This window comes from Jaculus jaculus, chromosome 13 (genome assembly GCF_020740685.1).
Source record: "Jaculus jaculus isolate mJacJac1 chromosome 13, mJacJac1.mat.Y.cur, whole genome shotgun sequence".
NCBI classification, from domain to species: domain Eukaryota; kingdom Metazoa; phylum Chordata; class Mammalia; order Rodentia; family Dipodidae; genus Jaculus; species Jaculus jaculus.
This window is the reverse complement of record NC_059114.1, coordinates 76214262-76286350: the sequence shown is the minus strand read 5'-3', so window position 1 is coordinate 76286350 and position 72089 is coordinate 76214262. Positions and strand designations below refer to the sequence as shown.

Sequence of the window (72089 nt, the reverse complement as noted above, 5' to 3'; positions counted from 1 at the left end):
CACCATAACCACAACATATTGAAAATTAGAACATGTGTGACAACTTGAACACTGCCTAATTTTAATATGGCTGTCTGAGGCTTAGTTACTGGATCAGTCATTTGGGATTTCGAAAGACTTACATAATCCTATTAAGAACATTAGTTAAGAAACTCAAAACTAGGAAAACTCACTGTTACCTGAAAGAAATGTTTTGATAAAACAGTATTTTATCATAAATAGATCAAAATATTTTAAGTGTTTAAATATATAAACATATAAAGTGATCACTTCAAATTTTGTAGTTTTTCAGTTTTAGAAAATGTCCTACATGTATACATGTTGTTTGTAACATTCTATATAATTCCTATTTCTAAAACAAATACAATATCAACTAAAAAGTGAGTTTACTTTTCAAGCTTCATGGAAAAATAGCATGTAATTATCCATAAATGCTAAGAAATGAAGACAGAAAGCAGATGAAGAGATAATTAAGTTCCAGGATCCTAGAGAGGATGTTGTTGCATCCCTAAAGCTATCGAGACAACATTCTTATAAGTAAAATCTCAGCAAAAACAAATAGCATACTGGTAGCATTTACATGGGATGAGGAATAGCTCTAATTTAGAACCACACATAGGAATAAAAACGGAATTGAGAGTAAGTTAACTGTAAGCTATCATTCTACATCAGGTAAAAATGAAATATGGATAGTATTAGAAGTAAATAAGTGAATTTAGCAACATCCCTTGGTTCCTTACCTATATAATTAATGCCATGCATGTCCAAAAGCTTTGAACAAATTATATTAAAACTAGAATTTTAATAATTTTAAAAATATTTTTATTTTATTTGAGAAAGAAAGGAAAAAGATAGGCAGCGAAAGAGAGTGAGGGAGAGGAAGAGAGAGAATGGGCATACCAGGGCCTCCAGCCACTGCAAATGAACTCCAGGTGCATGCACCACCTTATGCATCTTGTTTACCTGGGTTTTGGAGAAGTGAACCTGGGTCCTTAGGCTTTGCAGGCAAGATCCTTAACTGCTAAGCCATCTCTCCAAGCCAGTATTTAGATTTTTGCTTATATGCATAAAAGGATTTCTCTGGGCTGATTTATTAGCAGGTCTTCCATGAACCTTCACAATTTAAGTGACATGCTATTTTGAGAGAGACAAGGAATATTTCTGCTCTCTCTGAAATCACACAGGATTTATCTTTCAAATCATATAGCATACATGTAAATTTTGCATATCCTTGGTACATGATAGATTCTATATTCTTTAAACATTTTTTATGTTTTTTTTTTTTTTTTTTTTTTTTTTTGGTTTTTCAAAGGAGGGTCTTCCTCTAGCCCAGACTGACCTGGAATGCAGTATTTAGTCTCAGGGTGGCCTCAAACTCTCTGCAATCCTACCACGGCCTCCCTCCACATGCTGGGATTTAAGGCTTGTACCACCATGCCTGGCTGTATTGTTTTTGAATGTATTTGTAATCATTCCGGGGTGAGTTATTAAAAGGGCAAGTCTTTGTCACAAGACAAGTGGCATCTTCATGGCACTGTACTTGGGCTCGGTGCTTTATTCACCCGCCTACTGCTTCTTTCTGTTGAGGCAAAGCATGTCACATGATGAGCTGTAACTATGGGTAAATGGACACCAAGTAATAAGTGGCCACTTTTGCTTTTTCTTAAGATGATCACTTTTTCAAATCCGTTACCTTTTTAGATATGTTTATAAGCTATTTGCCCATTTTTCATGCATACATTTGCCCCCCCTTGTTCTCTTGTCAACTGCCTCTCTCTCAAATACATAAATTAAATATTTTTAAAATAAATTAAAGAGTTATTGAATCTATACAACATGTAGACATATCTATGAATATTAACTAATTTGATTCTTTAAAAGACAACTATCAAAAGATAATAAGGGCTAGGAAAATGGCTTAGCGATTAAGATGTTTGCCTGTGAAGCCCAAGGACCCACGTTAGCCAGATGCACAAGGGGGCACATGGGTCTGGAGTTTGTTTGCAGTAACTAGATGCCCTGGTTTGCCCATTCTCTCTTCCTCTCAATCTGCCTCTTTCTCTCTCTTGGTCAAATAAATAAATGAGGTATTTTAAAAAGTAATGAAAAAGTACTAATATAACTACTATTACCTAAAAATTATATATAATTAGGGTCACAACTGTTTAGTAACTAGATAGGAGGAAAAAAGAATCTTTGAGAAATTTTTAGAAATAAAAACTTAAAAAAAGTAAGATTAACAAATAACCTTGAAATTGGGAGTTATGATAGAAATTCTCAGAATATGAAGGTAGTAACTGAAGATTTGTAACAAAGCACTTAAATATAAATAAATGAATGGTAACATCAAATACATCTAACTACATTTAAATGAAATACTAATTTGATGTATAATTATTGAGAATTTTCCAATTATATGAGGGCAATATGGCCACAGATAAGAACTCTTATTTTCTTTGTATGGCCTTCAATTTGATTATTTGAGGGCCATTGGACTTGTTGGTTTATTCTAAGTAGATGTCATTTTCATGATCATATCATGTACTTTATGTCAGTGCTCAAAACCACCCTTTACCATGTGCTGTGATAAATTCCCATGTACTAAATATCTGATATCATGAGAAATGACTTCTTGTTTGTAAGGTACATTAAAGAAATAATACAACTATACTTTTTCCCAAAGTGATACAATAATTGTCAGACTATCCAGATGTGATCTGATCATCCAACTATAATTTATGTTGCTGTGGTTTAGGGATATTATGTTCCCCAAAGTTTCTTGTGTTAAAAAAAATTGGTATTTAGCATGGAAGTCTTGAAGAATACAGTGTCTTTCAGAGCTGGGGTCTAGATTAAGTAGGAACTGTGGGCACCACACTTAGGAGGATTAATGTTCACCTCAAAGCAACAGATTCACTTTTGTGGCCTGTTTTTGTTTGCTAGAAAAGGGTTATTTATGATTTAAAAAAAAAAAAAGTTCAGCTGTCTTGACTCATAGTCTTGCTTCTTTTTTTTATTTTTTCCTCATGTAACTAGCTCTCACATTTATCACTGCTATTTGCCTAATCTTGGACTTTCCTTCTCAAGACAAATATACCTTTTAATTTTATAAGGTATACATAAAATGTATTCATGAAACAGGGCTTTAATCCCTTACTAAGGCCACCCCTCCAAAGATGATCTAGCCATTCTTCACCATGAGATGGAGTGGACATGCAAGGTCCCCATTTGACCTACAGTGACACAATTGGTGAGGGTATCTTTCTTATACTTCATTGCCAAAAACATCCTTCCTCCACAGTTTTCACTGAAACACCCCCAGAAAGGGGATGAGGTTGGAAAAATAGAGTTTCTCCTTGTAGCCTGTCCAGCTTAGACCAAAAGGTGGTTGACTAAAGCTTTATTAAAGTATCTGGGGTGGAACTTCAGATATCTTTTAGTGTTTGTTTCTCAACAGTAAAGTCTAAATATTCCTGTGGTAATTTGAAAATATGGCCCCATGGACTCAGGCAATTTTGTTTAAGGTTAAACTTTCTACCCAAGCCCCAGCAAACAGAGCCCTGCTTCAGGTTCATGTCCCTGGCATTAAATCATAGGGTGTAGACCTTCAGTCCAGTCCTACTAGGTGTGTGGATAGCAAATGCCAACTCTGGTTGTTCATGTCTGCCAACTGTTAGTGGTGTCTCTGTGCCATGGGTCTAAGGAAGTGAGCCAGGTCTGCTACCATGATGTAGATTCCCCCCGGATTCTGTAAGCCTAAAGTAAACCCTTTCTTCCATAAGCTACTACTGATCAGGTGTTTGTGCTAGCAACACTTAAGGAACTGAAACAGAAAAATTGGTACTGACTATGTGGCTGTTGTAACATGATTCTAATTGTTGATTTGGATCTTTTGTACTGTGTTTCCAGAAGGCATGTGGAAGGATTTGGGACTTTGGACTGGATAAGTATTACAATAATGTAAGAAGGTTTTTTATGGGTTATTATAGTGAGGGTTTGAAAGTGCTAAATGCACAGAAAATTATAGCCTATAAAGGTTTGGCTTATAAACTTTCAAAGGTGAAAGAAAGAATCTTGTTGGAACTGGGCTACTGGCAGAAAGGTTGTCATTATTCTTATGCCCTTGCCCTGAGTGTTTGATCCTGGTTGAACTAAAAAGTAATGGACTATAGTGCTTGTCAGGAGATATAAAAGATGTATGAGCATGGGAGAGACGGCTCAGCAGTTAAGAAGCTTGCCTGCAAAACCTAGTGACATGGGTTCAGTTTCCCAGTACCCATGTAAAGCCAGATGCACAAAGTAGCACATGCATCTGGATTTTATTAGCATATCTTGGAGGCCCTGATCTGTCTCTCAATTTCCTCCCTCACTCTCTTTCTGTGTATGTGTGTGTGTCTGGTTGAAAGTAATTTATTTTTATTTTTATTTTATTTATTTGAGAGCGACAGACACAGAGAGAAAGACAGATAGAGGGAGAGAGAGAATGGGCGTGCCAGGGCTTCCAGCCTCTGCTAATGATCTCCAGACGAGTGCTCCCCTTTGTGCATCTGGCTAACGTGGGACCTGGGGAACCGAGCCTCGAACCGGGGTTCTTAGGCTTCAGAGGCAAGCGCTTAACTGCTAAGCCATCTCTCCAGCCCTGAAAGTAATTTTTTAAAGAAAGATGTATGATTTATCACAAGAAAAAATAAAGCAAGTTTGATGTTACTATAACAGAGACTAGTTTTAGGTTACTAAAACTGCAATTGTTAAAGTGATTGCCACCATTAGGGGTGGGTCAACTGCTTTGCGTTTGGACACTAGAAAAGCTGCCTAAGAGTGAAATCCACTGATGCAACTCAAATACGTAAGAATAGAAATTTTCTTGCAAGGAGTAGGCTTGAATGAATTCTAAAAGAGTATATTGCTCTTTTAGGTGAAGATTTATCCCTTTCTAGATTAGCAAATCCACCTGGTACTATGGGGTATAACAAATGTTTCAAGGAGAGGGACATTGGATGTGCAATCAGGTTTTGTTTCATGGAAATGGCCCCTGGGCAAAGTGAGGCAGGGTTGACATCTCTGTGTGGGAAGTCCCAGGAAGGCCCTTGTATGAAGGCGAATCAGAGCCTCTGGGGTGTGGCATGTGAAGCAGAGTTGTCAATACCCATGTGTGGAGGGCCAGTCAGGCCATTGTAGGAATGTAAACTGGGAATTGCTGCAAGATGAGGCAATGGAAAACAGGGTTGAAATTTCTTCATGTACACTGTTAGGTAGAACAAGAGTCCCAAGATGCTGTGGAGACAAGGAGGAGAATGACAGCAGCATGATTGATTTAACTTTAGATGTTTATATTGCCTTATCCTTACTCCGCTGGCCTAATAGCGCCCTTGGCCATAGTTCCCCGCCGATCTTATCTGAGAGACAACCTGGCTCCTCTTCTCATGGCAGCTCATCTTCTGATTGATTATATCCTCTGTTTGATCTCTGTTTCTCTGATTAATTAGCTTCTCCATTTGGCCCCTGCCCCCACACCCGAACTCCCCAGCCCTTTGTCTTCTGCATCCCCCTCCAAAAATAAAAACTCCATAAAACTCAAACTATCCAGAGTCACGCCAGCTGTTCTCTCTCTGCCCTCCCATGAGAGAGCCTGGCAGCTCAGTACCCAATAAACGGCTTTTTTCGTGCCCGAGAGTGGTCCTGTGTGGTCTTTGGTAGCTCACGAACCTTACCCAGACTAAGTAAGGACATTGCACTGGGCTGTGAAAATGACTGTGGTTTTCAGTATAGACTGAAGGATGGCTTGAATATACCAAGACTGGAACAGCAGCAATGGAGAGCTGCTGGCTCAGGGTGAAATTTTCCCCAGACTGCTCAGCCCAAGGAGGGATGGAATTGGATCCCACACACTTTCATCTCTGGTTATGAATGTTGGACTTTGAGCTGCAGATGTTTGATGCATGCCTTCTGGTTATTGATTTTTGCATTAGACCAGTCTCTCCTTGTTATGCCTCTTTTTGCAATGCAAATGTTTATTCTGGGCTATTATGTGTTGGGAATATGTAAATTGCTTAGATTTTATAGGACCCACATTTAAGAAACAGTCTTAAATCTTCTGAACCATGTCAAAGTTGACAAACGCTATGGAGACCCTTGAAGATGGACTGAGTGCAATTTGCATTGTTAGATGGTTATGCATCTATGGAGGCCAGGGTCATAATGTGGTGGTTTGAATGTATGGCCCCATGACTCTTACTTAAGTCCTCAGCTTGCAGGGCCCTTCTGCATGGGGCACATCACTGGGGCCAAATCTTCAGCTCAGCCCTGCAAGGTGTGTGAAGAGTGAATTTGAGCTGTACCTGTTCATGTTTGCTGGCTGCTGGTGGTGTCTCTCTACTATGGATTTGTGGAAGGGAGCCAGCTTCTGCCATGATGGAATCCTCCCGTGGATTCCATAAGCCTGAAATAAACCTTTCCTGCCATAAGCTGCTTCTGCTTTGGTATTTTTCTCAGCAATGAGCAAGCGACTGCAACATTTTCTGTCTTGCTTGATGGTCATTGATTGGTTCTTTGTCCAGTGAGTGAGTGTTTTTCATAGCAATTTTATAACCTGTACTTAGTCACATTCCAAAACTGTTCATTTCTTAAGCTGCAATTCTGGGTGGACTGAGGCATGTGAAAATTCCAGTGATAAATTGCACTCTTTTCATTGGTCCAGAAGTCTCCACCTAGCCTGTTTTGATCTTCTGGCTTTCCACATCAGTGTTATGTTTGTTCTCTATATCATTTGGAGTTTTTGGTTGTTTCTCAGCAAGTGTTACTAGAAAAATTATACATCTGTTGCATCTTTCAAGAATGGAATTACACAACTTTTGTATCTTTTTATTTTACTTGTGTTCTCTTTCTGCATGAATGATTTTATTTTAAGCAAAAAGTCAACTAATTCAAACTTTAAGATTATTTTCCTGCTATAATAATTTCATATAGGATTAAAAGTATATTCTTAATTTGTATTCATAGTGTCATTTATTTGAATATTTAAACTGAGCTCTGCTTTTTCTTGATGGAGTACTGGCAGCAGTGGGAGGATGAATCTTTGGAATATGAGCATTTTTTTTCTAGATGTTATAATGAATGCAACATTTGTAATTTTAGATGGAAAACAGTAGCATGTCCTCTTATAAATCTAAGATTTGTTAAGCACTGAGCATATGCATGTTTCTGAAGATTTCTGGTAAAGACACTTAACAAAGGCATATAGAACATTGAATTTTAATGATGTATTAGAACTTTTAGTACTGGTATCTAAGAAAATTTTTCATAGTTTTATAGAAATAAAAGGTTTAACTTGTCCATGAGATAAGAAAAAATAATGTTTCTATACTTTCATAAATTTAGGCTAAATGAATATTCTAAAAGTGTCTTTAGAATCTATTCCAAATTCATTATCTATGTGATGAAGTTGTTGGTAAAAATAAATGATCAATATTGATAGTAACTATTCCCTGGAATTCAATTTTGTAAATAAGAAAAGTAATGAAACCATCTTTAAAAAAGAGAGGGCTATATGTGCCTATATCATTAAGTGATGAATTGACTTGTGAAATATGTACTTCTCAAGAAACACCAGAAGGCTTTGAATTATTGTTGTGGGCTATTTTGTCAGTTTTCTTAATTAGTGTGGTATTCATAGCTATCTATATTATGTCAAGTAGATTCTTTCAAAGTAAAGAATTCACTAATCAGCCTTTGTTTTCTTTAATCAGTAGACAGTTTGAGTAAATAATTCTAATTTAATATTCAATGAAAGATAAATTTACAGTTATATTGTATAGCATAATTTATTTTGAATATTGGTAAAAATTAGTAAAATCTTCTAAATTATTTGTGTGGGTTTTCTTTGGTTAATATAAAATTTCAAAGAATACACATTAGGATCTACATAATCAATTCAACTGCTATTTAACTTAATGTCAATGTGATTTTGCATGATATAGCATGTTTTTCATTTCAGCTATAAAGGACATTCTGCCTTTTTTAGTTAATGTTGTAACATAACAAAAAATTTTATGTATTTAATAGAGAAATTATTTTTGAAACCAACGATGTCCATAGTACCAACTTGCCAATGAGTATTTTTATGAAATATGTTGAGAATTGGTGGGTTTGCAGACTTACCCTACAATTCTAGCACTCATAAGTTTGAGAAAGGAGGATTGCTATGATTGTGGTCAGCCTGGGATACAGTAAGTATCTATCTAAAAAAAATAGGAAAAAAAAAAGAAATATGATGGGAATAGTAAAGCAAGGAGATAAATAGATCAGAACAAAGTCAATGATCGTTTTCAAATTAATGGCAAAGTTTACATTCAGAAAGCACATATTATTGTATACAAGAACACTTCAATAAATATAATAATGTGAATTTCAATATGATTAGGTTATATCATTTTTATCTAAGAAAACAAGATAGAGAATAATTATAAAATGAAGTGATCTTATGACATAATTTTTTCCTCTTTTTTATTTATTAGTTTTGTACTCAGTGAATACAGTCAAGTTGGTACCATTGTTAGCCTCCTCCATGTCCTCCCCCCACCCCTGACTGCTGCATGCTGAGGTATATGGGTCATGCATTGCAGAGTTAGCCCTCAGTTATGGGTATGAGGAAATGTCTCTGCATATAGTTTAATTTTTATTTAGAATTAAATAGACAACCTTGGAACCAATGGTCATATGAATATACAAAATCAGAAACCTTCAAAACTATGTAGTATAACAGAGACAAATTATCCTATAATTATAATGCTGTTTCTTTCCATATTATTTGGATATTATATCTGTTACCTATAATTAGTATTCCAAAATGAATAGCTAAGAATAATACATAACATCAAAATTAAATTATCCTGTGTAAGATATGTGTTGTTCCCTTTATTTAACTATAAACATGCTGTCTTTTTCTAAAGATAATGCCATGGAAAATGTACACTTAAATCTCAATGGAAATATTTTAGTATATCTATTTTATTTATTTGAGAGACAGAAAGAGGCAGAGAGAGTGAGAGAGAGAGAAAGGGAGGGAGAGAATGTGTGTGCCAGGGCCCCTAGCCACTGAGAATGAACTCCAGATGAATGTGCCCCCTTATGCATCTGGCTTACATGGGTCCTAAAGAATCACACTGAGATCTTTGGCATTGCAGGCAAATACCTTAAGCTCTAAGCCATCTTTCCAGCCCTGAATGGAAAAAATTTTACTGGGCTGCATAAGGTCTCCAGAAATTATGTCCATCTGGAACCTCATATTTAACTGTTGCTGGAGATAAGATCTTGGTAGATATAGTTAGTTGAGTTTAAATGAAACCTAGCTGAAATAGACTATGGCTAAAAACCTTAGAAGAAAGCCACACAGAGACACAAAAAAGGCCATGTGATAAGAGAGGTAGAAATTGGAGTGATGACATATACACAAGATCAGATACCAGAAAACTCTCAAAGCTAAAAGTCAGCCAGAAGGAGACCTTCTCCAGAGCCTTCAGCATGATCTTGACCTGCCAAGACTTCATGTCAGACTCTCTCTTTCTGGAACTGCAAGAACTATACTCCCAACTAAACACTCCACTCCACATGGGATAATTTATCATTCAGTCTACAAAAACTAATAGTCTGTAAGTAATATTGAGAAGCCACAATTATTTCAGTTTAATTCTGTTCCAATGATATTTAAGTCACATTAAGTTCACTACTTTAAAAGTCAAATAGTTTTTTTAGTTTGTTTTTTGCATTGAACTTCAGGCTTTGTTATTATACAGTAGGGAGGGTTACACCTTACCCACCCACCAACCCAACTTGTAAACTGACACTACTCTGAATTCCAGACAACCCCCTATATGTTTCTATGTGGGCTTTTGAAGACAATACAACCAGGAAAATTCCATGTTTATTCCCTTAAACACATAAATCATTATTCACAGAATCTACTTTTACACTGATGCTAAAAACAGTAGAACTCATCCGTGAACCAAGTTCTTTATTAATTCCCTTAAGTATTGTTATTAAACATAGTAACCTTCCTGGTGACTTCTTGTTCTTAATTTCTTGGTGCATTCACTGTACTTATCCTTCTTTGGGTTTTTGTTGCCTTTCCTGGCACCTCTATTGACACTCGGCTCAGGCTCACTGTCCAAAGTGTATAAAGGAAAGGTGGAGGGCTAATCAGAATCTAAGAGGATACAAATAAGCTATGTGGAAGCCTTCTTTTTTGGACAATGGAACACTCAGGAGACATATATTGTTACTAGAAAATTTTCAGTGCCAGGGATGGGATACTTTCCAGTGAGTTTTTGGCCAGGGAAGTACCTGATGTTCCCAAAACATTAGAGGCCATTGATGAGACCTTTGGATTCCCACTAGGAAGAGATGGTAAGATCCTATTGCTAAAGACTCCACCTACTTGGGCTTCAAGGTCACTGAGAAATCCTGCTGGAGCTGAGATGAAAACCTCTTCCATGTAGACCAGCTTACAGAAAGCTGGAAAAAGCCATGCCACATGCAGTTCAATGGAAGAGAGAGAAATCACCATGAAGATACTCAACAATGGATACTGCAAGCCTTATATTTGGCCAGCCAGGCCAAATGAGCCAGCAGGTGCAACAGTGGCATGTCTGTTATGGGGGAAACCAACTGCCCTCTAATTTAACTGGAGGCCCACTCTATGGAAGGGAATACATCCCTGATACTGAAAACCTACAACAAGGGTAGTCATGAGCCCTAGGGTGTAATGTCTGCTGCTGTCTGGCTAAATGTACATATTAAGCTCTATAAACTGTCCAGAAAGCACTTCTCTTAATGTTCATACCCACTTATTAATGCTACTTTCACTTTTGGTTAGAGAATCATTTCTTTTCAAATGGCAGTGACCTTAGGATGACTTGGAAGGCACCATGGTACTGAGAAGAAGTGACAGGGGAGTGGTCAGCACTGAAATATCTCTATCACACCTTCCAAGGCTCAGGGTCCATTGCAGAAGAGGTGATAGAAAGAATGTAAGAACTAAAGGAAGTGTAGGACTCCTTATAAACTGCTCCTCCAGACACAAAATTGTCTGGATATACATGACCTTATAGTGCCTGATTACCTACACAAGGTCATCATAATAGGAGAAAATGATGATACCAAAATAAAAGAGAGACTGGTTGACCGGGGGAGGGGATATGATTTAGAGTGGAGTTTCAAAGGGAAAATGGGGGGAGGGAGGGAATTACCATGGGATATTGTTTACAATCATGCAACTTGTCAATTAAAAAAAAGACTTAAAAAAAGTCAAAAAATTGATTCATGTTAGCAACCTATTATTTCACAAAACACCATGTCATAAGTTTTTATAATTGAACATTCATTGAAATTTTCTAGATATTTTTATATCTTAACTGACTAAGAATTCTAGTACTCTAAATTTGCTAATTTTTATTATACATGCATATTCAAATGCTTAACCTGAAACTAGTGAAATGGTCATTTGTTTCACCTTTATGCTGAAAATTTAGTGAGTGGTATTGGTCAGCCTTGATGTTGATATAATGCAGAAGTAATATTATGAGTGAAATAAATCAGACTCCAGAGATTGTAAAATAGATCTCTGCACATTTGTACATCTCTAAATCAGGTGGAGCTGAGGCAAGCTTCTAGATGTCTATGTTACCCATCCTTTTGCATGAAGTCCACAAGGAGTGACTGACAAGTTGTGGAAAAAGGTTTAATTCTTCATATTTTCTCATAATTTTCATTTTGCAATTCAAATAATTAAAATCATTTATTCCAAGGTAAATATGAAACAAACAGTTATGGTTTAGGAAAGTGAAAATCAATTGATATATATATACATATATATGCTATTCACACTGTATGTAAACTTACATATAATAAAATCTACAATATTTTGTTTTTGTTGTTATCAAACTGAACATTAGTGAGAGGAAATAAACATCCTCATAGTACTAGACATTTTATTGTTAAGAAATGGTTAATAATGAATATCATTTAAAAAGTTAAAAGACGATTGATTCATTTGATGTTGTAAGAGTTAACAACAGCATTTCAGCATTCTAAAAGTTTGTGGCAAATGACAATATAATATCCCTGTCTTCTTGGTGTCTGAATAATATTCTATTGTGTGAATATGCCACACCTTCTTTTTGAGTTTATCCATGGATGGGCATCTAGATTATTTCCTTCTTGTAGCTATTGTGAACATTATCATTGTTTTGTGTGTATGCAGGAATACCATTAGTATGTTGATTTCATTTCCTTTGGATATGAAAACCAGGACTGGGTAGCTGGATCATATGGTAGACTTATGTGTTAGAATTTTGATCTAATAGGTTGTTAAGTTATGTGTAGTAAATAAGTCTCCCCCAACAATGTAGCTGTGTGACCATCAGCACACTGTGTGAACTCTCTCATTCCTAGTTCCTTATTTATTTATTTTTTTTAAATTTGGAAAATAGCAATGAAGGTCTAAACCCATCCTTATGGCAACTAAACTCTATTTTTCATTAAGAAAAGGTAGTATGCCTTATTGTGATGGTTTGATATATGAAAAAGAAATAGAACACTCATTTTGATATTTTTTTGTACCCAATTATAGATATTGCTGATATCGTCATGTTCATTTTATAAGGAACTGTTTAGAAACAGATACCTCTCAGTTTTCTTCGACAGTAGCTTCTTGACCTTCATCTATGAAACTATGAGAAAGTAAGTGCAATGATGACTCACAGAAAACAATCCGGTTACTTATTTGGCATCTGAGTTCTAAAGAATTCTCAGTCTTTCTCAATTTGTTAAATCCTTTCCACTCTGTTGATCTTGAAATTACAGCTTGAAATATAACCTTTTTACATCCATAAATAAGCATTAGCCTAATCCATTGTCATCAAACTAGCTTAAAATTTTGATTTTCACATCGGGTAGAATTTGGATTTATTATATTAATCTGTTGAAGTCTATCGTCTGAGCTCACATAAAGGATGAAATGAAAGCCAAGGACTCTACAAAGCTGGCCAGTATGACAATATAAATAAATGGCTCTAGGATCCTTTAATATATCAACTTTTAAAACTGTTTCAGAAACAAGATGATGAAAACATTGTATTAATTTGTCATCATTAAATGTTGGTATATATAGATTAATTAAATGCACATTGTATAATTAACTACTAGAACAAAAGCCTCCTGTCTATATTGAAGAATGGGCATGATTATTTAAAAACAGCAATTGGGACTTCTGGCACATTTTCAATCTTACAACAATGTGTTCTACTTCAGTTTTAAGCCAAGGTATGACAATGCTGACAGCCACACATGGCTTGGGTGATTATGTAATTAATATGAAACTTTAATTAATAATGTAATGAATGTGTTTAACTTTGCTTCAGTTAGGATAATTAGGAAGAAACTATGCAGAAACTTGAAGGTATTGTGTTGCTCTGAGTCCCCTAAGAATAATATATTAATTGATAAATTTTGACAGTTGTGGTTATGTGCTTCAGGTGTCCCTCAGAAGCTTAGGTGTTCTGAATGCTAACTGTCCAGGTGATGGAGATTTGAGAATTAACACCTCCTGGGGGAAGTTTCTTGTTGGGGGCAGGCCTAAGGATATTGTAGCCAGTTTCCCCTTGCCAGTGATTGGCACACTCTGCTGTTCCTGCTGTCAAACTTGTGTTGGGCAGGGGGTGATGTTCACCCTCTGCTCATGCCATCGTTTTCCCTTGTCATCATGGAGCTTCCCACTTGAATCTGTAAGACAAAACAAACATTTTCTTTTCCCACAAGCTGTTCTTGGTTGGGTTATTTCTGCCAGCAATGCGAACCTGACTGCAACAGTAATGTTGGTGCTATGCACCTGACTGTTTGGCTTTGGCCTTTTGGAGCTGAGCTGATTTTCAAGAGAAATGTGGAAGACCTAAAGACAGCTTTTAAGTGCAGTGTGATGGACTATTCTGGTCAGAATTGAAAGACCTAAATGCAGTAAGAATTGAGATTTGGCTTATGAGGGTGAGAAAAAGCATTGCTTGGGCTGGGCTAGAATCAGTTTGTGTGAGAGGCTTACTATTATGGCTGAGTCCTAAAAAGTTGTGCATGGTTGCATTACATAGAAATGGACTGGTATGAGCAGAGAAATATGGCACAGAAATGAAATGTTTGGGCTGCAACTTCTGCCTGTTCAGCAACAATTATATGAGAGATTACAACCTTTGAAATTGGGACAGCCGATCTATATTGGGAGAATAGGAAGAATGTAGACTCTTTTGAAGGGGCCTGAGTGTTTAAGGAGTGTCCTGTTCTACAATGTCTGCTTTATTCCCCATGCATTAACAAATTTGCACCCTACCTGGTATTGTGAAGTATAAGAAATGCAGGAAAGAGAGTGTCATTGAGTTTGCAATTCTGTCTTGTGTTTAGGAAATGACCATGGACAGTGTGAAGGTGGTTTGCTGCGTGCCTGTATGGAGACACGGTGGAGATGTGATGATGAACCATGGGTTGCAGTGGAGATTGGAGACAACAAGACTGCTGCCAAGGAGAGCTGCTGGCCCCTCATGAAGTTTTCCAGGACTGTGAGTAGCCTAGCTGGAGGGGTGGAATTGGAATTCCAGACACTTGTTGCTGGTTAGATTAGCAGACTTGGAAATTTGTCACTGACTAAGCTTGTTGGACTTGGACCAACGGAATTTGATGTTTGCCCTGTTTAAATCTTGTATTGGTTTAATATTTCTTTTGATGCCCATTGCCATCTTTTGCAGTGTGAATGTGTATTCTGTGCCATTATGGGGTTTTTTGGTTAATTTTTGGTATTATGTCTCAGTTAAAAGGCTTTGGACTATGGAGATGTTTGAATATCATGAGGATTGATTAAAAAATATTGGGGGAGCTGGAGAGATGGCTTAGCGGTTAAGCTCTTGCGGGTGAAGCCTAAGGACCCTGGTTCGTGGCTCCATTCTCCAGGACCCACATTAGCCAGATGCACAAGGGGGCGCACTGGAGTTTGTTTTCAGTGGCTGGAGGCCCTGGCGTGCTCATTCTCTATTTTTCTCTATCTCAAACTGCCTCTTTCTCTTTGTCTGTTGCTCTCAAATAAATAAATGAATAATAAAAAATAAATTAAAAATACTGGGGATTTCCAGTCAAGATGGTGTCTGTCTAACCTAACCATGTTTCACCTCCTGGGGAAATAAAGGCAAGAGTAGTGTGACCTTTAGGGTCTGCAGTTACTAGCAGACCTCTAGACCTCTAGTGGGAGGAGCAGAGGAGCAAAGTAGCGGATCCACTGATTGCCATGCTCTTGGGTAGCCTACCAGTCCCCCAAGCCCCTCAATCAGCTGTCTCAGCCTCTGTACCAGCCACCATGCCATGAACCAAGTTCGCTCCTACAGGCTAAGGGGACCCAGGCCATTCTCCCTCCATAGCTCCCTTGGCTCTCCTCCTTCTTCCCCCGCCAAGACCTCCATCCCAGCTGGGACCTCCGTCTCAACCACCATTCCTAAGCACCACTGACCACAGTCCTCCTGCACCGCCTGCATACTAAGCCGACCCAGGCCAGCCAGCTGCATTCCTCCCTCCCTCTTCCTGCCACCAGGACCACCATTCCAGCCACTGTCTCGCAGCTCGAAGGACCGGGTTTCCCTACTGCACTTCCGTCAGGGTACAGGGACCCAGGCCACCTGGGTGCATTCACCCCTTCCTCCCTGCCCTCCCTGACTTTCTTCCCTCACAGCCACCGACACACAGCACCTTCCTATCCAACCCCCTTCACAGCTGTGTCACCCCGCAGCAGTCCCGTCCCCTTCCCACTCTGATGCAGCAGATCCCGCAGTCACATCCTCTTGCCCCACCTCATCATGGACACAAGTCCCATCCTCTTCCCTCCCCTGGCCCACTGGAGCACCAGTCTGCATTGCCCCATTCCTCCCCCCCCCACCCCATTGGACTAGCTGACTACCCAATCCCATACCCCAAGGAGCCCCTCCACCAGGACTTTAGGTCCCTACCAGAGCCTAGTAGATTCCTCCCACCTGAGCAGACAGCCCCCCCCCTTGCCATCAGAAACCTAATCTATTCAAACATAAAAGAGAATAATCACTAACGACACTTCAAGGGTAGACTATAGCTTCCCCCTGAATTAAGTAAGATTTGCCACACTGTGATAGGCAAACCACAGTGCAAAAGGAATAACATGAAAAATCAAATGCAAGTAAATCCAGTAAGGTTGCCCAGTCCCACAATGGAAGTCTCTAATCAAAACACAGAAGAGACATTAGGGTCAGAATCCCAAAATGAAGACATAAGCTATGTGACCCTGGCCAAGCAATTTGCAGAAAATCAACAGAGATCCAACAATTGTACGAATGTTGTCCTCACTAGAATAGACCTAATAGGATAAACAAACAAAAAAAGAGGAAGTCTTTCAAAGACAGTTAAGTGAGCTGAAGGAGAGTGGAAAAAAATAAAAACAGGACCTTAATAATCAGATGTCTGAGCTCAATGAAGACATAAAGAAATGCAAAGATGAATTCCAAGAAGGATTCAGAAAATGACATGAAGAAGGAACTCTACAGAGGATTAGATACTTTACATTAAAAAATGGGGACTTTTAAAGTTGGATTGAATGCATTTCACTTTACAACATGGATGGTTATCAGTTTATGAGGGCCAAGGGTGGAGGATGGTGGTTTGATTCAGATGTCTCCCATAAACTTAGGTGTTCTGAATGCTTGATTCCCAGCAGATAGAGATTTGGGAATTAACACTTCCTGGAGGGAGTGTATTGTTGGGGGCAGGCTTCTGGACATTATAGCCAGTTTCCCCTTGCCAGTCTTTGACACACTCGCCTGTTGATATTGTCCACCTTGTGCTGGCCAGGGGGTGATGTCCACCCTCTGCTCATGCCATAGTTTTTCTCTGCCATCATGGAGCTTCCCCTTGAGTCTGTAAGCCAAAATAAAATTCTTTTCTTTTCTTTTTTTTTTTCCCCCCCACAAGCTGTTCTTGGTCAGGCGATTTCTGCCAGCAAAGTGAACCTAACTGCAATAACAGTTAAGATAACACTGATTAGTTTCCTTTTTGAAGTTTGAAAAGTCATATAACACCATTAAAAATAGCATACAATGTTTCCTCATATTCACTGATACATCCTATTTCTTAGTATTTTTAGTAACACACACAATATTGATTGGTAATTATTTTTTTTTCTGAGTACTGTATAGCAGGCTTGTAAAATTTATTTTCCCCTAAGTCTAAAACATTCTCCTCTTATTATGAGAGAGCTCACCGGGGTGTCCAGCCACTTCAAAGGAACTCCAGATGCATGCTCCCCCTTGTGCATCTGTCTTACGTGGATCCTGGAGAATTGAACCATGGTCCCTTGGCTTTGCACGCACATGACTTGATTGCTAAGCCATCTATCCAGCCCTTGTCTATTCATTTTTGACATGGGGTCCTACTCTGTACCTCAGGCTGTTATAGGAATCACCATGTAGTCCCATCTGACCTGGCACTCATGATAATCTTTTTTCTTCAGCCTCCCAAGTTCAAGAATTAATGTTTTGAACCTCCATACTTTGCTAATGCATGCCTTCCTCACAAAAATATCAGCAAGATACTCTATTCTTCTCAATATGTAATACCTGTGGATACTGTTGCCATCATTGTTAAAGATAGTAATCCTTCTCATGCCTGAACATGATAATGTTATCCAAATACTTTTACTTGCTCATCACCATTTCTCATTGTAAAATGAAATAAATACTGTGTTGGAGATATTCTGAGATTAGACCAATGTCCTGTTCCTCAGATTCTTACTAAATCTCACTCATCAACTTTTGTCTTCCTTGAAAACTATCACCAAAATCAATTACTCTGATCACTGCCAGAGATTCTCCATTGCTTCTTTTAATTGTCATCCAGGCATATCAAGAACATTTTCTTCACATTTGTTATGGCATGGCTTGTGTTCCTCCACAAATACTTATGTTCAATTCCTAACACAATGACATCAGAATGTGGATGATTTGAAACAGGATTTTAAGGAAGAAATTAAATTAAGATGTAGCCATTAAGGTTTGTAGCCAGACATTTCAATATATTTGTAACAGGAGGTTTACACATAGATGTTACTAGAACTGAGACCATACGAAATCACAAACAGAAGACTGCCTTCAGCCAGCCATGTACAAAAGGTTTGGAATTAATCCAATAGATCACCCTCTTAACCTTGAATTTCTCCCCTCCATAATGCTAAAAATAAATAAGTAAAATTATGTTGTTTAAGCTGCTCAATTCATGGTTCTTGGTTATAAAAGTCATGGGTAATTAATTTGATATTTCATTGTAGAATCATAAGTTCTTATTTTATCCAAATTCATTTAGTCCATAATCAGTTTTTATTCTGCACCAAATTCAGCAAAGCTATCCACCTTGGAGGGAATCCTCTAGGCTTTGACAGAATTTGGCTTTCATTGGAGCACTTCTTTATTTTCAGGAGCAAGACATTCCATAGTTTCCCAGACATGTTTATAATGGAACCATGGTTGATTCTAATGGAGGATGGCAAGTAGCAAATAACATCCACCTATCTAGCATAGTTACTGGCTTTCTGAGCAGACATAGAGAGAAAATACTTTTTCACACATGTAATCATTATTATTTCTAAATCTATTTGTGGGGGTGCAGAGATGACTTAACAGTCAAGTCGCCCAGAAAGCCAAAGGACACAGGCTCTATTCACTAAGACCCATGTAAGACAGAGAAGCATAATGTGACACATGTGTCTGGAGTTTGGACTGGAGGCCCTGTCATGTCAATTCTTTATTTCTCTCTCCTCTTCCTCCTCCTTCTTCTCTATCTCTTTCTCCCTGCTTCTTTCTGTCTCAAATAAATAAAACTTTAAAATAAATTAATATTAAATCCATTCATTTTTATATTAAAATGACTTACTTCAATTGAATTTTTTTAATTATTTATTTGAAAGCATCAGAGAGAGAGAATAGGCATGCCAGGGCCCCCAGCCACTGCAAACAAATTCCAGACATACATTGCACAATGGATATGCACATAGTATAGCGTCATTTGATTGCCAAAAGTATAAATGTTGTCATTTTCAACAGCATCTATGGATTTTGAAGACATTATGTAGAGAATTAAAAGGTAGGCATAGAAGATTAAAACCGTGTCATGTTACTCATATATGGAATTTACAGAAATTATCTCACAGAAGATGGGAGTAGAAGAGTGGGTGCCAGCAATTGGAAGGAAAGGGGAAATCAGGGGATGAAGAGATTTTTTTTTTTTTTTTTTTTTTTTTGTGGATGTAGTGTTAGAGGCAGGAGGAATAAGTCTTTTGTTCTATGGCATGTTTGGGTGAATAGAATTAATGATAATGTGCGAGATTTCAAAGTGGCTTGTAAAGAAGATTCTTTTATGAGACAAATCGTGTTTATGTTTTTCAGGCTAATTGGAAGCTCATGGACTCATGCCATCCTCCCATCTCAGTTTCTCCAGGATATGGGACTATTGGCATGCTACTTCCCTGACAATAGCAAAGGGTTTTGAATGTGCTCACTAAAAACCATAAAACTTTAAAGTGATGGATATGCTAATTATCCTAAGTAGCTACATATCCACTATCTATGTCAGCCAAAAGAAAAACAATTTGCATTTTATAAATATATACAAATATTTATGTCAATCCAAAGTAAAACTAAATGTTTAAAAGTAAGTTGCTGAAAATGTAATTACTTGTTGAATATGACCAATACCCTAATGCTTCTGATTATTTTCTTCATCCCACACCTCCATTTAACTTCCTCTACTCTGAGTTTCCTTGACTCAAACATGTGTGTAGTTTCCTTCTATCTTCTACTCAACTAGAACAGAAGTGAAAATTAAGACATATTGAAATACATACCAGTGGCGTTGGAGACATGAAGACTGATAAGGAGGAAGGAAGAAAAGAAGGGAAAAAGAAAAGATGAAACTAAGAGAAAACAAAATAAATGGACAAATCAACTTCCTGTAGTGTTTTTTTTTGTTTTTTTTTTTTTTTTTATTGGTCAAGAACTCCATTGTATGAACATACTGCAAAGTGGTCATATTCCCATTGGATTGTACTCATATGTTATTTCTCCTTGCCCGGTTCCATTGAGGGCTCTGCTCAGTTGATATTCACTGTGGGGGTTGTGATTGCACCAGTCAGTTTCTGTGTGGAGAAGGGAGTGGACAGTGCTTCAGAACTTACCTTCCCACATGGTGGTGCTTACATTATCTTAAATGTTGTGGAGCTGGGGAGATACATTAGTTGGTAACTATGCCTATTATGCAAGTGAAGGCCTGGCTTCGATACCCAGGATCCATGTAAAAAAAATATCCGTGGCCACGCATTCTGTAACCCCAGCACTGAAGTGGGTGGTGATAGGAGGAGAACACGGTTGGCTGGTAAACCAATCTAATTGAAAAGGAAGTGAGGAAGAAGAACAAATAGAAAAGGATACCTTGAATCTTCCTGAGTCTTGTGACCTGTAACTCTCATGCACACACATGCATACCCCCACATTCATACCATATACATGCAAATACCAAAAGAAGGAGTGTAAAAAAAAATAAATAGTCTTTGGACAATACTATACACAAGTCCCCCCCCATGACTGTACTAAGGCAGTGTTGGCTTCCTTTAGTTGCTACCAGCAGCAGAATACTGGGCCCACCCCAGGCCACATCTTTGTAAACATTATTGAGGCTTAACTAGAAACCAATAAGCTTCATTAATTGAAAATGATACAGTTCATTGGGTTGGACAGGTATATTCTCTTTTGAAACACTACCACATTCATTGAAATCTTATTCAACAGTGAGTCAGCCCTATTCTCTGAAGGTCACTTTCCACATAATGTTTGCTCTATGGATTCACACAAGACCAATGGAGAGATTCTCCCCACCATGAGCAGTTTATCTTTCCTTTCTTTCTATTCCCAGTTTACTGCAACTATTCAACTCCCTACTAATACAAATATGCTTCCATTCCACTATATTGGTACTTTCAGAGGATCTGTTCGTCTCTAACAGCATGTCATCTTTGAAACCCTCCCTCCATTACTTTCCTTACAGGGTCATGCCTTCAACAATGTAGCAAAAGGATCTATCAATGTTCTTAGAAATATGTTATCATTCTACCAGGGAAAAGAAGGTGTAAGTCTTTAGTTCTTCACGAAAACCTAGAACATATATTCTGCATGAGATTTTACAAGTGAATGGAAACATATACAAAACCTACATATGTATATACAAGTGACCCCTCAAAATAGGCACCTGCCAGAGTGCATTCTGTGAGGTGACTAGTGAATTATTTTTATTATTTTCATCCTGTACCCTTGAAAATACATTTCTTCAAAACGTGTATGTGTTCTGCTGATCCTCATTTTCTTCAGGCCTTGACTAGATTAGCAAGGAACCTTCCTTCTGTTCCTGGACCAGAATTCCACCACTGGCTTTCAAATATTGTGAGTCATTCCCTAGTAGGTGATGTCATGGCACCTAACTTCTGTAGATTATACTGGTTCTATTTCTCTGAAGAACCCAGACCAATATGCATTACTCTCAATTTCTCTCACTATTGTAGATTACTATGTAGGACAGATACATGAACATCTTCTTTATTCAAGGCAGTGATATCTGCAGTTTCTATTATTTCAAAGCCTAGTCATACTCACACACTTTTCCCATATGAATATATACACATACATATATATATACATACACACACACACACACACACACACACACACACACACACACAAACACACACATATCTGGAGCCTGGTAAATGTGGTAGAGGTGGCATATCTTGTGGTGAGGGGTCAGCTGTCTATTCTTGTCAAGTTGATGGATCTTGAAACTCCCCAATATTCTCTGCCTTCTGTACAATAAGTTTCTCCAACCAAGGGTGAAAGCTATGAAGGAAGGGGTGTGCATATAATTTTGAGAGATATTTTGATGAGGACACCCACTCAACTTGTCCAGAGAACAATGGGGTTTCTCTCTAGGATTAAGGTTTCTTGACTCTGGGGTTCTGACTTGTTCCCCAATACCCATTATGAGCTCTTTCCCACTGGGTGGGTCTCATGTCCAATTAGGGGCTTATTTGGTTCACCACAAAGGCTGTGTGCACACTATTGCACAAGTGTGCTTCCTGTCCATGTGGTAGATCGGATAGCTTTCAAGGTCTCCTCTTTAATTTTTCTGTTGGTGTACACTGTCATATAGTAGCTCCCATATTACCTTACAGCACCATGAGGGTTTGCCAGGAGACAACTGGCTTTCTTCTCACTTACCACGTGGTGTCTTCATGTACTGAGATAGAAGCCTCTGGTGTCAGCGATAAGGTCTTACCATTTAGCCATTTATCAGGTAACTGAGTGCTTGGCAAAGGTGTACATTGATTTGAGGACATTATAAATCTCCGCAGCCCACTGCTTTCTGTGGAGGGTAACTCCGTGCTGATCCTGGGATTCACAAGCTACAGCCACTGGTTTTACAGTTAAGCTTTCTTCATCTTCCACTGGTCATATCAGTCTGGTCTGTCTGTCCACCTCTCCTAATTGGAGGTTGTATCTTGTATACAGTATTGAGGAGGAAGGCTCCTAGTACACTAAATATTTTAGTTTGTAGTTTTGTGTAGTTCCCCTCCTCACCCTCCCTTGATCCAACCCCTCCATCTTCCCACCCCCTACACCTCATGTTTGTTCCCTTTACTAGTCTGTTCCTCCCTCTCCATAGCCACATTCTCATGGTCTCATTCTAGGTATATGTTTATAGTCCTAAATGCTTGCTGTCTTTTGCCCTCCTCTTCAACTGGTCCATTCAAGGAACCACATAGGAATGAAAATATGTGGTGTTTGACTTTCTGAGACTGCTTGACCTTGCTTGGGATTACATTTTCCAAGTCCACCGTTTTTCTGAAAAGTTTTTTTTTTTTTTTTTTCAGTTTTTCCTTACTGCTAAGTAGAATTCTTCAGTATCCAGACTTCAGTCAATGGGTATCTAGGTTGATTCCAATGCCTAGCTATTGTGAATAGGACAGCAATAAACATGGTTGAGCAAGTAACTCTGAAGAAAATAGTGGATTCTTTAAGGTAAATGCACAGGAGAGGATATTTCTCTGTCATATGGTAGATGGGTTTTCATCTTTTTCAAGAGTCTACATATTGATATCTATGGTGGCTGTACAAGCTTTCAGTCCCACCATTAGTGAAGTCGGATTCCTCTTTCCCTGCATCCTTGCCAACATTGGTTATCATTTGATTTTTCTTATGGTTGCCATCCTGACTGGACTAAGGTAGAATCGCAGAGTTGTTTTAATTTGAATTTTCCTGATGACTAAGGATGCTGAGCATTTCTCTGAATGATACTCACACACTTTCACCATACAAACATTGTCTTCCAAAGGCTAGCTCCATCATTCCTCCTCCACTTATATTTTCTACAGTGCCCATCTCCATTAGTATATGAACATGCATGCTTTGAAATCCTTATTTGTTCTTTAAGTTTGTACAATTAAATGTTGTATTATATTTGTTGTTAGTGTTATTATATCTATTTTCTCCCTAATAGACTGAGATTCATATACTCACTCTGAGACTTCTCCAGAGTCCTTCAGGTGGAGTTGGTTAGAGATATATTTACTAAAATATTTTAGTGAAATTTTTAATCATTTAGCTGGGCATGGTAGTTCACGCCTTTAGTCCCAGCACTGGGAGGCAGAGGTAGAAGAATCACCATGAGTTCAAGTCCACCATGGGAGTACATAGTGAATTCCAGACCCTACCTCAATAAACCAAAAATGGAAAAAAAAAATAGAAAGAAAGGGAATTTTAATCATTTGAAATATAGTGTACAAAGCCAGGTGTGGTGGCACATGCCTTTAATCCCAGTATTTGGGAGGCAGAGGTAGTAGGATTGCCATGAGTTGGAGGCCACCCTGAGACTACATAGTGAATTCTAGGTCATCCTAGGCTAGAGTGAGACACTACTTTAAGAAAAGAAAGAAAGAAAGAAAGACAGTGAGAGAGTAAGGAAGAAAGAAATATAGTGTAAAAATTTTATTTTACCCTTATTTGACTTAACCCAAATCTTTTCTTTTAACTTTTGGAGATAGTTTATTTATTTAGACTGGGTCTTGCTATGTAGTTGAACCTTACCTTGATCTTATGTTGCCCAGGCTGGTGTCTTGTCTCAGCATATGTCTGGAGTGCTGGGGTTAAACATGCATGTTGCATGTCACCATATATTAAGCTCTCATTATCTTTTTGATACAAATATTGAAGACAACAATCCTGAAATCATCTGATTCCCATTGTGTTACTGGTAATTTTATCTTCTTCATTCTAACAGATTTTAGGAATCCCCCCTCTCTTTTCAAGATATCTCAAAATGTTTTGAAAGATGTAGAAATTTTCCTTCAAGTCTTATTAATGTTCAATGAAATATTATACTCTCACTATGTCTTACATTTAATTGAAAGATACTTTCATTTCCCATCATCTTCACAAACTGAATCCCTATTTTCACAATTCTCTGCATCCAGCTCAGAACCTCCCACCCTCCCATATGCTAGGCAATTACTTTACCACTGAGCCATATCCCCTGACTTGCATAACTGTATTAATCTTTATTCTCCACTTTCCTCATGACTTTAGAGCCTCTACATCTATTTGTCACCTTTCTCTGTTTTTTTTTTTTTTTTTTTTTTTTTTTTTTTTTTTCTCATCTCTGTTTGCTTTCCATCTTATCCAGGCATTCTCTATGCTGGGCAAAAATGTTTCATCTAAATTTCCATATCATTAATTTTTGTTCAGTTCTATGCTTTGTAGTGGTAACCCCCTATTGTTTTTGCCCCTAATGTCAGTGATTCTATGTTTTTATTTCCAAGATCTCAACTAAATTATTCTCTTAACTGCCAACTGTTCTTTGCAGATATAATAATAGCTCATGTTCAGTCTCTGCACAAGTTAACTGAATTGACTTTCAATAACTATTTTTTTTTTTTTTTACCTTGGGTCTAACAATGTTGGGTTTTGTTTTTTTTTTTTTCTTTTTTTTTTTTTTTCTTTTTTTTTTTTTTTTTTTTTGATTATCCTAGCACACACCTCAGTGTTTTTGTACTTACTGCTCTACAGGTCACTTTTGCAGTTCAGATACCTGTGGGCTGCTCGTATTTTTGATTTCCACATTGGTAAAAGGAATAAGGACTTGAGTGATTTGGGTTCAGCTCTGTAAGAGATAAACAAGACAATTTCTGAAGCTATTGTTTTGTCCTAGTCTCTTATAATACTTTCAGCACCATGGCACTTAACTGCACTATATTCTGGGGGAAAACAAACAGATTTTAAGTGCTCATTTACTCTGTGCTCAGAGTTCAAGTAGCCATACTCCCAATCCAATGTAAGTTTCAAATATTTATTTAGCCCTACTGTTGAGCAGATTTTACAGTACTTTCTGAAAACATACAGGCTCTGAGATTAGATTAGGTGGACAGGTACTACATGATAAATTGGTGAGTTTTGACAATACACATGCTGAATAAAATTTAATTTCTTTTCTGAATACTTTTACTTCCAAGACATGCAGCAACTCCAAGTAATGTGCGCTCCTCTTATCTAGCATGTCTAAAGTAAGAAAAACTCCTACTAGGTGCACCTCATACAGTAGAAGATAAAATCTCACTCCTCAAATACCAGGGGACGGCAAACACTGATAAACTACTGATCATTCGGTAGCACCAACAGCTATTCCCAACTTGAGCAAAAATCTATGTAACCAAAGTGTTTTTCTCTTGTATTTGTCTTTAAACAGAATAAATATTGTTAGTGCAAAATTGCTGAAATGAAAAAAATAAATCCCTGAAATATATTCATGAGAAAATGTAATCCATACAACATTTCTTTATGGTAATGTCTTAGGTTGCATAGAATACAGTCTTCTTCACTCACGGTCTTAAAACTATACATGATCATCATACTCCCTTTACTTACCTTTGTGCTTTCATTGGTAAGGTTGAAATGGCTTATGGATGATATGAGGAGATGGAAGTCTTGACTGGCTGGTATGGGAAGCTAGCATCATAGCATCACATAGGCAAACAGGAATTAGATAGATAGATAGATAGATAGATACATACATACATACATACATACATACATACATACATACATACATATAGAACAGGATACAAAAAAGACTGTGGAACCTCAATGCCATTCCCAGAGTGATCCACTATTTCCAGCAAGACTCTGTTCCCATAGAGTGTAACCTCACTGGGGGTCAACTGTTTGAAAGCATGAGTCTATAGGTAACATTTACATTTAAAACATAAAAATCTGTGATATTGAAAACATAAATGACATAATACACTGTGTTTCTACAGACACAGTTACAAAGAAACTTTCTTCATAAGGCAATTATGTATGGTACATGAAAAGTATAATAAATTCTCATGTTACCTGTTTAGATATTTACAACACATAATTACCTGTGATGGCATTTGCTTTTATTGAAGTTTATGGTAAATCAGTATGCTGTGTTACAATGGAGAAGCCTTACACCTCTCATGGTGAGTGTATCTTTGGACTATCAGCACGATTATCCTGTAATAGCTAGAACTGTGTAAGTAGACTCTGATGTTCACACAAGGCAAGATCTCTGAACAAGTCACTCAAGAACTAATTGCTCAACAAGTTTCCTCTCATTGTTAGTGATGCATGCCTATGCATGTATACATTTATGCAGACAGCAAGAGGAAATTAATACCGAAGTGTAGATTGGTGTTTATAATTTACTTTACAATTAAGTAGAGAAACATGAAATTGTATTTAAAATATTAAATATATTTCTAAAAGAGTGAATACAGTAATGTTTTCTGTTCTGCATGCAGCTGGGTAATCAGACATGATGGACTAAGTATATTTTGTGCCTGGCATCACTGGCATGCTTCTTTGGTCTCTGTCTACCACTCCCACAAAGGAACAAAGTTCTTTTATGTTCCTTCAGATGTTACTCATTACTTACAAAGTACACAAACTATAGGCTTAGTTGAAAATAAAGAACACTAAAGATACTGCAAAAATAATTGTAAAATCTAGACATTTTTTCCCCAAAAAATTGGTTAGTAAACTCGATGGACCTTTTCCTAGAAACAGGTGTTACGACTGTCCCTACTTGTGTTACATTAGTGTTGCTGTGATGGTGGTGTTGTGGTAATAGTTAAATCTGGGTCCTATCCTGAGGTCCAACATCTGGTAAATTATCTCCCTGACTAAGCTAGACTCTTTTGTCAGCAAGGACAACAGAAGGCTCTCCATGCCTAAGGGCATCTCATCTTGCCACTTCTCTTTGACCTGTGAACTTCTATGCAGTGGCATTTTCAGCGTCTACCAAGCTGTGTAACTGTGATTTGAACATATTCCAGAACTTTATTCAGTCATTGAGTATGACTAAGTGATTAGCAAGTGTTCTCATACTTGCAATCAAATAGCATACATAAATTCATATTTTATTAGTGGTGATATATTAAAGTAATGGTATTTTATTATCTTCATTTTGTAGATCAATAAATTAAGGCTTACTTTCCCAAATTCTCACAGCTAGAAACTGACAGATATAAGATTTGAAGAAAAGTGGGCTAGTGGCCTAGTTTATGCCTTAAAACACTACACCACATAAGTTCAGTATAGCAGCTAATTAACCAGTAAAGAGTTTCACATGCCTGAGGATTGGCTAGCTTAAAATTTTTTAGGAACATCCCATTTTCAACTTAAAATTTGAATATATATAGAAATCCATTTATCTGAATATTGTAGATTTGTGTATTGATACGATATAAAATTTAACTGAAGTTCATAAGTTCTTAAACTAATGCAAGGGCAATGCAATTTCTAGAAGGAAAAATCATTGTTTAAAAATAATCATTTGGGGGCTGCCAGATGACTTAGTGGTTTAGTTGCTTGCCTGCAAAGCCTAAACACCACCACGGTTTGATTCTCCAGGACCCACATAAAGCCAGACACACAAATATGGAATTTGTTCATATTGGCTAGAGGTTCAGGCTTGCCCATTTTGCCTCTTTCCCTCTCTCTCTCTCTCCTATCTTTCTGCTTACAAATAAATAAAATTTTATAAATGATAATTTCATCCACAAATTCAGTGCAATAATCATGAAAAAGTGACAGGTTTTATATAGAATTTGAGTATGCTATATCCTAGGAGAATAAAAACAAAAATTACAGCAAATAATCAGTAGTAAAGAGTTCTGCTCATTATCTGTCCATAGAAAACCTAGATAATTCAGAAAATGAGTTTATGCTACAATAAAACTTTTGAAAACTGCAGAAATGGGTTCTTTTATTTTAAAAACTTTCAGTTGTATAAGATCATTATGTTTTAAAGGTAGTTAAGACAGGACCCATTTGAATAAATGATATTGTTTGAATGTCAAGTACTTGGAGAAAATAAGTAGCTCATCTAACTATGTCTCAATAATTTTTATTTCTCTATTGATATGAATAGGAAATAAAGTGATGGAACAAAAATATCATGGGAAGCTTTCTTATAATCTCTTCTGGGGTACAACATAGTTGTTTTTTTACAATATCTGATTCTTTTATTTTGCTTGTTTGCTAAGACAAGTGTGTTAAGGACATCAAAGCTGGTTATTGTTCAGAGTTTTGGATCTAATATGCATTAATTAATTTATTTTATTTAATAAAAGGGAGATAAAGAAAGACTGTGAAATGAAAGTTCCTGTTTTGTTTCCAGTGCTCTACAAAAGAAGATACTTTTCACCAATTATCCATCTGCATGTCTGTCTCTGAGTGAATTCCAAAGCTGAAATTAATGAGTAGAATTATCTGTCAGAGAAAGATCATGTTGATTGTGTCTCATAACTAAAAACTACCAGACTGAAGTTTTTAAAGCTGAAAATAAAATAATTATATCGTTCTCTACTAAAGCTATTCAAGTCTTATTTTTCATTTCAATCAATTACATAATTGAAGGAAATCTTTCATTGTTCTCTCACAACAACTTTTAGCCTAAAAAATTTGAAAAAAAATGTGAAGACTGACATGAATAGTTCTGTCACTTCCTAGGTTGGTCAGGATCTCAGTATGCTTTGTACCTAATTTATGTGAAGTACATTTCTATAATTATACACTGACTGCTACCTTTTCATGAGAAAATAAAAGTATAATTGTTCCACTGATTCATTTTCATTTTTAATAAGATATAAATGCAATAGAAAGTTTGAGAAATATATTCAGTAAATATTTAATATTGTATATGTTTCACTCATGTATTTTTTTGAAATGGGTTTTTAATATTAATGTTTTTTTTTTTCACTTTAGAAAGACCAGAAAATCCTTAGTTGCTACAATTAGATTTCCAAAACTTAAGTGGTGGCATTTTATCTGCCATTGTTCACAAACCACTATAAAGTTTACTGCTCAATACTTCTTACAATCATAGGATTACCAAATGTTGCAGACAGTAAGTTATTCTCGAGTTTTATCAGTTTGATATCGGAGCAATTTCCCTGTTTAAATCCAACATAGACACTCTCAGCTATTTCATATAATATTGTTAAGTCACATAATTTTAGGAAGTATTTCAAGTCATAATTGAATTGAATTGGTTATGTAAGATTTGAAAATATCAATTTAAATGTAACCAATGTCAACTGACATAAGTTTCAAAATTTATCTCTTCTATAAGGACACTTATAGAAGAGATATCATATGTGTGCATAAACTAACCATTGCACACAGCTCAGTTACTTCCTATCAACTTGGAGGTTAGGATTTCAAAATATGAATATGTATGACTCACACCACCAATCATCTTGGAGGAGATTGCAACTTAAACACATGACTACATGTACACAAATCGTCAACTGGTAGTAAGAAACAAAAGACATGATGATGGCTGGCAAACGTGGGAAGCTTGGTATGCAGAGGAGTGAAAGAGGAACATAAAAACTTACAGTCTTTGATTCCCAGAATGAAACTGGAAGGTTGTCCCGACAGCGCATTAGTAGTTAGCCAGAGTCAACTGTCAGAGACTCATGAGAAATTACAAATTTCTTTGCAATACCTTTCATTAGAAAAGAGAGCCTCGCTTCACTCCTGGGCTTATCCACACTGGTCCATAGGAGCTGCTGTAGCCGTGTTTCAGAGGGGCTGGCTGTTTCTCCAAGCGGGGGACGCTTGTGTTGATGGCTTTGCTGTCATTGAACGCAGCACTTAATGCAGAAAATATCAAGGAGGGAAGATGAATGTGGCTCATGCTTTCAGAGGAGTGAAGTGCATTATTGAGGGAAAATGCATTAGTACCATTTGTGTCATTGTGACCAGATGCCTGACCAAAACAACACAAGTCATGAAAGGGTTATTTGAGCTTGACATGATCCTGGAGAGATGGCCCAGTGGGGAGAGTACCTGCTGTACAAATAAACAGATGCACAAGTGGACTGCTGTGGCAAACATGTGTAATCTTAGTGCACCTACTCAGAGAAGAAGGTGGAAACATCTGTTAAAGGAAGTGGTGACCAAGCAGAGACCGCAAGCGAGTGGATGGCAATAACCAGCAATTCAAAGTTGTTTCCTAACACAGACTCCATCATACACACACACACCCACTCTCGCATTACGAGAGCGCTCATTCGTATGTAAAATAGCAAAATAAAGGAAAATAAAATAAAACCCTCAAGAAAATAAGTGTAGAAGAGAAATAAATCAATGTAATTAAGGATGTGTTTGAGAAGCTGACTGTCATCATTACACTGAATGAGGGAAATCTGAAACCAGTAATGAAACAAAGGTACTCGCTGACATCCAGTTTGGTGAACCCGAGCATGCTTAAAGTTGATAAGCAGTTTCATCAGAGCTGCTGATAGAAAACTGATGGAGAGGGGTTGGAGAGATGGCTTAGCAGTTAGGTACTTGCCTGTCAAGCCCTGAGACCCAGCTTTAAATTCTAAAAACTAGACTTAAAGCATGTGCCCACCTAAGCCAGATAGATGCACCAGGTGACACGTGCATCTGGAGTTTGTTTACAGTTGGTGGAGGCTGGGGAGCACCCATTTTCTCTATATATCTGCCTTTATCTCTCTTCTCTTGCTCATCAGTACAGAAAAAAAAGGAAAAGAAAGAAAACTGATGGACAGAAACCAGCAGCTTTCCTACACAGAAATATTGATGCTGCTGTAGAATGACTCAGGCAAAAAACCTTATTCATAGTCAGCACAAAACAAAACAAAAAATAAAAACAAACACACAACACACAGTCACCAAAGTGAGCATTGATGCAATGGAAACAATGAAATACTGAAGGTGGGAAGTAAAGAAGACACCAGAAGATTGGAAGACCACCTCTGCTCATAGGTCAGTGAAATTAATAGGAAAATGACCATATTACCAAGAGTTCCCTACAAAATAAAAGTACCCCACAAAAAAGAATAAAGGTCTTTTTCACATGACTAAAATAAAACAGTTCGAATATTCACATGAACACAGAAATGACCTCAAGTTGCCAAAAGGTTCAAGAGCAAAAAAGCACAATACCTGACTTCAGATATCATCACTACATAGCCAAAGTGGGGAAAAATATAGCACCATTGACACAACAAGATAAATAGACCAAAGGAACATAAAAGAAGACCAAGAAATAATCCCACACAGGTATAGCCATCTGATTCTTTACAAGGGTGCTAAAGTATGTTTTTCGGGGATAAATAAAGTCTCCTTACAAACAGTGCTGGGGAAACAACCTTTCACATGAAGAATAGATCAACCAGAGTTCCTCATAGAAAAACAGCCTTTTGCCGGGCATGGTGGTGCACGCCTTTAATCCCAGCACTCAGGAGGCAGAGGTAGGAGGATCACCGTGAGTTCGAGACCACCCTGAGACTCCATAGAGAATTCCAGGTCAGTCTGGGCTAGAGTTAGACCCTACCTCGAAAAACCAAAAAGAAAAAAAAAATTAACTAAAAAAACAGAAAACCAGCCTTTAAAAATAGGTCAAAATGTACACCCCTGTACAATAGTGGCACACAGCCTTGATGGGTATGCAATGGCTCTCTTATTGACCAAGATTCCCATTCAGTATAAAGGAGCCCGTATCTGGAACTGGGAACCAGTACAGGATCCTATGGAGACCAGGATTATAGACTCCAAAGAGATGGTCCCAGGAGTCTTCATTGAAAAGTGAGATTACACCCATCAAAATCTCTCCAAATTAGCCTATCTTGATCTCATTCTCAGAGAATCTGTTTTCTTTTTCAGAAAGCAGTGACAATTGAAGACAGTGAAAAGCTATGAACACGACAAGAATAGATACCTGACTCCCTGTCAGCAGGTGAGCCAACCCTAGCTCAGCAACCAGGGCCCTTGTGAAACCACAGAGGAATTGACGGGATGAGCAAGAGTGCTGCTTCCACAGTGAGCCTGACTACCTGGGCCAGGATGATGGAGACAGACTCTGAGGAGACTCAAAATGCACCAAAGCAGAAATCCTACAGCTGGTGAGAGCTCAGTACTGAACTAGACTTAAAGCATGTTCTCCAAGGTTCAAAGAACTTTGTGGAAGAGGGGTTAGTAAGAATGAAAGAACCTCAAGGTGGGAGGAAGTATCCAGAGACATCCCCCTACCTCAATGACTGACTGCTGCTCTCCCAACTCATAACCCACAACTCCATGGTTGACACCAGCAATCCCATGAAGGAGATCCCTCAGTGGAGTGGGAGAAGGGAGGAGGGAAATGATGTTACCATTGCATGATGTATGTATAAAAACTTTCTACTTAATAATAAAAAAAGAACAAAATTCCGAAACATCTTTCCAGGCGTGGTGGCACACACCTTTAATCCCAGCACTCAGGAGGCAGAGGTAGGTGGATCACTAATCACCAGGAGTTCAAGACCACCCTGAGACTATGTAGTGAATTCCAAGTTAGTCTGGGCTAGAGCAGGATCCTACCTCAAAGAAAAATATAATAATAATCTGAAACAGAGTGTTGCAAACAGCTCCACATTGCTGTGATGAACTTCAAAAGCAGTCACAGTTTAGAAGAGGAAGGGATTTATTTGAAGTTTACAGATCCAAGGGGGATGGCAGAAGAAGCTGGTTCCCATGCATAAATCCAAGCAGAGATACAACCAAATAGCCTGCACCACTAGCAAGCTCAAAACCAGCAGCAAACATTAGGGAGCTATAGCAAGTGGCAGGGACCCAGGCAGAACTCAGTCTGCTTTGCATACCTTTGGCCTGGAACATAGATCCATCCTAGAAATACCTTAGGGCTGGGGTCTCTGATCTGCCCCAGTGACACTTCTTCCAGCCAGGTGTCTGGAAATCCAAGTTGTTGTTATTATTATTATTATTTTACTTTAGAATGAGAGAGAAGAGAGAGAATGAATGAATGAATTGGCACATCAGGGCCTCAGCTACTGCAATCCAACTCCAGACACTTGCTCCACCTAGTGGACATGTGTGACTTTATGCTTGCATCACCTATGTGCATCTGGCTTATGTGGGATCTGGAGGGTGGAGCCTGAGTCCTCAGGCTTCACAGGCAAGCGCCTTAACTGCTGAGCCATCTCTCCAGCTGTGGAAATCCAGGTGTTAACAAAACATCTAATTCTAAGGGGAACATACATTCAAACTACCACAAAGAGTGATGGAGCAAATCCTAAGAGAAACACCTGAAGTAATATAACTAAGCAGTGATATTGAGGGAAAAATGAGATCAGATTAAAATGCTTTTGCACAGCAACTGACAGTAAGGGAACACAAGTACTATTGAGGTAAAAACTGTTGCTACATATTCTGACTGAATTAATACCCAGAATTTAAGAAGAAAATAGCAAATGAAATACTCAAAGAAAAAACAATGCAATCAATAAGTGAGCAAAATAGTTGAAAAGACACTTTTCAAATGAAAACATTTAAATGGAGAATTCATGCAAGAAAAAATAATGAGCATCCTGGGACAATAGGGCATGTAAGCAAATGTAAGGTCAATTCCTCATCTCCTTCTGGTAAGAATGGCTGTCACTAAGAAAATAAAAACAACGTGCGTTGGCTAAAATTCTGAGAAAACAAACACCTCGACATTGTTGACATTAATGTAATTACTCTGGTTACTATATAGATCCCTATGGGTGATAGCTCAGAAAAAATTAACGGAACTACTATGTAGTATAGCTGTACACACTTTAAAAAATCAAAATTTATAATAGAGATATAGATACAAAAGTTTGTGGCAGCAATGTTTATAATATCCACGCTTTAGAACCAGTCCAATTCCTACAAATGTGAGTAGATAAAGAAAACATGGTATGCATGAAATAGAGTTTTATTCAGCCATAACAAGCATATTCATGCCATTTGTAGGGAAATAGATGAAATTAGAGATCATCCTGCTAAGTAAAAGAAACCACTCATGAAAGCCAGAACTGCATGCTTTCTCTCATATGTAGAAGTTAGAAAGTAAACACACATTTTTGCGCTGCCGTGTGCATGCGCGCACACACACACACACACACACACACACACACACACACACACACTTTGAAATAGAATAGAGACTCCTGGGTCATATGGAAGGAGAAAGGAGACTATGAAGAGAAGGGATAAGACAAGGCAAGAGACTGGGTGAATATAATAAAAATGCTATAAAGTTCCATTACTCTGTTTTATATATATATATGTGTGTGTGTGTGTGTGTGTGTGTGTGTGTGTGTGTGTGTGTGTGTCTGTATATAGATAGATAGATGATAGATAGATAGATAGATAGATAGATAGATAGATAGACATATAGATATATACATATATCTATATCTATATCTATCTATCTATCTATCTATCTATCTATCTATCTATCTATCTATATATATATTTATCTGACCACTTCTCAAGAGTTTCCACCTCTTTCTATCTTCTGACCCCAAATCATTATTGTTTTAGATTTTATAGAATCTATTGTTTACATCTCCTACAGTATTTGTTTCTCTTTTTTCCTAAAAGATTAGTTGACAGTAAAATACAAAGTATATTTATTATGTAAAAATAATAATGAAATGGCACTACAGAAACGGGAAAAGAAAGAACACTTTTCCAAGATAGCTCATCTGACTATCAATAAAATGAGTTGAATATGGATCACTACACACATTAGCTTCTTACTATGGTATAGTGCTGATCTTTGTAGAATGACAAATTTGATTCATATGTTCCTGAATTTTACATCATAGTAATATAAAATATACAAATTATGATAGAATATATTTATAGCAAACATTATATGTACAACTTTATATAACACATGTAATGGAATTGGCTGTTTTTAAATATTGTTTATTTATTTACTTATTTAAAAGAGAGAGAGAAAGGATGGACACTCTAGGGCTGCTGCAAGTGAATTCCAGATGCAAGCACCACCTTATGCATCTGGCTTTACTGAGGAATCAAACGGGTCCTTATACTTCACGGGCAAGCACCTTAACCACTATGCCATCACTCCAGCACAAATTGACTATATTTTGAAATGTTTAATGAATCTAATGCTAGATGCATTTTAAATATAAAAATTTCCCAAGTAAACATTTTGGTTGTTTTGGACATATCTTCTCATCAAAATTAGACAATGTGAATTTCCTGGGATATTCTGGGCTGGAACGATGTCAGTGAATAGCAGAGTACAAGACATCCGGCATGGGTGGCACATGCCTGTAACCTCAGCAGTTAGTAGGCAGAGCCAAGAACATCTCAGCTGAGAGTCCAGCCTATGCTGCATTAAAAAAAAAAAAAAAAAAACAGCTCAATCAACAAGGAAAAATGAACTAACTTTAAATTTCTTCACTTTATCAGTGCTCAAAATAATTATAATACATGAAAAATTACTGGTAAGAATAATTCAAATTCCATTTTTTATATTTTATTTATTTTCTCTATTTATTTGTGTGTGTGAGAGAGAGAGAGAGAGAGAGAGAGAGAGAGAGAGAGTGGGAGAGAGAGAGAGAGAGGGAGAGAAAATGGGCATACCAGGGCCTCTAGCCACTGCAAAAGAACTCCAGATGTGTGAGCCCACTTGGGCATATGGCTTACGTGTGTCCTGGGGAATTGAACCTGGGTCCTTTGGCTTTGCAGGTAAGTGTCTTAACCACTAAGACATTTCTCCAGCCCCCCAAATTCCAATTATTTATCTGCCACATACTATATTCAAAAGTTTGATACATTTTATTTTACTCATTTTCCCAGTATTTCCGACTTTTCTTTTTCTATGCTTAACTATGTAAGAATTTTTCAGATTTGCCTTGATGAATTTGCTATGAGGTTAATAATGTTTCATATGTTACTGTTTATTTTCTTCATATAGTATACAATTAAAAACAGATTTCATTGGGCATGGTGGCATACACCCTTAATCCCAGCACTTGGGAGGCAGAGGTAGGAGGATTGCCATGAGTTCGAGGCCACCTTGAGACTCCATAATGAATTACAGGTCAGCCTGAGCTAGAGTGAGACCCTACCTAGAAAAGAAAAAAAAAAAAAAAAAACCACAAAAACAGATTTTCCATGACATTTATAAGTAAAACTACGTTCTAAATGAGGGATATAAATCAAATAAAATAAGTGGCTTCATACATTGTGTAGTATAATTATTTCAAATTAGAGGAATTATAAGTTGGGTTCATTGGTTTTCATTTGAGCAGAATATTCTTTTCTTCTTCAACCAGGCAAGTAATACCCTCTAATTGAATAATGTACCTGCATAACTGTTTCAATTTATGGAAAATTTGCCTTAAAATTAAATGAGCATTCACATTTCAAATATGTTTCTAATGATGTCCAGCATATCTGTGGAAATAAATGAAGAGTTACTTTTCTGCTAAAGATTAGATTGCCTGAAAACAAAGCCACTGCAAGTTGGCCACATGTATTACTTTATTTTCCTATTTGAATTTTTTGTTCTTTCCCATGAGGAGCCAGGGCTTATAATCAATGTTACATTAGTCCATTGAACCACATCAAGTAGAAGCGTTGTTTCATTGCCAATAATGATCACTAATATCCTTGCTTCCATAGATCTTATTTTCAATAAAATAACATGTCTGCAAAAAATATAATAATTGGTCACTAATGATTTTTAAGTTAATAAAGATATGTGCTGCCAAGAAAAGCATTCATTAAGTTGCCATAGTGAATTTGTAATTATATTTCTCCCAATAATACTGTAAATTGGGGTTGAGGAGATGGCTCAGTCAGAATATTGTTTGCTGTGAAAGCATGAAGATCTGAATTCAGATTCCTTTTTTTAATTTTTTTAAAATTTTGTTTATTTTTATTTACTTATTTGAAAGTGACAGGCAGAGAGAGAAAGAAGCAGATATATATATATAAAGAGAGAGAGAAAATGGGCGTGCCAGGGCCTCCAGCCACTGCAAACAAACTTCAGATGGATGCGCCCCTTGTATATCTGGCTACCGTGGGTCCTGGGGAGTAGAGCCTCAAACTGGGGTCCTTAGGCTTCACAGGCAAGTGCTTAACTGCTAAACCATCTCTCCAGCCCTGAGTTCAGATTCTTGAGTTCCACATTCCAATGGATGCTTAATAATTCCAAAACTGGGGAGGTGGGAACAGGAAGAAAGGTTAACTAGTCTACTTGAATCGATGAGTTGCATGTTTAACGAGACACTGGCTCAAAAAGTAAGATGGGGGCTGGAGAGGCACTTTCCAGCAAAGCCTATGGATCTGAGTTCAAATACCCAGTCCCCATTTAAAGCCAGATGCACAAAGTGGTGCATGCATCTGGAATTCATTTGCAGTGACTAGAGGCCCTCATGCTCCCATTCTCTCTCTATTTGCCTCTATCTCTCTTGAATAAATTGTGTGTGTGTGTGTGTGTGTGTGTGTGTGTGTGTGTGTGTGTGTATGTATGTATGTATGTAAAATGACAGCAATTGAGGAAGTTGAGGAAAAGACCCATTGTTGGCTTATGCACATAAGTAACATACATGCCCACACACACATATGCCTACATACATAAATGTATGCATGCACACGTGTATGTACACATGCACAAAAATGACTGTGCACATTGTAAGCAAGGTGCATACATTACAATATTCGATACATACATTATTTGATCCCTAACCACCTGGTAAACTACTGACTACAATTTTTACATTTAACAGAGGCTTTCTCGTGGGTGAAATGAGCATACGTCTTACAGAAGATTGAGTAGCACCATTGCCCTTCGCAGAATGTTTTACACTGAAGAAGCTACTGAGCTTCAGTAAGCCCCCGCCCATTTAGCATCTGAAAAGGACAAGACAATTCTTTTTTCTCAAGATCACAGAGATTATTAATCACTAATGCTGGCACACTCGCACTGACTTAGTAGACACAGGGTTCTGATGTTTCTTTGTACGTGCAGGAGAGTTTTCTGAGCACTGAAGGAACGCCATTCCTTATGCACATGAGCCCGCTCTTCACAAGCTTCGTTCACCTTCAGCCGTGCCTTCCACCCACACAGCCACTGCCCCTCTGCTTAGGGCTTTAGAAATTAGTCTGGTAGAGACTCTAGACCCTTTGAAAGCTGAAAATCTGATCATTATTTGTTGACAATATTCTTTTGTCACTTGTGGATGAAGTGTGTCCTGTAACTGGTTCACAAACTCTAAAGTATGGTCACCATAGCAGTGTATGGTCTGAATTTTGCTCCCAGGCCATTGTTCAGTGTAATTGGGACCACATGTGGTTGTGAAAGGTCTCATGCAAAATTTCCTTTTGGAATTAGAATGAGTGAAGGAAACCATGAACATGTATTAGTAACCCTCAGTAAACACAGTAAAAGTTCCCTCTATGACACCCATTTCTACATTCACACTCTATTGCAAATGCACAGTAACTCGAGGTAGATTCCTGGGAGTCTGACAAAAATGTTGGAAACATGAGGGGTATCTACTATTTTTAATTTATCTTCTGTGTACCCCCCTCCACCTACCTGAGCATCCATATGTCCTGTAGGACACATAAGGTTGGCAGCAAATTCCCTGCCAAGTCATAAAATGCTGTAATGAATAATACACTGTGTCCAACTGGCAAATGAAGCATAGAGAAAGTTAATAGATAGAACCAGCGAGTGAATAGCTTACTTTATCCACGAAGTGCCTGCTGCAGATGAGAAAGAGTTTGCCCTCAATTTAGAACTAAGCCAAGACAAGGCCTCACATAACAAGGTCAGCCAACATCAGGCTGGCGCAGCATGCCATCAACATATTGCGCACCTTTTCCATGGCACACGTGTGAGCCCTGCGCCTGTGTTACCCTGAATCAACACAGGCCTCTCCCATGGTGCATGGGTCAGCCCCCTCTGCCTGTGCTAATCTGCATCAACACATGCCTCTCCATGGTAGACGTGTGAACCCCTCTGTGCCCGTGTTATTCCGCATATCCACATCCTTACTCTGTCTGTTTCTATTTCTTTTATTACTATTTCCCTAGCAAGTTAAATACTGAACCGCTCTGAACCCTTAGTCTTTCCAGAGGAACTGACAATACTTTTTAATTCAGTGAATGGAGCTAAGTGGAATTGAAAACAGTAGCCATGGTGAGTCAGGGAACATGAAGGTTGACGTAACTCACACAGCAGAGATAATTACTTGTCCAGTTTAAAAGGAGCTCCGGTTATGATGTTTATATTGCTGAATCTAAGTTTTATCTAATAGAGTAAAAATATTAAAATGATTATGTTAGGTGAAAATTCAATTAAATTTCTCATTTTCATCAAAGAGCACCCTCCACATTTTGAAATGGATAGAAGTTTACTCTTTTAAATTTGACTTATCCTTTGTTATATAGAAAGTGTAGTTAAAAATGAAGACATTCTTAATTTAATGCAGACTTTCAAGTACAGAGTAATATATTACCAAAATCATTTCACATTTTAGATCCCTGATCAAAAATGTTATGAAAACTAGTAAGCTTTAAACAAGAATCTTACATTTTTGTTTTTTGAAAAGATACTATTTTTATTTATTTACTTGCAAAGAAAAAGAGAGAGAGAGAAAGAGAGAGAGAGAATGGAAAATGGGTATGCCAGGGCCTCTATCCATAACAAATGAACTCCAGATGTATGGCCACATTGTGCATCTTGTTTTATGTGGTACCTGGGAAAGGAAGCTGTACCATTAGCTGTGTAGGCAAGGGTCTTAACTGCTGATCCATCTCTCCAGTCTAGGAATCTTGCATTTTTCAAAAGGTAGAGTATATTTAAGTAACAACCTCAATATCAATTTAAACTAAAAGCAAAACAAAAAGGAAAATTATTTTATTTGGCAATGTTTCTCTGCATTTTATAGGGAAAAGATGCAAAACCTTTCTTGAGGCATTGCATTTTTGTAAAAGCTTTTAAGATAATCCAATTTCTTTTCCCAAAACAATATTTGCTACATTTTATGACTCTTATACTGTACCTCCTTTAATGCAAAAAGGAGATTATAATGTACTAGATTAAGAGAAATTATGAAATTAAATATGATAATAAGTCCTCAGCATAATGTCTTGTGTATACTACACCGTCAGTTAGAGCACTGTGGTGTTATTAAGGAAATGCAATGAGATTTTAGTTAGGGAATAGTTAAGGATAAAATAAAATTTTGCTACAGAAATACAGTTATGTTTTCTGAATGATTTGGAAAGTATCACATGTAAAAACTTACTTGTCAAACAATATTAATGAATAATTTGATATAAGAATGAACATAAATAAAAGAGAGAGAATATGAAACACAAAATAAAATTCAGTAAGCCAGGAATGATAATGGCCAACAAAGGTTTTGTTTACTCTGGGATTGAATTCATTCTTTTTTGGATTATGAATTTTGTGATGGTTTGATTTAGGTGTTCCCCATAAATTTAGGAATTCTGAATGCTAGGTTCCCCAGCTGATGGTAGTTGGAAATTGAAGCCTCCTGGTGTAAGTGTATTGTTGGGGGTGGGCTTATGGGTATTATAGCCAGTTTCCTCATTCCAGTGTTGGGCACAGTGTCCTGTTGCTAATGTCCACCTTATCTTGGCCAGGGGTTGATGTCCTCCCTCTGCTCATGCCATTGTTTTCCCCTGCCATCATGGAGCTCCCCTTCGAGCCTGTAAACTAACATAAACTCCTTTTTTTCCCCCACAAGCTGCTATTGGATGATTTCTAAAAGCAATGTAAACCTGACTGCAACAAATATATTATTATTTTGCTGAAGGGCACGTTAATACAAAATGCATGTTTTCAGGATTAGCTATCAAAGTTACTATTCATTGTTGAAATAAAATTTATCAATACCTAAAGTAGTACTATGCATATTTTTACTTACCAGCTTTGAAAGGCCAAAGTGCTAAGTTATGAAGTTACTTATGACTAAAGAATATTTATAATATGATTGTAACCATTACTATTCTCTTTTTTTATAATAAGTCTCTCACAGAAAAAGAGGATAAAATACTAGGCTGGAGAGATAGCTTAGCCATTAAAGTACATGCCTGTGAAGCCTAAGGACCCTGGTTTGATTCTCCAGGTCCCTAGTTAGCCAGATGCACAAGGGGGCACATACTTCTGCAGTTTGTTTGCAGTGGCTAGAGGCCCTGGTGTGCCCATTCTCTCTCTGTCTCTCTCTCTCTCTCTCCCTCTCTTTATTTCTAATAAATAACTTAAAAATTAAAAAAATATAAAATATTTATTTTTATTCAGCTTCATAAAGTTTAAGGAATCTTTCTTTGATGCTCTCAGGCAGCAAAACATGGTTTGTGACACATGGGTACTTTTGACTTCCTGGTTGTCCAAGAAGTGAAGAAGGAGATTGCCCCCAGGACTCATCTCTAGTAACCTATTACTTCCAGCTACTCCCACACCCTAAAGTTTTCCAAACCCCTCAAACTGAATGATACCAGAAGAATACCAAATATTTAATACATGACCTGGTAAGTGACATTTAATAATAAAACAATGATGATCATGAAACCACTATTTTAGTTTATTTGATTTTAAAAATATTTAACATAAAATTACTTTATTGGGTCAGAGGGAAGGCTTAGCGGTTAAGGCGCTCATCTGCAAAGCCAAAGAACCCAGGTTTGATTCCCGAGCGCCCATATTAGCCAGATACACAAGGGGGCGAACATGTCTGGAGTTTGTTTGCAGTGGCTAGAGGCCCTGACACACCCATTTTTTTTCTCTCTCCCTCTTACTCTGTCAAATAAATAAAATAAGATACTTTTAAAAATTACTTTATCATCATAAGACACAGGACTCTCATCAATTTCAAAATATCACTAAGGCATGTGTTATTTTACAGAAAACATGTGTAGAATCTTGTCGTTAGTTTCTCCTTGCTGTCAAAAACATACAAACAGAAGCAGCTTGTGGGAGGTAAAGGTTTATTTTTGGCTTACAGACTTGAGGGGAAAATCCATGATGACAGGCAAAAACACGACATATGGCTGAACATCACTTCTTGGCCAATGTTAGGTGGACAATAGCAGCAGGACAGTGTGCCAACGACTGGCAAGATTAAGCTAGCTATAATATCCATAAGCCTGCCCCCAACAACACATCACCTAAAGGTGGCTCCAATTCCCAAATTGCCACCAGCTGGGGACCTAGCATGTAGAGCACATAAGTTTATGGTGACACTTGAATCAAATCACCACAAGCATATACATATATTCTAATGCCAAACATTTAAAACAATACCTAGATTACCTATTCTATAACACATACTAAGTAGATGATGATGATGATGCTAAGTGTTAAGATTATTTCAAATTTCTATCTTGGAAAAATGTATTGCTACACTCACCTCTACAAAAATTATTTCTATGATAAAAAAATAATGCACTAAATTGAATTTATAATAAGTAATAATTTTATTTTTGAACTCAGATAAATTTCTATTGCTATATCTATCATGAAATTATATTTGAAGAATACATACCTACTCTCTATAGGCATATTTCAATTATAAGTATAGTTATTAGTATTCTAGACTCCAAAATTTACATACTATTTAACAAGTTGAGCTGTTACAAAACTTAATCATGTAAAATTAATGAACATCTTCTTTTCAAATATTCCACATTAAATATCAACTAAAATTTCATTTATTTCAACTTTGTGAATAAAATGAAATTTCCTCACTGATCTATTCTTTCCTTTTTAACCTTGGAATTTAATGAGAAGATTTTCTTAAGTATTTTATAATTGTTGTTTCTGCTATGTTGAAAGTGAATTCTATATTGAAAACAAATTTTACTTCATAGTAATGGGGACATCAAAGCATAATAGAGGGGGAATGTACAAACAAATAATAGAAATCCATCATCATGTATAATGAAAGTGTTCCAGCTCCAAAACCTTATGGTAGAATGCTGCATGAAGGTTTCAATTAACTAAATATCTCCAGAACAATGCTAAGGCAAAGAATATATTCACATATATTTTTCTTTCCATTTTAATTCATTTTTATAAATATATGCTTCATTTTGATCATGTTCTCCACATCACACTTGCTTATTGCCTCCAGTCTCACTGCAAACATGTCATGAACTTATTATGGAGGGGAGTATCATTAAAAGTTCCTCATCTACAATAAGATGTCAACTGGATCCATCACATGCAGGTCTGTATAAGTAACCACATCTCTTATGAGTTCATGGCCACAATGGCCTTGTCATGTCCAGACACCAGAGTTTCCCAGAACTCCTTCCCATCCTCCAACACTTGCATTCTTTCTGTCCCATCTTTCACGTTATTCAATGAGCTCTAGGAAGGTTGACATGAGAGTACAGCACTTATCAGTAAATTATTTTCAGCACGTGACCAATCATGACTGCATTGTCTACCTCCTACTGCCAATTAATAAATAAAAGTGAGTTGGAGAGATGGCTTAGTCCTTAAGGTGCTTGCCTTCCCAGCCTAAGGACCTAGGTTTGAACTCTTTCCAGGTCCCACCTAAGCGCCAGATGCACAAAAGTTGCCTATGTGCAATAGGTGGCAGAAGTGTCTGGAATTCCATTGTTAAGGTTAAGGCTCTGGCAAGCCAATTCTTTCTCGCTCTCAATAAATAAATAAATAAATAATACTTAAACTGATTGGTGCTGAGAGCAGAACTGATTTGTGGACATAAGGACAAATATTTAGGAGGTGATATGACAGCACCTTTGCGTAGCAGTACTGAAGTAGTAGGCTCATTCCTAATGCTTACGTTCTCCCCAGCCATGGGCTTTTGACCTGATTTTCAGTACCAGGTGTTAATGCCTTCCTGTGGACCAAGCTTCAAATCCAATCATAGATCTGTTGGTCACCCCAGCACACTTCATACCACCATTGCGCCAGAGAGCACTTCGGACAGGGAGGATGAGGACTGCAAGCCTGCAGGATTAATTGCTGAGTGCTAATCTTGACGACTTCTCTTTGCCTGCACCCTATATAATACCATCCAGCACTATATAAGCTAGCCCACAGGAAGGAAGCTCCCACTTGATTTCTCAATGTCCTGAACCCATCAGGTTTGCTGCCTTTCAGGCCTAGTGGGCATCTCAGAGTCATGGCAATAGCTTGTATTATTTTAGGAATTTCAGTGGCTTCCCTAAACAGCAACTCATGTAAAGCACTGGTGATATTGTTTCATACCTCTTGGATAGTAGAAACAGCATATCCTCTTTGTAGGATACTTCCAATTCACTCTTTGTTTAATGTTTACATAACATTTTTAAGTTTGCTTGTTTGTTAATCTTCTTATAGCTTTTAACTATACCCTAAATTTTGGTTAACCCTCTCTCTAACTTCTCTTCTCACCCACCTCCCAGCTTAAACATTTCCAACCTAATACACCGCCTCCCCTCACACACATTATTATATCAACTTTTTTCCACTATCTTTTCCTCTTAGATCCTCCCATTAATCCTTTCTTAACATTCTGGTCTCTGAAGACACTCCAAGTTGCACACCTAGGTCAGAAAATTCTAAACTCTGAAGTGCAGAAAAAATGTGTTGTTTTTTAAAGCATTTGTTATCTCACCCAATATGTTTTTTCCAGTTATATCCATTTTCCTGAAAATTTCATATATTTTTCTTCTTTGGATTTTAATAAAATATTATTGTGTGTATGTCCCAGATTTTTCTTATCTATTGTCAGATGAGAGACATCAAGGTTGTTTCCATTCCTAGCTATTGTTAATAGAGTGGCAATGAATATGGGTGTACAAATTTCACCACATAAGCCCAGAAGTGGCACACCTGAGTCATATAGTAGTTGTATTTTTAGCTTTTTAGGAACCTTCACAATGCTTTCCACAAACTTCACCATTATACACTCCAAGCAGTGAGTGAGTATTCCCTTTGCCCCACATCTTTGCAGAATTTTCTATTTGTCTTCTTAGTGATTGCCATTTTGACTGGCAACCCTTCACCACTAGTGATTTGTAAACAGCTATTTGGAGTTTCTTGAGTTCAATTCCCCCCCCCCCCCAAAAAGTCTATATTTCAATAATTGGCAAATTAATACAAGTTTCTATGGATCACAATAACAAGTAATGCATATATATACATACATATATACATAAGTATGTATATATATAATATACATATATATACATACATATATATGTATATTATATATATATATATCATATGTTAATAGTAGTAGTTATGAGTTGTTATTTAAGAATATAACAGTATCTTTTAAAGTTTCTAAACTACAATAAAATATAAACTCCAGAATGCTAGGTCTAATAATAATTTCCCCTTCTTCTCCTTATTCAACTTCTCCACTTCCTCCTCCTCTATCTCCCTCCCGTTCTGTGTTTGAATCATACATGGACGCACCTGACTTGTGTGTTCATGGGTGCACACGTGTGTAGACCTGAGGACAACCTTATGAAGCTTGTCCTCTCCTTTACCCTTGCAAGAGGCAGAGTCTCCATTGCTTTTTCCACTGTGTATGTACCAGTCGCACTGTCCCACAGGTTTCCAAATTCTCCTGACTAATGCTTCTCTTTGCCATAATCATGTTAGCATTACAGATATGTCCACCAATTTGTGTGTGGGGAATCAAACTGGAGCTGGTATGCTTGAAAGCAAGCACCTTTTACCTGCTAAACCACTTAACCAAAGCTTGAAACTGTTTCTTTTTTGAGGTACTTGTGGTGAAAACTTGGCCTCAGGCATAGTAGACAAGTGCTCTACCATTGAAACAGGGCCAAACCCACAGGCATAATTTTAACCTTTTAATAGTGTCCCTCAATATCAACATAGAACTAATCATAATTAACACTTTATGAAAATGTTAATCGACAAATGTTTCTAAGTTTGCTAAATAACCTGTTACCAGGAGATTGTTTTAATGCAAAATCTCTGTGTTAAGTATTCAGTTTATTGCCTCAGTAAAAGATACATAACATATTTGCAAGTTCCCTAGATATAGAATTAATAAATATCAAGTAAAATGAGGGAAATATAAAGTAAAATTTTGTAGGCTAGTAAAGTGTAGGTAGGAAGAAATATAGCTTCTAGTAATAACTCTATGGATGATAAGCGTGGTGTAATCTTGCATGAGAAATAATAGTTATTGCTATTGTTAAATGGTTCCAACTATTTGTGCTCCATCCTAAAAGCCTTGGTCCTGTATTATGGATTAGTGACATTTTAATTCTTATGTGCATGTGTGCTCAAATACAGTAGAAACACTGATAATTGGAAGACTTGAAATCATCAGTATTTAACATTTGCTAAGAGAAAATGACTCAATAAACTTTACTTCATTTCAATATAAGTTATTTCATTTACTTAAAGTAAAATTTCTCAAATAGTTCTTGTAATGATCATATGTAAATATTTTAGATGTTTATGTTACTGAAATTAAAACATTACATTGTGTTTGAGTAATAGCTGAGCTACATGTGTTAAATAGCCCCAACGGAAATTGTTTAATGAAAACATTTTCCTATTGAATTGATCATTATTTATAACACTAAATTTTTTATGAAAATAAAAGATGAATGAGATGGTGATAAGGGGAAGTAGGTTTTTGGATATTATGTAATTTTGCCTTGTTTTGTCCTATGTTTGACAAGCAGTGACATCTGTCTAAAACCAGTCAATATGATGGATGGGAAACATAAATCACATTTTCTTATGTCAACATTTTTTCTCCAAACAGTGTTTTAACATGCACTCAGTATTATGTTATGAACATGACCCTTGAGAATGAAGGAAAATCATATATCATATACCAGAACCTTTTTCTATTTATCTTTTCCCCAACCTCTTTTGACAACAGAAACCCATATGCAAGGGGGAGTTTAACAGATGTATATTTATATATATGATCTCTTTAGACTTTTTTTGAATGTTCTAATATTTATGACTGAATCTTATCTAATTATTCAAACAGAGTTCTCTTCCTCAGTCTACATCTGAACACATGTGTTTTGTCCCCCTGGACTGGGATAGAACAGCCTTCATTGCTCCATGATCCTAAAATATTTAATCCTAGATAAATGAGAAAAGAAGTCCCCTGTTTTTGGAAGAAATATTTCCTAAATCTTTATGTGATGTCTTTTGAAGTTTCTGTCACTGCACTCCTCCTGAAAGTAGGCAAATGACCTTCAAAGAAGAATGCAGAGCTAATACATACCCAGGATTTATCAATGCAAGTAGACCAGAATTTTTCATGTCAATTGGTTTTCATAACTTTTCATAGATAAATAATAAAGTCCAGGCTTCCAAAATAGGCAGACCAGTGAAATAATTTAATCTCTTGGTGCATAAAAGTCCTTATTCACTGCATCAATTAATAAGTAGTACTTACTTCCTAAAATGTTCATGGGAACCCTATATGAAAAGTCACTTAAAATGTAGATAACTATTGTGGTTTGGAAATTCAAGAAATGTGCATAAATTAACAAAGGAAGAAGTACCTCTATAACTTAATTTATATATGACTTAATTTATATTGAATAATCATATTATTGATTATCAATTTACTTCATAATCATTATATGAATATAAATTTGTTCATATTTGAGTCTATGAAAGACAATTCTATGTTTTTACTGAATGGGAAAACTCAATTGAATTATTCTTCTGGTGGTTTGATCAGTTATCCCTCATAAACTCACGTGCTTTCAATGTTTGGTCCAGAGCTGGTGGCCATGTAGGCGGTAGAGCCTTGAAGAGGTGGTGTGTTACTGGGGACAGGCTTTGGGATGCGACATCCCAGCTTCCCTCTTGCCAGAGCTCAGCTCACTGTCTTACTGCTTTTTACCAGCTTCTGTGACAAAAAGTGACATCTTCCTTCTGCAGTACTATCATTTCCCTGCCATCATGAAACTTCCCCTCAACACTATAAGTCAAAATGAACCCTTTCCAACCATTAGCTGCTTTTGGTCAGCTGTTTGTCCAGCAATTGGAAGAGACATGCACTTTCCTTGTACCAAACAAATCACCATCTTGTCTCCTGGTTTTTATTTCTACTGCTTCTAAGTTTCTTCTGGTAAGAATGAAGTCAAGATTGGATAGAGCCAGCTCCTTTGATTGTTCTCCTGGCATAAAATGAAGTGATATTCTGATAGTTTAAGCAACAACATGATAAGTGGAACTAGTACAAACATTAATTTAAGCACTGAAGCATTACTAATTATTATTTTTGTCTACTTTATTCTCTTTGTTTACTACTAAATCATTTGAAATTACATTTGATAAAAAGAAATCCAAAATTCCACTTCATTTAGTACTGTGTGGTTTTAATGGCATTCTGTCTAATCATTCATGCAGAGAGGAGAATTCAGTAGTCAGACAATGTGCTCACACCAAATAATTTAGACATCAACTCTATCTTACCTCATGGAAATTGCCTATTTATTAAACCTGAATGATTATTCAAATGTTAAACTGAAGCTGGCTATACATATAAGACCACTTAAATGAAGTAATAATTTTATTTAATTGTGTAATTGGTAAATATTTTGATAGTAAATTATAGTTGAGATTCAAATTATTCATTTAAACTTTCTTTTAGTTTCTCATCCCTGATACAATGATATTTTCACAGTATTTATCTCTGAAACTGCAATATAAGAAAGATTATTAAAATTAGTTAAAGACTAATTTATGCCCTGGAGATCCTGATTTGAAGTTAACTTTAATATTTCTCTTTGTTTACTCAAGAAAGGCAAGTGACTCAAATAAGCTACCAGGCTGATCTGAAATTTCCAGTACAAGATATATTTAAAGTAAGGTAGGACAAGCCTGTATGGTGGAATGGCTGCTACTCTGAGATGAATACAGCCATAGATTCAAATGAGAATGGTCCATTGATGTCCTTCTGAAATTCTCAATAATGTTGCAGCCATTTGATGAGCTATGCAGATTATTATAACTTTGGATATTAAAACAAACAAACATGGGTAGGGATGATAAAATAGGATGGTATGCATCATTGTGTGTGTGTATGTGGAAGTGTGATATAGTTAAAAGCTCTGAGAATCTTCAAATGTATAGACACATTTTGCTACATGGAAAGTAAGTTGTTAAAAGTAAATTATTTTTGCTGAGCGTGGTAGTTCTCATCTTTAATCTTGGAAGTCAGGAGGCAGAAATATGGGGGATTGCTGTGAGTTTGAAACCAGCGTGGGGCTACATAGAGAGGGAGTTCCAGATCAGCCTGGGCTACAGTGAGACCTCACCTTAAAAGAAATATTTTTAAGTAAATTGAATAGAAACACAATATCATCATTTTGAGGCCTCATTTACTTCAATCCCTTCCAATATAATACATCTGCATTAAAGGAAAATTACAGAAGAATTGCTTTATTTATGCAAAAGTAAAATCATGGAAAAGATAAAGCTAACACAGAATATTTTCTGAAAACATTCATGCAGAGAGAGTGAAAACACAGGGGGCTATTCTATTAGCTACTTGATATGATAGAAAGGTTGTTTCATGTCTCTACGTGCCCAAGTAGAGTATCTTCAGGTGACCAGTTTTCATAAGTAAACATCTCTCTCAACAACTGCCAACCAAGCAGTGTAGCAAGTTCATGCTGAGTTATGGAAGCCACCATTAGAGCCAGAACCTGAAACAAGCTGTTGTTACTCAGTATATCTCAGTGGCTCTTAACTGAAATTATTAGTAAGCTATAATGTGATCTGAAAGTAAAAAGGCTCTCTTATAGCCTCACATGTTAGGTGATTAAGCCTCATAGTTAATCCCCTGCTGGTGAAGCCTACAGAGGTGAGGAGGTGGATCAAACCATCACACGTATACACATATTTTCTAATGCCAAGCATTTAAAACAATACCTAGATTACCTATTCTATAACACATACTAAGTAGATGATGATAAGTGTTAAGATTATTTCAAGTTTCAATCTTGGAAATATTTATTCCTACACTCACCTTCTCTATGAAAATTATTTCTATGATCAAAAATAATGCACTAAAATTGAATTTCTAATAAGCAGTAATTTTATATTTGAACTCAGATAAATGTCTATTTCTATATCTATCATGAAATTATATTTGAAGAGTACATACCTACTCTGTATAGACATATTTAAATTATAAGTATAGTTGTTAGTATTCTAGACTCCCTATTTAACAAGTTGAGCTGTGTGTCATTCAGCGAGGACCTGGAGATTTCCTAGCCTAGTCCCATAACCAGCTCACTCTTCCTGCTTCCTCTCTGTTACAGACTTATGACAACGTTAGCCAGTTTCTGCTCATGCCATACTTTCCTTACCACAGTGAAACTTCTATTTGAAACTGTAACCCGAAATAATCTTTTTCCTGTTATAAGCTGCTGCTGTTAGGATTACTTGTCTAGTAATGAGAAGGTAACTGCTGAAAGTTTATGACCATGATGTATTTCTCACCCAACAACATTTTTGAATAACGCCTTCTACTGAGTTAGTAGGTGAAAACACAAGTCAGTTCTTCCTATATTTTCTTGACAACAAAGAGGGAAGTTGAGATCATAGCTTTACAGCTAATCTTCTAATACTTTTCAAGCCATTGCCAATTTTTCTGGTGGTATTCATATTTCACATGACACACTCATGACAAAACCTCCAGCATTAAACCCTAGGCAGCAATACATGATTCAATTCATTGCTTTGGGCTGCACTGTCCCAAAGAGGCGTTTCATTTTCTTAAAATTTAAAGAACAAAAGCCACAGGAGAAAGTGTTTTTACCCTTATGTATTCAGGATTAAGGTGAGAAAAATCAATCATCAGTGCTCTCCCTTAAACATTGAAGGAAGGGTGCTTGGATAAAAGCTGGTGATACTAAGGAGATAATTTATCAAAATCAGGTCTATGAAGACAGTTCATTGGTGACTTACATGGCATATCTGTATTTAGAATAAAGATAAGATAAGACCTATTAGCGAGAAAAGCATTTAAAAAGATGACAGTTCTTAAAGTTGTGCTTAAGATGAAAAAAACAGGGTGTCAAGGGAAACATGTAAAGCATACCCTTCAGCACCACAGTTGGTTATAAGGAATTACAAGCAAATCACGTTGAAACAGAGCCACCCCTCTTCTCCACATCACTAAAATCCATTTCCACTGTGAATGGTAGGATCACTGTCACTCTTATCAGTGTTCCTTCCATACAGTCGCAGAGCTCACATTAATGACTTATCAAAACACAGGTAAATTGAAAGTCTCAAGCAGTTGAGGCAAGGGTAACAATCCAGGGGTGCGGAGGAAAACTAACACCACCAGAGAGAAGACGACAGAAGGAAGGACTTTTCTTTGGGGTGGGGTTGACCTAAGTGCTGGATTCCAAACTAAACCAGAACGCTAGAGCACTGAAAAATCCTTGGACTAAGGATTATTCAGAAATGCAGAAAACATCCCTAACTCATAAGCCAGGCCATAGAAAATCCTCCATGTTTACTGTCAGCCAACCTTGAAAGCCCTTTAGAACAGAGCATCTTAGAGTCCACAGCAGAAAGAAGACCTTAATGCCAAAAGGGGCAATGCAAAGTTGAAAGGAAACAATAAAGAATAAAACCATGGAAAACTATCCTCTACCTAATTTACATTATCACTTATGAACATGTGGATTGTGGTGAATTTAGCCAACCTATAATAATAATGAATAACTAACTCGCGACAATTCTCAATTACATTAACTACCATATACATTAACTACCATATTTTCCATTTTCCAATAGGAATTTAAGGGAGAAAGCCCAGGTTTCCTCTTGCAGTTCCAGGATACAAACTATCATGGCAGACAAAGATGGAGCTTGAGGCAATGGGCCACTTTCGGCACAGGGAGGAAGAAAAGAGCTATGTGTGGAACTAGTCTAGTGTCTTTCTCATACGGTCTAGGAACCCGGCCCATAAAATGGTGCCGTCCACAGTTAAGGTGTCTCTTCCCAACTCAATCAACTTTACCAAAATAATCCCAAATCCAGAGGCTGACCTAATCTAGATAATCCTTCACAGGTGATTCTAGATCCTGTAAAATGACAATCAATAGGAATCATCCAGATGTACAGTCATCTATCTTTCTTGTAAAGTTGAAAATTGCATTGTTGGGTGATTCCCACCATTTTTGAAAAGTATCATTATTTAGAATGGCAACACAGAAGGTTAACCATAAATATTACTTTTATTTATAGCCTTAATTCAACATGAAGTAATTTTATTACATATGGAATTTGCCACATAACTATTAACTGTAGGGTTAATTGTGGGTTATTAATTGAATGATTTTACTTTGTGTAACCTCAAAGATATAGCATGTTTTTAAGTGTAGAAAGTGATTTAGAAGACTTCACAGTTATGTTCATACAAACTTTTCTTGTTTTACGAAGTACACTGTGCTTGAGAGGAAGCAGTACTTCAGTTAAGGATAAAAGGCCTTGAGTTGGGCACTAAAAGGCTAAAAAGAAACCTAATGAAATTGTGAGACATATGTAAAGATAGAGTACATGAATTTTAAAATGCAGCTATCCTTGCTTCTAAGTTTGAAAAGTGTTCAGTCTGTGTTCAGAGAAAGGAAAGACTTCTTCTAACTGAGAAGCTAACAGAAGGCCTCACAAAAGAAATGGCATTAGTAAGGAACTTGAGGTGGGTAGAATTTATGTAATTCAACTGGTTAAGAAGAGCCCTTTTATTGAAGCAAGCAATGTAAATGATATAATGAAGAGGGAAGACATGAAGTATAATGACAAAGTAGCAACTTGCACAGATAATATGGGATGGTTTGTGAGGGAGACCATTTAATCACTGTATTTTCAAGGAGAGGTCCAGTGGAAGATTCAGCTGAAGATATTTTGGGGATTAGTAAAATACTGAAAACTATAGTTTGAGGGAACTTCACCAAATGAAGTCATGAAAGTACATAAAGAAGGAAGCAGCAGTTTGTCAGAGAATTACTGAGAGAGGCTGTGGGAGGAAAACTATGCAAAAGTTATTAGCCAGTTCAACTTTGGAGGTTAGAGTCAATGTAATAATCATCCTAAAGATTTTCTGAGAGGCAACAAAAGCCTAAATATCATCATACTGAAGGCATTTAACTGTACGATTTATGATGCACTGTATTCCTCTTCCATTTCTAGCCATGTAAAATTAGACAATTTTACCCCAAACAAGTGTTTGGCCCACAAAAGTAAAAAAATTCTATGAAAAGTGATTGATATTACCCAAGAATTAATAAACTATGGCAGTGCAATGGTAATAAAAGAAAAAAATATAAAAATGGAAAATCTCCCACTAGCAGGTTTTAGCTACAATGACAGAGGTCTAGTTGGCTTAAAAGGTGAGATTTAATGTTGGGTCAACCTCTATTTCAAGTTCCATAGAAAGTGTGACAGAAATAGTGAGAGATGGCTTAGCGGTTAAGCACTTGCCTGTGAAGCCTAAGGACCCCGGTTCGAGGCTCGGTTCCCCAGGTCCCACGTTAGCCAGATGCACAAGGGGGTGCACGCGTCTGGAGTTCGTTTGCAGAGGCTGGAAGCCCTGGCGCGCCCATTCTCTCTCTCTCCCTCTATCTGTCTTTCTCTCTGTGTCTGTTGCTCTCAAATAAATAAATTAAAAATGAACAAAAAAATTAAAAAAAAAAGAAATAGTAAAGCAGGTTCCTGACCATTTACTTAAAATCATAATAAAGATCTCTCTCAATGTGCCTGACTATATAGGGGTGTAACAGCTTGCTTATGCCAACTATTTTAAAGATAATTTCTTCTCACACAGAAGTCCAGTCGTTTGAAGCTAGGATCCATATATGAAAAAGAACATGTGACATTTGGCTTTCTGGGACTGGGTTGCCTCACTTAGTATAATCCTTCTCAGATTCATCCATGTCTGTGTGAATAGGAAGAAAACTCAGTAGCAGAGGCCAGTAACCTAAACAGGAGATATAAGGGGAACAGAAAGGGAGGGGGGACTTAATAGGATGATATTGTATATATGTAAGCAGAGGAACAGATTAATGGGGATGAAAAGACTTAAGTAAGGTCAGGGCAAGAGATTGAGTAAAAGTAAGGTGAAGGGAGAGCTAATCAAAATCTAAGAGGCTATAAATAAGTCATATGGAAACCTACTTTTTTGGACAATGGAACACACAGGGGCCATAGATTGTTACTAGAAAATTTTCAGTGCCAGGATGGGATATCTTCCAGTGAGTTGCCAGGGAGGTCCCCGATGCCCCCAAAACATTACAGGCCATTACTGAGGCCCTTGATTTCCCACCAGGGAGATGGTAAGACCCTATTGCTGAAGACTACACCTACTTGGGCTTCAAGGTCACTGAGAAATCCTGCTGGAGTTGAGCTGAAAACCTCCCCCAGGTAGACCAGCTGACAGAAAGCTGGAAAAAGCCATGCTTCATGCAGTTCATTGGGAGAGAGAGAAATTACCAGTGAAGATACTCAACAGTGGACACTGCAAGCCTTATATTTGGCCAGCCAGGCTAAATGAGTCAACGGGTGCAATAGTGGCATGTCTGTTATGGGGAAAACTAACTGCCTTTGAATTTGACTTGAGGCCCACTCCATGGGCAGGAATACATCCCTATAATATCTTCTGCTGTGTGGCTAAATGTATATACTATGCTCACCAAAATGTCCACTAACACTTCTCATAATGTTCATACCCATACATTAATAATAATCTCACTTTTTGTTATAGAACCTTTTCTTCTTAGATGGCAATGACCTTGGGATGACTCAGAAGGCACCATGGTGCTGAGAAGAAGTGACAGAGGAGTGCTTGGCACTGAAATATCTCAATCACACCTTTCAAGGCTCTGGGTCCATTTCAGAATAGGTGGCGGAAAGATTGTAAGAGCCAAAGGAAGGGTAGAACTCCTTACAATGTGCTCATCCAGACACAAAATGGCTTGGATATCCATAACCTCACAATGCCTGACACTACCTACACAAGACCATCATTATAGGAGGAAAAGATCATGACATCAAAATAAAAGAGGGACTGATTGAGAAGGGGAGAGGATAATATGGAGTGGAGTTTCAAAGTGGGAGTAAGGAGGGAATTACCATGGGATATTCTTTACAATTATGGAAGTTGTCAATAAAAATAAAGAAAAATTTAAAAAGATAATTCCTGAAAAGATTCAGCATAATACAAGATTTTCACAAAACACTGAGAGGAATGTCTTGAGCAAGATAAAGAAGCAATTTGGGAACAAAGCTTATTTTCACAATCAGGTTATGGATGAAGATTGCATAAAATTGGATATTGTGTCTCATTTACTTAAAGTTTGAATATTGTAGGGGCCGGAGAGATGGCTTTTCAGTTAAGGCAGTTGCCAGCAAAGCCAAAGGATCCAGGTTCGATTCCCCAGTACCCATGTAAAGCCAGATGCACAAGGAGGCACATGCATCTGGAGTTCACTTGCAATGGCTAGGAGGCTCTGGTGTGCTCATTCATCCTCTCTGTCTCTGTCTCTGTCTCTCTCTCTCTCTCCCTTTCTCCTTCTTAAATAAATAAGCAAATAAAAAATTAAAAATGTTTGGCTACTGTATACACACAAAGGTATTATATATGCAAAAATGCAATAAGTTTGGTTTCTATTGTTTAATGAAATGGAGATAACAGATAAAGCTCTACATTTCTCTGTATGAAGTATAAAATAAAGGTAATTAATTTTATATTTTGAAATTTTAACTACATTTTCAAACTAGGAATTTCATAGGAGGAAGTACCAGGTAAAGTGTTGAAAAATTTATAGTACTACTTAAACAAAGGATTATTACATAAAGAATAAACTGTATTTTTCTTATTACTTAATTGAGCTAAAATATAACTGACAAGGGCTGGAGAGATGCTCAGTAGTTAAGGTGCTTGCCTCAAAAGCCTAACAATCTGGTTCATTTTTCCAGTACCCATGTAAAGCCAGATGCACAAAGTGGCACATGCATCTGGAGTTCATTTATAGCAGCTGAAGGCCTTGGTGTTCCCATTTATTCTGTCTCTTTTTTCTCTGTCTCTCTTTGCTTGCAAATAAATAAATATTTTTTAAAAATATAATTGTTAAAAAAACTAGTCATATTTCTATTATTTTGCATAAAACAGTCAATAATACAATGTTCAAGAGAACAGAATTGAGAATATTCCATTATGAAAAATTTAAACTGCATGTGTAATACACTTTTAAATTCTTTGTAACTACATTTTTAAAGACTAAACCATACAAAATGTAGGGTGACACATAGTTATATGAAACTAGTATTTAAAATTGTGTAAAAACACAAATTTCATTTTGTTCTCTAAAAGGTAAATGTAATAGAGTATCTCCTGTCTTCAGAGTTCCCATGAATCCAAGTTTTAATGTACTTTTCTCTTTTAAAACTAACTTCTGTAGATACATTTTATATGATTATATATTACTACAATAAAATGGTTGAACTGCTAGTATGAAGATATTTTATGTTATAGGATTGTTATGATCATTTCCTGCATTGAATTTATAGAGGTTTATTTTTCCACTTTTCATAATGTTTTATTAATATACATCTATGACAATGTAGTGAAAATAAATATTCTAAAGGCAGTTTTAACTGAAAGTGCATTTCTATGAAATTGTAACCTTTTGACCTAGAGATAACTATTGGAGCAAATCATACAGACACTATTAGTAAACACTATATACAGCACTAGTTAATCAGGGCTGCATTCCATAATCAATAGTGCACAATAAACTGTGAGCAAAGGGCTACAAAACTAAATGCCAGTGTGATTATAGATAAAATAAATGGTGTATATATAATTATAGAAAAGTAAACATCAAAGATGGTGTGTCATTAGTGCTTTAAGTACCATAAATATGTGATCACATGATACCTAAAATAATGTGTATAAGGAAAAGATTACAAAGCAGATAACTACATATTTTTAAAACATTCAACACTCCATATTTGTTTTTCCATCAAGAAATGAGAAACTCACCAAACTGCCCAGTAAGTACTTCTCTTAATGTTCATACCCATATATTAATGCTACTCTCACTTTTGGTTAGAGAACCTTCCCTTTTCAGATGAATGACCTTGGGATGACTCAGAAGGCAACATGATGCTGGGAAGTGACAGACCAATGCTCAGCACTGAAATGTCTCAATCACACCTTCCCAGGTCATAATTACTTGAAATTCAGGAAAAATCGTTTAATTCATTTAGTAATAGATAAAATTACAATACAATGGAAAGCTTACAACATTGAAGTACATAGCAAAATAATATTGTTCATGTCCTAAAATGAAAATAGCATTAGTTATCTTGCCAAATTTAGTTACTTGTGATGTAAGTAAATTTAGGAGTAAATGAGATGTTTATGGAAACAGAAATTAGTGTTCAAGCTTGCAGTCTATGCAGACATAATATAATGAATCACAATACAGAGGTTGTTCAGTTGTGAAATGCAACTTATTAATAAAATAGATTATGCTGTAGCATAGATTTTTAAAATTTTTTATTAATTAGTTTTGTACTCAGCAAATACAGTCAGTTTGATACCATTATTAGGCTCATCCATGACCTACCCCCCTCCCCATTGGCCCCTCCTTGTTGAGGTATATGGGTCACGCATTGTGGAGTTAGCCCACAGTTATGGGTAAGATAAATGTCTCTTCATATAATGACCCAACATGTGGCTCTGACATTCTTTCCACCCCCTCTTCCACAAAATTTTCCTGAGCCATGTTGGGTTTATTTTTGGTCTGCTTCAGTGATGAGGTGTTGGGGGCCTCTGGGTCTCTGGCTCTCTGATTTGGTAGGAGTTGATTTTTCTCTGTGTTGATCTCCTTCTCTCTTGTGCTGGTATCTGGTTCGCCAGGAAAACAGCACCCTTGCTAGTTTTGCCATTTTTTTCAAATACTATAACATTGTGGGTACAATAATTTTGTAAATATTTTATTAACATTCCTATTTGAAGTTCAATATCTGAAGCATGCAGTTTAAAATAGAGAAATTTTGATATGCAGATAATTATTAAAATTAAGGAAGTTATTTAAGATTTTGCATGAAAAGGTGAATTACTTATTCTTCTTTGAAAAATGCAGTTAGTTTATCAGTAATAGTACACACATGCTGGTGGTAGTACATCAGTCAATTCTGCCTACCAAATGTAGCTATAACCCTCTATGAGTGAAAATAGTGAAGGTTATAAAGTGAGAGATATTATTATTTTTTACAGTATAGTGAAAAATGAAATGCTAATGTACTGGAAGTTTGTATCACTTTCAGCAGAAAACAAAGAAAAATTTTTAAAATTATTTGAATTGAAATATTAGTCCTCAACATAGGCCCTTGATAGTGTTATAATGTTTCAAATTGTAACATTCCTCTTACCATCAGGACCATTAGGAGAATATGTCACAATATGTTTCAAATTATAACAACTAATAGTTGTTAGAACAACTAATTAAATTATTAAACTAATAATCTCTATTTTTCACAAAGTACAAAAAGACCTAGGTGATATTACATTTATTTTATTTTAGTATATTTTTAACACAATATCTTTGTACATAACCATCTTCAAAAGTACTGTCCATGCTGCTTCTGATGCTTCTGATGTAGAGGTCTGCCTTAGAGGGTCTTTTTTTTATTTTTTTTACAGTTAGATTTCTTAATTCTTGCTGAGACTCCCATTTTCATTTGGGATGTAATCTGTCAGCTGGGTATGGCTTTTGGTGGCTGAGTCTATGTATGGCCCAAGTTCTACTGTCAAACCTTCCAACCTCTCTCATATGCTAAACTAGTGCATCTCAGAAGAATATATCCTGGAAAATTAGCCACTGAAACATCTCATTATAGTGCTTAGATGATAATGCCATTACCATACCCTAAATCACCTCCCATAGATATTCAGCTTGTATATTAAAACACTGACTTAAAATTTAAAAGTAAAAACTAAGTAAATAAGAAAAATTATCAGGGGTTTAAAATATCTGTGAAGTTGTAAAAATTGGTGGAAAGTGACCTGATTATAGAATAGATGATTTTATTCATAGTCCAAATTCTACTTGTTATTATGTTTACACTTTTATAATACTGTAATTTTAATCTTGTGTCAGACAATAATGGGATAGTAATTTTTGCTTGTTTGTTTTGTTTTGTGAGGTAGGGTTTCACTCTAGTCCAGGCTGACCTGGAATTCACTATGTATTCCCAGGGTGGCCTCAAACTTATGGTTATCCTCCTACCTCTGCCTCCCAAATGCTGGTATTAAAGGTGTGAACCACCACACCCACTGGGATAAATATTTTTGTATATTATTCAATCATATTACTCACCTTAAATCTCTATGACTTTGAACAACCCAGAAGGAAGAAGAAAGAAGGAAGATAATAGAGCTTTTCTGACCTCCTACAATTCAAATTAATAAACCACTTTTTTTTTACTCCAAGTTCATAGATGACTTGTGACTAATCCCATGTTTAAGATGGCACCTGTTACTGTCATGCGATTTTTTTCCCCCTGGGGAGATACAAATATACATCTGTTCACCCCAGATAGAGTAGAGACAACAGACCAAAGCACTATTGCACAAAAAGCAGGTTTGTGAACCAGTGAGTTTATTGGGGTTACTCACAGAGCATGGTGAGGTGATGCCTACAGGAGTATGGATGAGTCAAAGGCAGAAGCATCACTGAAAAGGCCGACCCCAACAAAGGTGGCGACTCCCAGAAGCTACATCTCTGGAGCTCCTTGCACATGAGTTCAGCTGGTTAGAGAGTCCACTCCACTCCTGCTCCTCAGGGGATACTTTAACCTTTATATCATCTTAGGAAACAGTCTTGTGACCTTTACTCCAGACTTTTTCACCTCCTGAGTCTCTTGAGCCTCCCTCCTTCCTTCATGAGGGAATATTTCAATTCAGAATAATTTACCACACAATTAGATATAATGAAGACACATAAAATAAAAAAAAATCATTGATTTTTTAACTACTTCAAATATTTGACTCATGACATTAACAATGAATGGCAGAAGTCTCATGTGTCCCAAGCCAGAGTTACCTCCCCTTAGACTTAAAAAACATTTCAAGGATTATTCCACTACAGAAAAATAATAATTCTTAGAATATTAAGTAGGATAAAATGATATATTCCACTGAGCAGGTTGAAAGAATATATTTCATGCCTTTCCTCTATACTACATTAACTCCAGCCAGCTTCTGCACAATCAGAGTCAGCATTAAGGAAGTTAACCATCTTGATGGCCAATACTATGAAAGGTGCTTGAGCCAGGAGGCACCTGTTTGCAGCAAAAAGTAATGGACAAAAATGACAGCGTGCCTGAGGGTAGTATGAAAGAAGAGAAGTATATATTTTATACTAAAAAAAAAATACTACCAAAATGATTAATTCCTAAGCTCTGAAGAAATTTTATTTGGTGCTAAGCCTTATAAATCATAAATTCCTCACAGGAAAAGTTTTCATCATTCAGTTAAACCACAGTTGAGAGATTTGCTAGGAATTTATCATTTAGATCACAGCTGAAAAGTAAATAGATTTAAATCCTTTGAATCCAAGTGGAACTGCATATGCAGGAGTTCTGTCCTTAGCATCTTGTTTGCTTTGTGTGTGCTGAAGTGATTTGCTATCACTGTGTTCACAGCGATATAGCTGCAAGCCCTGGTCCTCACCCACAGGCTGCAGTAAAGGGGGACTATGTGGGTACTTACAAAGAAAGCAATCATTCTGACATAGCTACCATCAAAAATATTTCTAATAATAGATGTTAACTGAGTATAAATAACATCATTGTAGCATGCCATTAACATTTTCATAAAATATACCTTCAGTCATGTGAATTTGAAATTTCTGAGATGTCTACATAGCCTATGAGATATTTAATTGTTCAGTTTTGTATAGTTTACATTCCCACGTCTATAGTGGTCTCTTAACCAAATTGCATTTTCAGTCAATTATATTTCCCTTATAATCCAAATCTCAGCCAGTCCAAATATTCATAAAACCTGAAGTCCTTACTCTTATGAGAAAAGCCACTACTTTTTACCAAATAAATAAAGTTCTCTGTACTAATTCAGTAAGAATGTTTTTAAAATGATAATAATCACAACTGTTTATTGGCAAGGAGTGAGGAAATTCTGAATTTCTGTTTAGTTTTGATTAACACTCCCTTCCTCTTTTACTCCGTCCTCCCCCAACCCACGCTAGACCTTTTCAACAAAAGAGTATGCCCCACGCTACTTGCATATAGATTGTCCTCTCACCTTAAGCCCTGTCCCTGTCCCCATTTGTGGCTTATTCCTAGGCTCCTTGCCATCTACTGATTCTTACTCTAACTTATATACAAATCGAAAGATTCAAAAATAGCATCAGCATATAAGAGTATACATGTAGTGCTTTTGTTTCTGAGTTAGAGTTATTTCTCATTTACTTCCCAATGCCATCCATTTTCCTGATAATTTAATAATTTCATTTTGATTTGCTACTGAATAAAACTATATCATATATATATAATTTATGGGCATCTAAGCTGGTTTCACTTACTTGTTATTGGGAATAGAGCAATAATAAACATAGATGAGCAAGTATCTGTATAGTAATGTGAAAAATCCCTAGGGCATATGCTCCTCAGTGGTGTAAATAGATCTGTGGTAGTCCTAGATTTAGCTTTCTTAAGAAACCTAAGCACTGATATCTATAATGGTTGAACCAATGTACACCTCTACCAGCAGTGACTAGAGTTCCTCATTCCTCACATCCTCACTAGCCTTTATTGTCATTTGATGTTTTGGTGTTTTACAGTCTGACTAAAGCCATATGGTATATCAAAGTTTAAATGCTCATTTCCATGATGGATGAATTATGTTAAACTTAAAAAAAATAATATATTGGCGTGAATGGAATCGGACTGGTTCATCCAATTTTAGGAGCCACAGACTGGCTGGGTCTGAGTCGCTGTCACCGCTGGGTCACCACAGAGGCAGGACCAGGGAGAGCACCCTCACCTGCCGCCGCACCTGGCCTCAGGTTAGAAAGAAAAACAAACAAACCAACAGACCAAAAATAAAACTACTTGGTCAAAATTATACCTGGCAGAATTATCCAGAGTTTGGGTTAAGAAGAGATTTGCCAGACCTGACAAATTGAAGTTATCACCATAAGAGTCACAGTTGCAGAGCACAAAAGTGGACAGGCTTCTGAGACTTGGGGGAGGCTTGCGTGCGCCGTGGACACGGCAGAGCGGGTCTGCATCTCCTCCTTGGCCTTGCGAAAGACGTCCACGCATGACCGAGCTCGAGTTCCAGGGAAAGTTACGGGACTTATGCTTGGCGAATTTGTTGATGACTACGTGGTCGCAGTGATTGACATGTTTGCCATGCCACAGTCAGGCTCAGGGGTCATTGAAGAGGCAGCTGACCCTGTGTCCCAGGCCAAAACGCTAGATAGATACCTTGTAGGAAGCAGGAAGGGCCCAGATGGTTGTTGTTTGGTATCACAGTCACCCAGGGTTCAGCTGTTGGCTTTCTGGTGTGGACATCAACACTCAGGAAAGCTCTGAGGCCTTGTGGGAGAGTGCAGTGGCTAAAGTGGTGGATCCCATTCAGAGTGCGAAAGGAAAAGTTGTTCCTGATGCCTTCAGGTTGATCAATGCTCTAGTGATGGTCTTAGGACATAAACCAAGACAGACAGCTTCAAATCTGGGCCATTTAAACAAATTGTCTATTCAGACATTAATTCATGGACCAAATAGACATTATTGCTCTATCACTATTAACTATCAGAAAAATGAACTGGAGCAGAAAAGGTTGTGAAGTTTGCATAAGAAGAGTTGGATGGGGGGGCAGGCGGCTGGAGAGATGGCCCAGTGGTTAAGTGCTTGCCTGTGAAGCCTAAGGACCCACGTTCGAGGCTTGATTCCCCAGGACCCACATTAGCCAGATGCACAAGGAGGTGCATGCGTCTGGAGTTCGTTGCAGTGGCTGGAGGCCCTGGTACACCCATTCTCTCTCTATCTCTATCTGCCTCTTCTCTCTCTGTCATTCTCAAATAAGTTAATTTTAAAAAGAAGAGTTGGATGGAAGGTTTGGCACCTCGACACTACAGGGCACACTGAAAACACAGTGCATCAGTGGTGGAAGAGATATTGGAATTGAACTATACCAAGGCAAGAACAACAACAGAGTGAAAGGTGGTCTTCTATTCTTCTATGTGTTGAAATCCAGTTTTCCAAGCACCGTTTGTTGCAAGGGTTGTCTTTCCGAAGTAGACATTTTGCAATATTGTCAACAATCAGGTACGTTCATCTATATTGACTTAATACCTTATCCTATATTCTCATCCAACAACCTATGTGTTTTTTTTTTTTTCTTGTTCCAGAACCATGTCATTCTTGTTAATATGTCTCTAGCATAGCTTGAAATTTGGTGTGGTGGTACATTTGTTTTTATTCTTTATGCTGAAGATATATTTGGCTATTTGGCATCTTTTATGCTTCTATGTGAATTATAAATAAGTTTTCCCATACCAAAAATAATGGAATAGGGTATTTCATGGGAATTGTATTGAGTCTGTATATCAGTTTTGGTAAACTGGCCAACCTCACAATATTAATTTTACTAATCCATTTAGCATGGAAAATGTCCCTATTTTCTGTTGTCTTCCTCATTTTTCTTTTCCTTAACTGTTTTAAAGTTTTATTGTGAAGTCTTTTATTTCCCTGGTTAAGAATATTCTTAGGTATTCGTTTTTGTGACTATTATGAAGGAAGCTGTTTCCCTGAAATCTTTCTCACTATGTTTTATCATTGCCATATATATAAGAAGGCTATTGATGATTTGTGTTAAATTTATATTGTACCACTTTGATGAGAAGTGTTTATTGCACTAAGAATTTTCTGGTAGTCTTTAGGAGATAGGTATAGATATATGTATACAATTGATACATAAGGATAGAGTGACTTCTTTCTATCCTATATACATCCTCCTTATCTTTCTCTTATCTTATAGGTCTAGCTAACACTTCAAGCTCTATATTGTCTAGCAGTTGAGAGCATGGACACCATAGAATAATTGCAGATGTTATTGGTAATGCTTCCAAGATCTTCCCACTTAGCATTATGTAGTCTGTAGATTGGTTAAGTATCATCTTTATTATTTGGGGGCATGTTATCTATACCCCAATTTTCTACAGTGTCTTTTATTAAAAGGTGATGTTATATTTTGTCTAAAATATTTATCCATCTATTCAGATTATCATATGATTTCTGTCCCTGAATCTATTTATGTGATGCATTATACCTATGATTAACTTATGTTGACACATCCCTGAATCTTTGATCTTATTTGAATATTTCCCCTCTTCTTATTTTTTTTTTGTTACTTTGGCTACTTTTTTCAATCTTGTTTATGTTGTCCAAGAATCAATTTTTTTCATTTTTTTAAAATTTTAATTTCTATTTTGCTGAATTCCTTCATTTATTAACTTTTGACCAAAGATGAGTAAGTAATGCACAATGATTCTGATAATTCTCTCAATTCTGCAGATAATGCTATAAAGAACAAGGTGATTTGGAAGAGTCCAAGCCCTCAGTGCAGTCCATCACCTATTAGGCTCCTTTAAGCATGATTGGAAGTGGTCAGCAAAGAATAAGTTAGTTAAGATGAATAGATATATTTGTGATGATTAGCAATGAATCAAACATTTTAAACTTGGCAAATTAATAAACCTCAAAGCTGAAAAAGAGAATAAGACCATGATGATGAATACTTGAATTGACCAGGAAAAGACTGAAGAAATACATGGAAGTCAGTAGATGCATTTCAAGAACACTATATGATAGCCTTGGTTCTTTAGTTTAAAAATGCACACATATGATTAGATGAAAATACAAAGTCTAACTGTTTCCTATCTCCAAGAAACATATTGCTATTGTAAATACACATACAGATTGAAAGTGGAAAATGCAAAAATTGTTATTTCAACTAAAATGAATCCTAAAGCAAGATGGCATAGTTATACTTCTGCCTTTCAAGATAATTATTATTCAGAAGAGATCACTACTTTAAAATAAATCAAACAATCAATCAAAAGGATATAACAAGCCAGACATAGTGGTGCATGCCTTTAATCCCAGCACTCTGGAAGAAGATGTAGGAGGATCTCTGTGAGTTCAAAGCCAGCCCAGAACTACAGAGTGAGTTCCAGGTCAGCCAGGGCTAGAGTGAGACCCTATCTCACGAAAAAGAAAAAGAAAAAAGAAAAGGCTATAACAGTTGTAAACAAATGCAAAGGACATCACTCCATTCAATTTTTTTAAATGTGACTAGATGTAAAGGGACAGGCAGGTCCATATTTTCCATTTGTAGATAAGTCACACAGACAAAAAGTTACAAAAAATTTTGACATAAATAATACAATAGTTGAAATGGACTTAGGAGGCACATATAGATTATTCCATCAGGAGATACAGAAGGCACTTTTTTCTCAGAAGCTCAAGCTACTTTCTCTAAAATATATGATATTTCAGGCCATGGAACAAATTTTAACAAAATAAAACCCCTGAAGTTCTATCATAAGATTGTATTGAAATAAGACTAGACAAATAAACAGAATGGATACAGATAAAATGCACCCATTATGAAAAGTAAAGAATGTACTCCATCTTCCTGATTGAAGGGTCCCTGTGTCCACAGTTCCCTGACCCCCTGGTATGGAGGGTGAGTGCCGAAATCTGTTCTTTTTCAGAAAGTAGCAACGAGATAAACTACTCCTGGCATTTCAGCCAAGCCACAGCTGAAACTACAGAGGGACTGGGGAGTCACCCAAGAGTGCTACTTCCATGGTGAACCTTACCCAAGCAGAGATACAGAGGCTCCTAATAGCTCATCACTGAAGTAGATTTAAAACACAACCACCACTACTCAGGGAATTTTGTGGAAAGAGGGCAAAAAGATTGCAAAAGCTGCAGCTTGAGACATCTTACTCAGAGGCATTCCTTCCCCCCTCCTCATACAAAAATAACTGTCTGCTGTTCCCACAACACATAACCCACAACCCCATAGGGAATACCTTCAACCACACTAGGGAAGGTCCCCAGCAGAATGTGGCCAAGGGTGTATCCATATGAAATATATTGATAATAATAAACCATAAATAAATTTAAAAATAATAATAATAAAAGACTGTAAATTTTAAAGTAGGTGGCTGAAGAGATGAATCAGTTAAGGTGCTTGCCTGCAAAGCCTACTAACCCAGGTTCAATTTCCCAGTATCCATGTAAATGATACACAAATGATACACAAAAAAATGATGCACAAAGTGGTGTATGTATCTGGAGTTCATTTGCAGTGCTTAGAGGCCCTTGTGCACCCATTCTCTCTGTCTGTCACTCTTCTCTCAGTCTCTCTCTGCTTGAAAATAAACAAATTAAAAAATAGTTTTAAAAGTAGGAATTGTGGGGCTGTGGAGATGGCTCAGTGGTTAAAGAAATTTTCTTGCAAAACCTGTTGTCCAGGTTTGATTCCCCAGCACCCATGTAAAGCATACCAATATTTTTTTTATTTCTTTTTCTCCCTGTCTCTCTCACAAATGAATAAAAACATTCCTAAAAATAGAAAGCAAAAAACCTGAAGACATAATGAATGCACTGATGAATTCCACAGACCTTATAGAATTAATACTGATTTCCTCAAATTAGAACATAATTTGAAAGACAAGAAACCCATCTAAACTCATTCTCAAAGATGTTTTACCTTGGTAGCAAAATTGAATAAATTCTACCAATCATAAACATCTATTTGATATATATTGGCATAAATATCCTCAATAAAGTCTTCACAAACTGAATGCAATAGTATATTGAAAATATCACATGTGAGAAAATTTGTTTCATGAATATCAGAATGATGAAACACACAAATCAAGTATACCACATATAAAGAGGATCAAGAAAGAAATCTCCTGTTCATTTCAATAGAAACATCAAGTCTTTTGACCAAAATTGTGAAGTCCTGTCATGAAAAGGCATCTCTAAAGAAACTGGGAATGCAAGAACAATATGCAACATAAGAGAAGGCTTTAGACTGCAAACTGATAGCCACCTTTACATTGACTGGGGAAAAATGGGAAAAAAATTCTTTTAAAATAAGAAATGAGACAAGAATATTTCTTCTCATTCAATATTCCCGTTCTCTTTTCTCATTCCCATTCTCTTTTCCTCTCTCTCTCTTTGGCTGTACCTCTCCCTCCCTCTCAAATTAAAAAATAAAATAAAATAAATTTAGAAATTACATTTAGTGCTGAGCACTCAACAATCACTGATTCTCCATACTTTGATGACCTTTTGAGTCTCTCCATTGTCACTGGTAACTTCAACAAAGAAGTTTCTCTGACCAAATATGAGAGCAGCAGTAACACATGGACGTAAATGTAAACAGCTAGAGGTCAATTTGATGGGAACAGTACATCCACTTAGCTAAATGAAGTAGAAGCCCCCTACTGGGGACTATGACCTTCCCAGATATTAGCTTTTGACTAATCTTCAATAGCAGGCATGAATTCCCACCCTTGGTGCTGGCTTCAGATCCAATCAGAGGGAAGTTACTTTCCCAGCCCCTAACCCTCAACAGTCCTACCACTATTGCAGGAGTGGCCAAAGCTTACCTATCTGGCCAGTTGTGTAGCTTGCAGAGCTCCTGTTAGTTTAGGCTCTTGATATATATATACCACTTTTCCACTTACCACTTTTTTTCTTTATACCACTTCCCAGAATTATTACAACTAGCAAGCAGAGCTTGTAGCTCAGTTCAGCTTGATTTCTTAGTGAACTGCAATGGAAGCATGTGGTTTCTTCAACAGGGTCTTACTATTTTGGATGGGCAACAAAGAGCAAAATTGGTAATAGCTGGTTTTGTTTTGGTGGCTCCATGGAAGTATCATTGTCTAACTTCTAGTGAACCCCTGGACTTTCGTGCATTGTGTAGGCATTAAGCAGCCTATCTGCATGAAATCACTGAAGAAACCTCTGCTCTCCAATCCATTTGAAGAGCAAAAGGTTTGTAGTGTGATCTCAGCCAAGGGTACGTTCTACAAAAATAATAAGTCAATAATTTTTGAAAGGTCAATCCAAATTAAGTTTCTACATTTACAGTATGGGTATATCACACAGATTTCATATGTACATGGCAAAAAAAATAATAAACTTAAGGGGAAATGTTATCAATGTGAATTGATCATGAAATAATCCAGATAAATAATTAACAAGAAAGAATTAGGAAGACTACTATTACTTAAGCTGAAAAAAAATAGCATAAAGAATCAAAGCATCCAAATTAAATAAAAAATAACCCAGTGGAAATAAAATGTTTTATAAAAATATTAACTGCTTAGATTAAGTACAGATTGAACCTAACAGAAAAAAAATATCATCAACTTTCAAGATAGATCAATAAAAATCATGAAATATTCATAAAGAAATTGCAGAAAGTCAGGAACTTATAACATGATATTGAACTATTAATAACAGTGTATCAGATTAAAATATCAAATGAAAGGAGGAAAGTGAAACTAAAAGTAATGACCTATGCACAAATTTTACAATTTAAGAAATAATTTAAAGATTGAATCAAACAGCAAACTCTAAGAATAAAAACATGTAAAGGAAATAAGTTCCAGGAAAATTACAGGTTGATTAAAAAAAAAACAACACAATTTAAACAGGAAATTCTGAAAGCAAGCAAAAACCACATATTGTAGACAGGGACTCAGGATCAAATGACCTTCGTCCTGTCAATGGAAATGGTGAAAACAGTATTAAGGATTCTGAAAAAAAAACAGTCCTTTAATAATGGAGGATAAAACATATTTTAAATCCAAATAAAATCAAATAAATATGTTCCTAACGATGACTCACGGGCATCATTATGAAACTAGACTGACTTTAGGCTGGAAAGAAATGAGACCAGGTGAAAATTCAAGACTTCAGAAAAGTGAATTCCAGATATCATACATGAATAATATGTAGATTTTCCTCTGTAATTTCTTTCAATTCATATAACTATGCAAATATTTGAGGTCAAGAAATAAAATGTATAATGATTAATATATTTGTTTCAACTGTGTATATAAATGCAATGTGTGTGTGACTATAGAAATGTAAGAAAGAAAAAAAGTAAATGAAGCATTAGTTATAATTTTCTTCAATTTTCTGTGAACTGGTTCAATATTAACTTCATGTAAACTTAATCTGTACTATGAAGGTCAAAGCGTTTATTAAAATTTAGGGGGCTTGGCAAATATCTGAGTGTGAGAGTGTTTGCCTTACAAGTGTATAAGGCCATAAGTTTGACCTTCAGTCACACACACACACACACACATACACACACGTCATCTTTAAATCAATCTGAAGAAATGCAGAATACAGTGAAAGTAATAGGCATTCACATAAAAGTTTTAAAAATGTATACATTATGTATACGTTACCAAAAAGCAAACAGTGAAAGGCTAAAAAGTAACAAAAATAGTCCATGTGGAATCCTGAGTGCAATAGTAGTTTGTTGTCTATTTTATATTCATGTTGATACATCTGGTTTCTGATTCATATCTAATTGCAATTGACTTTACAATTATTTTAACTGATATGAATCGGCTTTACTATAACTCAGTTTAAATGAAAAAAATCCATGTTTTGTAGATATAATTAGATACTTTAAGTTTACTTTGCTTTCAAAGTTATTATCATGTATAGCATCTACAAAATTCTGATCATCTCCACTGACAAAAGGAGGATAAAAGTTAAATATATTGATTCATCCCATAACAGTTCTAGAATCTTCACACAACTTTTATTAAAAATTAATAGAAAATTATGTAGTTATAGAAAATAGTGGTAATAATGATTGTGAATAATGAAGACTACTGATGGAGCATTTGCCTAGCATGCTTGAAAAAGGCTAGATTTTAAAACTTTTTGTTACTCATAAATGTGAAGAAGGGAGCTGTTAAGAGATGGCCCTTCAGTGGGAAGTAGATTGGATAAGTGGGCATTGACAAGTACAAATCAGATACCACAAAAAGCTCACATCCAGGCATTCAGACAAATAAAAGGCAGCCTTAATTTTCAGTATGAACTGAGATACAGTTTAAGCACTGCATTAAAATGGTTGGCAGAAGAAAAGTAGGAAAGGCGTCCATGCAATTTCTGAACATAAGGATTCTAAGTGGAAGGTAATATAAGATCTGTTATTTGTGGTTAATGGCCTTTAGTAATGATTAAAATTCCTTTTAGTTTGCTGCTTAGTGAACCTCATTTGATGGTTATCAAGACTTCCATTGATCATTCTTTTTTTTTCTGACCATTGCCACTGTAAGTTTTAAGTACCTCCACTGTAATTTCTCTGGTCAATGTGGTTAATGGAAGCATTGTTTGATTAAATCAGAGTTCTGGCAGAAGTTTCATGGTGAGCTCTATTAGGCATTGTTTGGTAAAAGATTAATCAACAAACTTAAAAAATATATTGTTTAATCTCTGTCTGTGTATGTATGTGGGTGTGTGATGTGTATGTGTGTGTGCTTTCAAGTGTGTTCTTATGGGTCCACACTTGCCATGAAGAACATGTGTAGGGCAATAGCAAACAAGGGTATTGGTCTTCACCTTCTACCTTGTTTGTAAAAAGATCCCATGATGTTTGTTACTATGTAAACCTAGCTAGTTGGCCATTATGTATGGGAAGATTCTGTTGTCTCCACTTCCCACCCTACAAAATCACATCTGCCTTTACATGAGTGCAGACATGTTAACCACTGAGACATCTCCCTGACCCAAAGAATTATTTTCAAAAGTATAAACAAAATATAATCATGCCACAAGAAAGATTGCTGTGCTAGGAAAACAGCGGTCAGTTACTGTGTCGCCTCTTAGGGAGAAAAGCCACCCAGAGGGGTATGTGCAGAGATAATGTTATTTGAGGATTAGACTCTCGGTGAATGGGGTGAGCTCACTGTGATTGTCCCTTGTGGGGACAGCAACCCATTCACAGTGTTCTTTGGCACAGAGAAAGAGAAAGATCAAGACTGAATACTCTGACATTCCTTTTCCCTCTGTGTCCTTCTGGTGTCTCCATTAGCCTAGCAATGAAGCACGTCACATACTTGATCCATGAAATTCTCACATTCAAATAACCTAGGGAAGACTGAAGGAGCAGAGCAGTTTAAGCTTGGAAAAGAGAATATTGATTTACATTGATTTGCATGTACTCACTGACGGCAAAATTCACAATACATTGAAAATTCATTCATTTTCCTCTCCTTGCTTCTCCACCTTCTTCACATCTCTCTCTCTCTCTCTCTCTCTCTCTCTCTCTCTCTCTCTTCCTTCTTGTCTCCTCACACTGTCTCTGTAGTACATTTTGGTAATTTTGACTAATAAAGTGACTACTGACCAACTGATCCTCTTTAGGATGAATATATTGTTCACTGTAATTCCATTTAGCTGTATGTTAGTTTAATACC

The 72089-nt window shown here is 36.7% G+C and overlaps 1 pseudogene; it reads left to right on the top strand.

Moving 5' to 3' along the window:
* Positions 1–32148: 32148 nt before the first annotated feature.
* Positions 32149–63768, top strand: LOC101603560 (annotated as a pseudogene).
* The last annotated feature ends 8321 nt before the right edge of the window (positions 63769–72089 follow it).